Below are 60,948 nucleotides of genomic sequence, written 5' to 3'. Positions count from 1 at the left end.
TAGGTGGTGAGAAGTGATTCCAGGTGGTGAGAAGTGATTCCAGGTTGTGAGAGATGCGTCTAGGTGGTGAGAGATGAGTCTAGGTGGTGGGAGATGAGTCTAGGTGGTGAGAGATGAGTCTAGGTGGTGAGAAGTGATTCCAGGTGGTGAGAAGTTATTCCAGGTTGTGAGAGATGCATCCGAATGGTGAGAGGTGAATCTAGGCGGTGAGAGATGAGTCTAGGTGTTGAGAGGTTAGTCCAGGTGAAAGGTGAGTCCAGATGGTGAGATATGAGTCCAGGGTGTGAGAGGTGAGTCTAAGGGGTGAGAGGTGAATCCAAGTGGTGGGAGGTAAGTCCAGGTGAGAGGTGAGTCCAGGTGTTAAGAGGTGACTCCAGGTGAGAGATGAGTCCAGAGGGTGAGAGGTGAGGTGAGTCCAGGTGGGCTAGTCTAGGTGTTGAGAAGTGAGTACAGCTGGTGAGAGATGAGTTCAGTTGAGATGTGAGTCCAGGTGGTGAGAGATGAGTCCAGTGAGAGGTGAGTCCAGTTGGTGAGAGGTGAGTCCAGGTGGGTGAGTCCAGGTGGTGAGATATGAGTCCAGGTGGGTGAGTCCAGCTGGTGAGAGATGAGTACAGGTAATAAGGGATGAGTCTAGTTGGTGAGGGGTGAGTCCAGGGGGTGAGAGATAAGTCTAGGTGGTGAGAGGTGAGTCCAGATGGGTGAATCCAGGAGATGACAGTGAGTCTAGTTGGTGAGAGGTGAGTCCAGATGGATGAATCCAGGAGATGACAGTGAGTCCAGGTGGTGAGATGTGAGTTCTGGTGGTGAGAGGGGAGCCCAGCTGATGAGAAGTGAGTCCAGGTAGGTGGGTCCAGGCAGTGAGACTTGAGTTCTGGTGGTGAGAGGTGAGCCCGGTGATGAGAGGAGAGTCCCTTTGTTGAGAGATGAGTCCTGGTGATGGGAAGTGAGTCCAAATGGTGAGAGGTGATTCCAGGAAAGGGTGAGATCATGAAGGGGCTTGAAGTCACTCTAAGGGAGTCTGAATTTGGTTGGGTTGTAGGGTGACCAACTGTCCTGGTTTGCCCAGATCTGCAGAGTTTTCTGGCATGTGGGGATTTCACTGCTAAGAAGCCAGGGAAGTCCTAGGCAAAGTGAATAAGGTGTTCCCTGATCCAAATAGGCAATGGGGAGCCATTGAGGAATTCAGAGCTGGAGAATGACACAAGGACTCTTGGTTGTTAAAAGACTCATAGGTGGGAATTGAACAATGAGAACACATGGACACAGGAAGGGGAACATCACACACTGGGGCCAGTTGTGGGGTGGGGGGAGGGGGGAGGGAGGGGGGAGCGATAGCATTAGGAGATATACCTAATGTTAAATGACGAGTTAATGGGTGCAGCACACCAACGTGGCACATGTATAGATATGTAACAAACCTGCACGTTGTGCACATGTACCCTAAAACTTAAAGTATAATTAAAAAAACAAAAACAAAAGATTAATCAGATCTCAAGTAAAACGAAGCTTCTGCTGAAAGCTTCATGGACCAGGTGGTTCCAAATTACTGTGGCTGCCTGCACTTCTCCTGGGAAGTCATTTTGCTCTTTCTTATAAAGCTCCTTTGATATCTTCTTTCTCCCAAAGCCAGTGAGAGTGTGAGCCATGCATATTGTGTTTACGCAGCACCCAGCATGACACATGACAAATGTTCAATGTGCACTGGGAGCAAAGGCCTGAAGTTGTCAGAATGGGTGCTTCTGCTCCTTCGCTCTACAGATGCTCTACAGATATAAACTGGAAATAATACCAGGTCCTTCCTTAAGAATACAGTATCAGCCAGGAGTGGTGTAGTCCCAGCTACTTGGGAGGCTGAGGTGGGAGGATTGCTTGAGCCCAGGAGTTTGAGGCTGCAACGAGCTATGATTGCACCACTGACACACTCCAGCCTGGGCAACAGAACAAGACCCTGTCTCTCAAAAAAAAAAAAAAAAAAAAAAAAAAGAGCATAATATGAAATTTTGTATGCTTTGATCAATATCTCCCTATTACCTGCCCCAGCCCCTGGCAACCACCGTTCTACCTCTCGACTTTCATGAGTCGGACTTTTTTAGATCTCATGTATAACTGAGATCATGCAGTATTTGTTTTTCTGTGTCTGGATTATTTCACTTACCATAATGTTCTCTCTAAGTTCATCCATGTGGCAAATGACAGAATTTCCTCCTTTTAAAGGCTGAATAGTATTTGACCTGTAATCCCAGCTACTCCAGCCTGGGCGACAGGCTGGATTTTTTTGTGTGTGTTTTTGTATTTTTAGTAGAGATGGGGTTATTTTTGAGGCTAATTTTTGTATTTTTAATAGAGATGGGGTTTCACCATGTTTGCCAGGCTGGTCATGAACTCCTGACCTCAGGCGATCTGCCCGCCTCAGCTTTAGTTTTTAATTTTTTACTAGAAGCAGGGGTCTTTCTATGTTGTTATTATTTTTAAATGACACATAATAATTGTATATATTTATGGAGTACAGCGATATTTTGATGCATATAAACAATGTACAATGATCAAGTCAGGGTGATTAGAGTATCCATCATCTCAAACATATATAATTTCTTTGTGTTGAGAACATTCAACATCTTCTCCTTTAGCCATTTGAAAATAGACAATAAATTGTTATTAACTATGGTCACCCCACAGTGCTTTAGAGCACTAGAACTTATATGTTTTTGAGATCTAAGATTTGTACAGCGTGGTGACTATAGTTAATAATATTGTACATTTCAAAATTGCTGAAAGAGTAAATTTTCTTTTTTCTTTTTCTTTGAGATGGAGTTTTGCTCTTGTCACCCCAGCTGGAGTGCAATGGCACAATCTTGGCTCACTGCAACCTCCGTCTCCTGGGTTCAAGTGATTCTCCTGCTTCAGCCTCCCAAGTAGCTGGGATTATAGGTGCCCGCCACCATGCCCGGCTATATTTTTCAATTTTTAAACATTAAACTTTTTTTGATGATATCTAGACTTCAAAAAAGAGTAGATTTTAAATATTCTTATTAGAGAAAAAAAGCAGGAGAGATGATACGTTTACTAGCTTGATTTATTCATTCCACAATATAGACATATGTGAAAAAACCACATTGTACCTCATAAATATATACAATTATTATTTGTCAATTAAAAATGAAGTAAAATACTATTATTCATTAAAATAAAAATACTATTACTCATTTAAAAAAGCAGCGATGGGCCGGGTGCAATGGCTCACGCCTGTAATCCCAGCACTTTGAGAGGCTGAGGCGGATGCATCACAAGGTCAGGAGTTTGAAAGCAGCCTGGCCAATATGGTGAAACCACATCTCTACTAAAAATACAAAAATTACCCAGGCGTGGTGGCACATGCCTGTAGTCCCAGCTACTCGGGAGGCTGAGGCAGAAGAATCCCTTGAACCTGGGAGGTGGAGGTTGTAGTGAGCCGGGGTTGTGCCATTGTACTTCAGCCTGGGCTACAGAACGAGACTCTGTCTCAAAAAAAACCAAAAAACAAAACAAAACAAAAACAAAAAAGACAAAACCAAAACACAAAACCAGCAATGGCATCTTAGGCCTGAAAGTCAGTGTGGGTGAGGGCTCCCTGTCTCCAAGCAGCCCAAATCTCTTGGGTTGTTTTGCAGAAGAGCAAGTGCATATGTTTCACTGAACATGCTCATGCTTCCTGAGCATGATTTTCTGAGAGTTCACAGTCTTGGTGGATATCTTCTGCCTTCACACACCGTCAGAGAATGGCCATGTATCTAAATTGTTCATGCTTGCCCCCCGGGGAAATCCATGAATTCACCTTCGTAGCCACAGCTGTTTCTTTGCCTGGAGTCCATATTTGCATCTATGTCACCAGCCTATGCTTCTCTCTGAATCTCAGGTCCTGACCTCTGGGGCCCCCTTTACTTTTGTTGGGAGTTACAGAAGTGAGAGCTCATCACAGTGATGAAAGGAGGTGGTGTTGCTCAAAGATCTTTGGCAACTTTTCATCATTCTGGGCTTCCTTGGGGGGTAAACAATCCATGGGCCAGCGACAAGATGAGGCATCATCTTGTCAGGCAGGATTTTGTTCTCCACAATCTGGGAAGACATCCAAGCACCCCAGGTGTTCCTTCCCGTCCTGAAAGTATGAAAGTTTTGCAAGCCATTGAGCTTGCAATGCAATGGGGAGCCCAGCTGTGCAGCTGTAATTTCTCAAGCAATCCACAAGATAATTCTTTATTTTTTTTTTACTTCATCTCATTTTTTATGTTCCTTCTGGGTGTCTGTTGCCATGTGCATACACAATTAAAAAATTCAAATACGTTTAGTAGTAGCAGTCATACCAGCAGTAGTAGTTGTTGTTGTAGTGGGATGAAAATCTTGATTGCATTTGCAACTATTCTTGCAACTCAGCTCTGTGAAGAAGGGGGGTTGATTTATCATCAAGGCAAGGAATGCATATCACACATGTCACTTTTCAAAACAAAATTTATATAAAGTATACACGGAAGCTGTCAATCAATACAGAATACCTATATTTCAGGTGCGATAGGTATTCTTTTACTGACCTTCACTTACCTGAGTCACAGGATTGAGAGATGCTCTTCATTCACTTAGAGCATTTTTTTTTTCTTTTTCATAGATAAGGGGTCTTGCTGTGTTGCCCAGGCTGCTCTTGAACTCCTCCTGGGCTCAAGCGATCCTCCCACCTCGGCTTCTCAAAGAGAGCTGGGATTACAAGAGTGAGGACTTAGAGCATTTTAAGCATAGAAATGCTAATCCCGACAACAGCTGTGTAACTGCGTGGAGAAAACTGAGGTTTAAGAACAGTTAAATAACTTGGCCTCCCAAGTGTTGCAGCTGGGCTCTGAGAGCAGCTTTCTGGAACTCTCGAGTCTCCTTATTTCCCTTCCTTTATGTCCCAAGGATGAGATCCATGAAAAAGAAATGAAGGAAATGTTTGGCTACTCCCTAGGTCCATCCTGAGAAGCTCACATGAGTTTGGCAGAATGAATGAGTTAGTCAAAGCTGCTCTGGGGGGACTGAAGCAGGTTTGGTAACAAAGGCAGTTCTCCCTCTCTCACCTTAACATGCAAGGCTGCACATCTGCATTCTCTGATGTGGTGCATCTTTTGACCATTTATACATTGCTTCCATCCCTACCAAGTTGCTATAGATATGTGTGTGTGTGTGCACGTGCGTGTGTGTGGTGTGAGGGGTGCAGATGGGAGAGACGCAAATTCAAGTGAGGAATTTTCATTCTGTAGCAAACAGATAATTGAATGGAAGGAACAACAGCACGACGGTAAAAATGTATCCTTTGAAATCAGACTTTCTGGGTTGGATTCCTGACCCTAGTGACTCGAATTGTGAATTATGTAACCTTTTGGTGGCTGAGTTTCCTTATCTGTAAAGAAGCGATAGTAATACCCACGTTACTGGAGTGTGGTGAGGGGTTAATGTATCTAAAACACTTGGAAGAGTCTCTGTCATCTAGGAAGCATTCTATTTTACTCCCTAAATACTTCTTGACTTCATCCTTTTCTCTCCAACATCCCTTCTTGTGCCCTAGTTGAGATGTCCAATATCTGTGACCTGGGGAGCAGATGTAGACTCCTAATAAATCCCTACTAGCTGGTTGTGTGACCTGGAAAGGCCCACGCCACACCCCAGGACAACTGCCTCTTTAGTGTCCACAAGGAGGTTGTCTCTGTTCAGCCGGCTGGTGTTTTGGAAGCTGCGTGGTGTGTGCGTTGCAGGTCTTTTTCATGATGGAGGTGGAGGAAAGGAGGTGGCCATAAACCGATACTATCCATGAGCTGGGCCAAGTCTTCAGGGAGGACCTGGTTCACACCACCGTGGGATGAGATGACCTAATAGCAATTAATGATGCCTGTAATCATTGAGGTGTTAATGAGGCAGGAGATGAAGATAGAGGAATAATTGTTGTGTATTAGTACCACGAAAAAGCAGAAATGGCAATGGTGGTTACTCTTGCAATGAGCAGTCACAGACGTTTCTGTGTTCAAGAAAGGGGTGAGGAAAGAGATAGGAAAGAACGAGTGAGAGAATCCCAGAAAGTATGTGAAAGGGTGCTTGGGTAGAAAATGATAGCTGGAAGAGAGGTTTCAGCAGAATCGCCTGCGCCAGGCCCTTTCTCCACAGAACGATGACATGAAAGTCCACTGTTGTCAACAATGTGTCAACTGATGGGGCATTGTGAATCTAAGGGAATCTATTGATGAGATGTAGAGGCCTTCTAGAACCTGAAAGGCCAGAAGTGGAAAATGTCTATGTGAAATCAGATCCCCCAAAGACTGACCTCGAGAAGGTCTCCTCCTCTCCTTCCCTCCCTCTCTCCCTCCCTCTCCACCTCCCTCCCTCCCTCCCTCCCTTTTTTCTTCCTTTTTTCCTTCTCTCTTCCTTTCTCCTCTTCTTTCCTTCCTTCATTCTCTCCCTCCCTTTCTCCTTTCTTCCTTTTTTCCTTCTTCCCTCTTTCTTCCTTCCTTCCCTCCTTCCCTCCTTCTTCCTCTCCTTTCCTTCCCTGCCTCCTTCATTTCTTCTTTCCTTCCTTCTCTCCTCTCTTTCCCTCCATCCTTCCCTCCCTCCCTCCTTCCTTGCTTTCTTTCTTCCCTCCTCTCTTCCTCTCTTCCTTTTCTTTTCCCTCGTTTTCCCTCCTTTCCTCCTTCCTTTCTTTCTTCCTTCCTTCTCTCCTCCTCCTTTTCCTTCCTTCCTTCCTTCCCTCCCTCCTTCTCCTCCCTTCCTCCTTCCTCTTTTTTTCTTCCTTCTCTCTCTCCCTTTCTTCCCTCCTTCCTGCTAACATCTATTGTCTTCCTACTATGCCCCAGGCGTGGCAGATATAGTGGAAAAAATGCCGTCATGGACCTTCAGTTTGCTGGGGGGAGACAATCATTAGCAAAACAGTCACATGAATGAATATGTATTTGGAAGCTGAGATAAGCACACAGAAGGAGAGAAGCCGGTTCTTTGAGAACATAAAGGGACCTGTCACGGCTCCACTACTAAGACTTCCCTGAGGAGGAGACATGCTTGAGTGAGAATTTTCTGGGCAAAGGTGTGGGACCAAGGAGGAGTGAGAAAGGGTGGCCCAGGTATAGAACAAACATGAACAAAATCCCTATAGCTGGAGAGGAGGCCAATGGGAAGGGTGATGGGGGAATGGCCACCCAAATTTTTTTTTTTCTCTCGCTCTGTTGCCCAGGCTGGAGTGCAGTGGTGCAATCTTGGCTCACTGCAACTTCTGCCTCCTGGGTTTAAGCGATTCTCGTGCCTCAGCCTCCCTAGTAGCTGGGATTACAGGTGTCCGCCATGACTCCGGGCTAATTTTTTTTTTTTGTATTTTTGGTAGAGACAGAGTTTTGCCATGTTGGCCAGGCTGGTTTCGAGCTCCTGGCCTCAAGTGATCCATCCACCTTGGTCTCCCAAAGTGCTGGGAGATTACAGGTATGAGCCACCAAGCCCAGGGGATGGCCCAAGATTTGAATGGAGAAAGAGAGGCAGGAGCCAGCCCTGCAGGCTTCTGTCCTCAAGCAAGTCTTTTCTCCAAACAGTATGGAATGAACTTCTCCACATTGGCCTCCAATCACTACAGGTGGTAGTGTCAGAACCGAGGGAGGTAAGTACATCCAAGACTGCTCAAATCAGACCCAGAGAAGACTTTCCTCAATTTATAAGGCTTTGATTAGGTCAGGCACTTTGCAAATGCCCCAGAGTGGGGAAACCTCTTTAAGAATCTGTGGATAAAGGCTGGGTACCCAGGATTGCTGTCTGACAGTACAAGAGTCCTTGAGTCTTCCAGTGTACTGATGCATTGCAGAATTTTTCATCAATGAGAATGAGATTTCTGTTGGAAGAATGTGACTTTCCAGCAAGGAGGATGTACAGAAAAAGAGGGGTCCCAAGTGAAATAAATATGAAGGAAAAAGGCATCCAGATGACATTCAAAGAGGAATCTGATTTGCAACATTGAGCCTCTAGCCACTTCTCCAGCCTCATCCACCACCATCTTAAAAATATCTTCAACTTCCCAAACACATCACATGCTTTCCCGCCTGCCCCAGGACCATTGCACAGGCTGTTATGCTTTCCTGACTCTTCCCCACTCTCTCTTTTTTACCTGACTGATGTCCATTCATACTTCAGATGTCAGCTTTAATGTCAGCTTTCTTAGGGACGTCCCTGACCTGCTTTCACTTCCACTGGGTAAGATCTCCTTCATTTTATGCAGCAGTCACACCTGGTCCTCCTTCTTTTGATCCTTTTTTTTTTTTTTTGAGATGGAGTCTTGGTCCTTCACCCAGGCTGGAGTGCAGTGGCGCCATCTGGGCTCACTGCAACCTCTGCCTCCTGAGTTCAAGTGATTTTCCTACTTCTGCCTACTGAGTAGCTGGGACTACAGGCATACAGGCATGCACCACCATGCCTGGCTAATTTTTGTAATTTTAGTAGAGACAGGGTGTCACCATTTTGGCCAGGCTGGTCTTGAACTACTGACCTCGTTATTCACCCACCTCAGCCTCCCAAAGTGCTGGGATTACAGGCATGAGCCACTGTGCCTGGCCCTCCTTTGATCCTTTTAATGACTCAGGTCAATATTTGTCCTCTCTGTTGATGGAGGACTCACTCGCTGTCTGCTAGGCGCTATAGTGAGCACTTTAAGGAACATTATCTCATTTAATTCTCACAGCCCTGCAAGATAAGAATCTTTATTATAACAAATATATATGGGGGAAACTGAGGCACAGAGAGTTTAAATAGTTTGGCCAAGGTCTCTCAATTAATAATCACCCGCATCACAATTTGAACCAATAGCTGACTCCAGAATCCACATTCTCTAATACTTCCTGCAGCACAGAGGGAGGAGATGTGAGGCTGGACAAGTATGCAGGGGCTTTTCAGAGCAAGATGGCTCTGCTCTTCCTAGCCCCCTCTGGCACTCAGAACTTACCCTGTAAAACAAGGATCATTGGCCGGGCACGGTGGCTCACGCCTGTAATCCGAGCACTTTGGGAGGTCGAGGCAGGCAGATCACGAGGTCAGGAGTTCAAGACCAGCCTGACCAACATGGTGAAACCCTGTCTCTACCAAAAATACAAAAATTAGCTGGATGTGGTGGCGCACGCCTCTAGTCCCAGCTACTCAGGAGACTGAGGCAGGAGAATCGCTTGAACCTGGGAGGCAGAGGTTGCAGTGAGCCGAGATCGTGCCACTGCACTCCAGCCTGGCGACAGAGCAAGACTGCATCTCAAACAAACAAACAACAGGGATCATTAAACCCCCTTTTGGGTCTTACCAAACAGAGATACAATGCTTTGCAGGGACATATGGTTAGGTCAGTAGGTGACTCCAGTGATGAACTGGGGAAGGTGGGAGGAGAGAGCTGCTTAGTGGTCCATGGTTATGCCTCTGGAGGTGGAGAGGCAAAGGGGACCCTGGACTTCTACTAACACAATGTGGGAACTGAAAGAAATAATCCACCCCCTCCCGACCCCATATATTACTTATAAGTTTGGAAGTCTTATAGAATATAAATAACTGGGCCAGGTGCAGTGGCTCACGCCTGTAATCCCAGCACTTTGGGAGGCCAAGGCGGGTGGATCACGTGGGGTCAGGAGTTTGAGACCAGCCTGGCCAATATGGCGAAACCCCATCTCTACTAAAACTACAAAAAATAGCTGGGTGTGGTGGCGGGCACCTGTAATCCTAGCTATTTGGGAGGCTGAGGCAGGAGAATCGCTTGAACTTGGGAGGCAGAGGTTGCATGAGCTGAAATCGTGCCACTGCACACCAGCCTGGGTGACGGAGTGAGACTCTGTCTGAAAAAATATATATGTACGCATATATATATATATATACACACACACACACATATATGTGGCTGACTTAAGAAATAGAATTATATTTTTTTCTTTCATGCAGAAATACAGATAGATAGCTCAGAGCTGGAATGGAGGCTCAGTAATCACCAGGGAGCCAAACTTTTTCTATTTTGTTGCTCTGCTTCCCTGAACATGCATCTTTACCATGTGACCCAAAGTGGATGCTTTAGCTCCTATCATCACATCCTATGTTCCAGTTGGGAAGAAAAAGGAAAGGGGAAGGGGAAAGAAGCATGCTCCTTTCCCTTAAAGGAATTGCTGGAATATTTCACATATCCCTTCTACTCTCATTTAGTTGGCCAGAATATAGTTCCATAACCACAACAGGTCTCAATGGATTCTCCACGCCCTCTCAGCCTATCCTTAGCCAAGATATGCCTCCTCAAGGATCTAGCAGTGTCCTGCTTCCTTCATGTCAAAGCCACAAGCCTCATGGTTTGCTTTCTCAGTCTACAGCTCTAGAGGATGAATGGAGTTGTGAAGAGAGCACTGAGAATGGAGTCGGGGACCTCAATTTTAGCCCTGAGCTGCTACAAACTCAGTGAAAGACCTACATGAAATTGCTTCTCCTTTCTGGGTTCCAGCAGCTTCATTTGTAAAATGAGGTTATTGGACCCTTTCCCATTTCTAGGTTCTAGGAAGTGCGTCACCATCCTCTGCAGAATTCCATGAACTAAATACTTTGTTGGGACTGAAAGACTTGTCCCTACTTCATTCATGGTCAACCTGATCCGTAGATCACTCAACTCTTCATTCCATCTTTCAAGCATTTCCTCAAGTCTGCAGCCTCAAGTATTCTTTGTTGATGGATGAAGAGTGTCACGAAAACCTCAAGTTTCCCCCAAATCCATACTGCATCTAGTGGCAGAGTTATATAAATATGAGTTTGGCATATGGCCACCAAGCTAAAGATTATGTCTCCCAGGCTCCTTTGCAACTAGAGGTAGCCATGTGACTAAGTACTGGACAATAGGAAGTGAACAGAATTTGTGTGTACAGCTTCCAGGTCATGCCCTTAAAGGGGAGGAACATGTCTTTTCCTTCTTCCTTCCTCCTTCCTTCTCCCTGCTGACCACAGGCATGAGGAGGGATGCTGGGACAGTTATTTTGGAATACAATGTGGAAGCTATAGCAAATTAATCATCTTACCTGCCACCGTGTAAGATCTCCCTCCCATGACACATGGGAAGTGTGGGAGCTACAAAGCAAGATGAGATTTGGGTGGGGACACAGCCAAACCATATCACAACACATTTGGACTTGATGGAGAGAGCTGCTTATTCCCCCAGATATCCTAGAGTTTTAGGTGGAAGAAATATTTGGTGATGAGACCTTGGAGTGTCCCTATAGATGGGAAGAAGAATGCACTGAAATAATGAATCCCAATATGCTGCTGTCTCTACTTCCAGGCTTTGTTCAAGAGTTTTTGACTTTGAAGATGATTCTGAGTTATCTTAGTTTGGTGTGGGGTTTCTCAACCATGTTACAATGGATATTTTCAACTGAGGACTTCTTTGTCATGGCAGGAAGCTGCCCTATCCACTGTGGGATATTTTGGAGGATCCCTGGCCTCTACCCAATAGATGCCAGCAAGATACTCCATCCCCAGTTGTGACAACCAAAAATGTCTCCAGACATTGCCAAATGTCCCCAAAAGTAGTGGGAGAATCGCCTGGTCAAGAAACACTATTTTAGGCCGGTACCTGTAATCCCAGCACCTTGGGAGGCCAAGGCAGGAGAATCACTTGAGGTCAGGAGTTCGAGACCACCCTGGTCAACATGGTGAAACCCTGTCTCTACTAAAAATATAAAAATTAGCTGGGCATGGTGGCGCATGCCTGTAATCCCAGCTACTCAGGAGGCTGAGGCAGGAGAATCGCTTGAACCTGGGAGGCGGAGGTTGCAGTGAACTGAGATCACACCACTGCACCCCAGCTTGGGTGACAGAGCGAGACTCTGTCTCAAAAAAACAAAACAAAACAAAACAAAAAACCCACTGTTTTAGTCCTGTGTGAGGCTCCCTGAAAAATTATAGCCCGTGCTTGATTGCTTCTTGGCCAGGGAACTCACTACTTTGCAAAGCATGGCCTCCATGGTTAGAAGCAGTAAGGTCTTTCTTAGAGTGAAATAAGGAGTGACTGGTGATGGGCACAGGGTCTCCTTTTTGGGGGGATGTAAATACCTTGGAACTAGATAGAGGCGTTGGTTGCACAACAATTGTAAATTCACCAAATGCCACTAACTTTAAGATGACTCATTTTATGTGAATGTCATTTTGATAAACAAAAAGATCATAAACCATGTGTGGAGACCTCCCCCCATGCCAGGCCCTGAACTAAATGAAAAACCCCATTGTCTTTTTTTTTATTATTATACTTGAAGTTTTAGGGTACATGTGCACAACATGCAGGTTAGTTACATATGTGTACATGTGCCATGTTGGTGTGCTGCACCCAGTAACTTGCCATTTAACATTAGGTATATCTCCAAATGCTATCCCTCCCCGCTCCCCCAACCCCACAACAGGCCCCGGTGTGTGATGTTCTTCCTGTGTCCATGTGTTCTCATTGTTCAATTCCCACCTATGAGTGAGAACATGCAGTGTTTGGTTCTTTGTCCTTGCGATAGTTTGCTGAGAATAATAGTTTCCAGCTTTATCCATGTAAAGGATTATAAATCATGCTGCTGTAAAGACACATGAACACGTATGCTTACTGTGGCACTATTCACAATAGCAAAGACTTGGAACCAACCCAAATGTCCAACAATGATAGACTGGATTAAGAAAATGTGGCACATATACACCATGGAATACTATGCAAAACCCCATTGTCTTAATGGATCCTCCCAGCAACTTGATGAGAGAGGTACTTTTACCATCCAGTTTTATTTATTTATTTATTTATTTTATCTTACTTATTTATTTTTTTTGAGACAGAGTCTCGCTCTGTCGCCCAGGCTCGAGTGCAGTGGTGCAATCTCCACTCACTGTAACCTCCACCTCCCAGGTTCAAACGATCCTCCTGCCTCAGCCTCCTGAGTAGCTGAGATTACAGGTGCCCGCCACCACACCTGGCTACTTTTGTATTTTTAGTGGAGATGGGGTTTCACCATGTTGGCCAGGCTGGTCTCAAACTCCTGACCTCAGGTGATCCACCTGCCTTGGCCTCCCAAAGTGCTGGGATTACAGGCTCACTGAGCCACCGTGCCCCGCCCATCCACAGTTTTATAGGCCACGAAAACAGAGGGTCAGAGAGGTTGAGCAAGTTGCCCAAGGTAACACAGCTCTAAAGGGTCAAGCCCAGGTCTGCATCTCTCCCACAGCGGATGCTGTGCTGCTTGCTTCCCATGTCAGTTTCTCACTTTCCAGGAAAATTGGAAAGAGAATAAAGAAGACAGCAAAGCATGGTGAACTGGATGATTACGAAGGGAACATTCCGGGTCTAAAGTGGAAAATTAAATAAGGCAATGCACACAGTAACACTCTGCAAACTTTATCTGTTTATTTGTTCATGTATTCACTTAAACATTTACCCAGTGTCGGCCGGGAACGGTGGCTCACACCTGTAATTCCAGCATTTTGGGAGGCTTAGGAGGGCGGATCACCTGATATCAGGAGTTCGAGACCAGCCTGACTAACACGGCGAAACCCTGTCTCTAACAAAAACACAAAAATTAGCTGGGTGTGGTGGTGCGTACCTGTAATCCCGGCTATTCTGGAGGCTGAGGCAGGAGAATCGCTTGAACCCAGGAGGCAGAGGTTGCAGTGAGCGGAGATTGTGCCATTGCACTCCAGCCTGGGCAACAAGAGTGAATAATCTGTCTCAAAGAATAAAAAATAAATAAATTAAATAAGTAAAATAAACACATGAATGAGAGGAATGTGCCCAATATTTTAAGGGGAAGTTGTAGGGCCACGTTTTGGGTTTTATGGGCCTGAGGCACATTTACCTTTGTGAGTTCCTTCTTCCATCAAATAAATAAATAAATAAAACTTTATTGATGTAGCTTATATGAGGTACCTAGAATAGTCAAAGTCATATACAGAAAGTGGTATCTGTGGTATCAGTGGTTGCCAGGGGTTGGGAGATGAGGAGGAGGAAAGGAGTGTTTATTGTTTAAAGGGTATAGACTTTCTGTTTTGCAAGATTTAAAGAGTTCTGGAGATGGGTGGTGGTGAAGGTTGCACAGTACTGTGAATGTACTTAATGCTGCTGAACTGAACATTTAAAAATGGTTAAGAGGGTAAATTTTGTTATGTGTAGTTTACCACAATGCAAAAAAAATTGAAAAGGCAGGGTGCAGTGGCTCACACTTCTAATCTCAGCACTCTGGGAGGCCAAGGTGGGAGGATCACTTGAAGCCAGGAGTTCGAGACCAGCCTAGGCAACAGAGAAAGACCCCATCTCTACAAAAAAATACAAAAATTAGCCAGATGTGGGGGCATGCACCTGTAGTCCCAGCTACTCAGGAGGCCGAGACAGGAGGCTCACTTGAGCTCAGGAGTTTGAAGCTGCAGTGAGCTATGGTTATGCCACTGCACTCCAGGCTGGGTGTCAGAGTGAGATCCTGTCTGAAAAAACCCCCAAAACCCCCCAAAAGGGGGAAACACCCCAATATTGGTATAGAGATGAATATAAATTGTGTATCACATAAATAACATACAATGCAATATGTCATATATTTATTATTATATTCGTATTTTTCTTCTGATTTAAAAAGAAAGTACAGGTCGGCCACAGTGGCTCACGCCTGTAATCCCAGCACTTTGAGAGGCTGAGGTGGGCAGATCACTTGAAGTCAGGAGTTTGAAACCAGCCTGATCAACATGGTGAAACCCCGTCTCTACTTAAAATACAAAAAATTAGCTGGACATGGTGGTGGGCGCCTGTAATCCCAGTTACTCGGGAGGCTGAGGCAGGAGAATCACTTGAACCTGGGAGGTGGAGGTTGCAATGAGCTGAGATTGCACCGCTGCACTCCAGCCTGGGCGACAGAGCGAGACTCTGTCTCAAAAAAGAAAAAAAAAGAAGAAAGAAATTACAATAAAAATATTTTTATGGGCTCTCTCATTAGTGTTTACTATGCCCAATGCAGAAGTCAGCCCTGGGAAACCGGCAACAGCAGGCAATGCATTTCAAGCATTGGTGTGCACTGGAACCTCCTAGAAAGCTCGTGAGCAATGCGGATTTTTGTGCTTTGCCTTCTGAGATTCTGATTCCGTAGGTCTGGAGTGTGACCCCGGAACCTGGTGCACGTAGGTGTTCTCATGCAGGTGATACCTGATCATTGTTTGAGGGGCATGGGAGGACTTTTTTTTTTTTGTAGATAGGATCTTGCTCTGTCACCCAGGCTGGAGTGCAGTGGTGTGATCACAGCTCACTGCAGCCTCAGACTCCTGGGCTCAAGCAATCTTCTTGCCTCAGCCTCCCAAGTAGCTGGGACTACAGGCATGGGCCACCATGCCCAGCTAATTTTGTAAACATTTTTTGTAGAGATGAAGGTCTCACTGTGTTTCCCAGGCTTGTCTGAACCTTTTGGGCTCAAGCAATCCTTCCACCTCAGCCTCCCAAAGTGCTGAGATTACAGGTGTGAGCCACTGTGTCCAGCCGAGGACTTTTCGGGGGTAAGGGGACTCCCTACAGTTTTTTTTTTTTTTTTTTTTTGAGACAGAATCTTGCTCTGTTGGCCATGCTGGAGTGCAGTGGTGTGATCTCGGCTCACTGCAACCTCTGCCTCCTGGGTTCAAGCCCGCCTCAGCCTGCTGAGTAGTTGGGATTACAGGCGTGTGCCAGCATATGCAGCTAATTTTTGCATTTTTTAAAGTAAAGACAGGGTTTCACCGTGCTGGCCAGGCTGGTCTTGAACTCCTGACCTCAAATGATCCGCCTGCCTCAGCCTCCCAAAGTGCTGGGATTACAGGCATGAGCCACCACGCCTGCCCTGCCTACAGTTTTTACAGCCCACACTTAGCCCCTTACTTGCTGGGTGGTGGCATCTATACATTCTGTACTGCTTTGAGCCTATTTCTTCATCTCTAAGGTTGGGATGATGACACCTACCTCATGATGTCATGGAGAAGCTTGCTGGGTGCACAGGACTCACATCTGGGGCAGCAGCTGAAATCTCAGCTCTGAGGCAATGGGGGGAATTGTGCAAATGCTGTTTGGGGACATTGTGTGAGCTGAGATCACAAACTGGGGCGGTGACAGCAAGGTGAGGGTGGCAGGCTGCAAACCCCAGGGCAAGACATTGCTTGCAAGGGGAGCATTTGCCTCCTATGCAAGATTTCTGGGCATCAGGATGGGCAAAGGTGAGGGTAAAGGGATAATTCCCAGCTCCGGGAAGGACCTGCATGAAGGTCAAAAGTCAGCAGGGTGGTTCGGCCCATAGGGGACACTGGGCAATGGACAGAGAGGAGGGTAGGGGCATTTCCCAGCATCTACACTGCAGCATCACAGAGTTCCATGCTCCCATCTGCTAACAGCCCTTTCCCTTCAGACCCACAGGTGGAAAAGGCTCCCCACAATCACTGGCATGTGGATATTATGCTAGCTATCCTTTGAGGTTTCCCTACTAGCTGCCCACACCTTTGCAAACACAGTTAATTTCCGTTATTTACGGTAATGGTCCATAAAGCCACCACGCACGCCGAATCAGTGAACGCTGAATCATGGCTCATGGGGAAATACAGGATTAGGTTTCTGTGAGCCTGTGGTCACAGCCCTTTTGTCAATGAATCAAGACATAACCTTGTTTTAGGTGTTTCTATTTAAAGAGACCTTATTTGGCCGGGGGCGGTGGCTCATGCCTGTAATCCCAGCACTTTGGGAGGCCAAGGAGGGTGGTCAGAAGTTCACTTGAGGTTGGAAGTTCGAGAGCAGCCTGGCCAACATAGTGAAACCCTGTCTCTACTAAAAATACAAAAATTAGCTGGGTGTGGTGGTGTGTGTCTGTAATTCCAGCTACTCGGGAAGCGGAGGCAGGAGAACCGTTTGAACACAGGAGGCGGAGGTTGCAATGAGCCAAAATTGCACCACTGTACTCCAGCCTGGGCAAAAAGAGTGAGACTCTGTCTCAAAAAAAAAAAAAAAAAAAAAAAAAAGACACCTTATTTAATATATGTGATGAATTCATGCTCATGGAGGTCACGACCACAGCACTATAATGCATGCCTGAATGAAGCTTATCTAACACATGTATTTTTCCCCTAAGACACATTTCAGCCTTCCTGTGCTCAGGGACAGCAGACAGCACTTCAGCACTAACCCCTGGAAGTCATTTTAAACAGCAAAAACCACCAACAAAATGCACAAAAATGAACCAAAAAAAAAAAAAAAAAAAGAGAAAGAGAGAGAGAGATGCTAAATAGGCTGCAACAAGGACACTTGTTTACGGTAAGAGAGCTGGTGCAAAAAGGCAGCATCACCTTGTTTGACCGCAGAGGGGCAGTGTGCACATCAGGTGGCTAAAAATGTTTTCAAGGCTCTGTGCATGCCTGTAGATAAATGATCGTGAAAGCACTACAAGTACTGATTTTGAAGTGACAAATAAATTTCGGTAAGTGAATTAGCAAGTAAATTTGGGGATAATGAGGATCAACTGTGGTCTCTTTCTTAAACTTCTTTCTCTCTCCCTCTCTTTTTTTTTTTTTTTGAGACAGAGTCTCACTCTGTCACCCAGGCTGGAGTGCAGTGGGGCGATCTCAGCTCACTACAACCTCTACCTCTGGGATTCAAGCGATTCTCCTGCCTCAGCCTTCCTGAGTAGCTGGGACTACAGGCTTCCGCTACCATGCCTGGCTAATTTTTGTATTTTTAGTAGAGGCAGAGTTTCACCATGTTGGCCAGACTGGTCTTGAACTTCTGACCTCAAATGATCTACCCGCCTCAGCCTCCCTAAGCACTGGGATTACAGGTGTGAGCCACTGCACCCGGCCCTTAAACTTCTTTCAAATAGAGTGTGCTGTTTCTTGTTGATGTCCTGATTGGTACTGGGAAGAAGTACTTGAAGAAGAACAGTTTATGTGGGAGTCTGAGCCACAGGGAGACTGGGGGCCTGTAACCCCCAAGCTGTAGAGTCCGTCTTGACATAAGGGAGCTGGCTGTGACACACAGTGCTTCTGAGTCGGACCAATGGAGCCGAGCCCCAGCTGAACTCCTACCCAGCTCTGTCATCCTGGGCAGATGGCTCTCTTTTTTGCCCATGCATTTTTCTGTCCAATGGCCATAATTGACCCAATCTCCATTCTCTTGTTTTGGGGACTCATTCGGATCCTGGTCCCTGCTTGAGATGTGGAGGATGACAGGTTCAAATCTTGCTTTACCCATCTCTGGCTGTGTAACCCTGGGAAAATGAGAAGAAAAATGAGCTTCATTTTCTTCTCTGCCGAATGTTGGTGCTTAGGTCCGAAAGGATACCAACATTTGTGAGGGCCATTCTCAGCATATACACTGTGAGCTCCACGACGGAGGGACACATCCTTGCTGTATCCCTGGCACCTCACACAGCCTCTGACACAGAGCAGTTGCTTAGGAGATACCTGTGGCTGTAATGCACATTCCTTCTGTATGTGTGCAACACCCTGGATCTTCCTGGGAAGAGCAGGTAAGAATCACAGCTCAGTGTGAGGGGTCCTGCGATGGCGGAGTGTCCACGAGGCTACTGGAAAACCAGAAGGACCTGAACCAGAGCCACACCCAGATGGATGACGTTAGCTGCACCGGATCAACCTGTGACCTCCCTGAGGGTGGGGACCACATCAGCCCTGCTCACTGCTTTATTCTCAGTGCTGGGCTGAGGACCAGACACCACATGGGGTAGGACAGAGCAGAGCTCCTAGAAGTTCCACTTAGAGTGCAGGCTCTTGAGTCTGGAATGAAAATTCCAGCTTTGCTACTTCCTGTGTGACCCTGGGCAAGCTGCACAGCCTGTCTGTGCCTGTTTCCTCAACTGTAAAATGGAGATGCCAATAATAACAGCTCAGGTGCCTTGAGGATATACTATGCAGCCACCATACTATAGGGCTTTCATGCATGAACTCATCTGTCCTCACAGCCACCATTTTTTTTTTTTTGAGGCGGAGTCTCGCTCTTGTCACCCAGGCTGGAGTGCAGTGGCTTGATCTCAGCTCACTGCAACCTCCGCCTCCTGGGTTCAAGCGATTCTCCTGTCTCAGCTTCCCTAGTAGCTGGGATTACAGGTGCGCACCACAAGGCCCAGCTAATTTTTGTATTTTTAGTAGAGACGGGGTTTCACCATGTTGGCCAGGCTGGTCTCGAACTCCTGACCTCGGGTGATCCACCTGCTTCAGCCTCCCAAAGTGCTGGGATTACAGGTGTGAGCCACCGCGCCCCGCCTACAACCACCATTTGAAGTGGATGCTGTCATGCTCCTCATTTTACAGGTTGGAGAGACCAAGGCCAGAGAGCGACAGTGACTTGTCCAACGATACACAGCTTGAAACTGGGAAGCTGGAATTTAAATCCCAGCCATCTGGCACCCAAATCCATCCTATTAACTACCAGGATATGCTGCTTATAACGTGTCCTAGGGTAAGTGGTTGACATACAGTAGGTGCCTAATACATGATAATTATTGTTATTTTTAATTATAATTCTCCTAGAGGGTGCTTGGAGGGAGGGTGCGTCAGGGGAGGGGGAGGGCCATGGGGCTGTGTCTGTTCTCCGAGGTCCCAGCCAGCATCCAACCAGCCGGCTGGGGCGGGGGACGCTGGGGTCACTAGGGTTCCGCGCTGCTCTTGCGGCGCGGCGGCGGCGTGGGCGGGTCCCAGTCCTTAACCAGGCGCTGCGCCTGCTCGTAGCACACGTGCGGTTGCCGCTGGCGCAGGCGCAGGCGCACCACGTTGTTGTCCACCTCATGCCCGATGTTCTTGCAGTTGAGGCCCCAGGTGAGGTTGTTGTGCGTGGCGAGCAGCTCGTCCAGGTTCTTTTCCAGGTACGTAATGTGGCGCTGCAGCTTGTCGGTGCCCTGGAGAGGGAGCAGAGCAGACCCGTGAGCCAGAGCAGATGGCAGGGAGCTACCCGGGGTGGGCAGGCACACCTGCGCCAGGTGTGTGTGTAAGGAACACAGCTGAGGAGGGGAACACATCTGAGTGGGCCAGGTGTGCCTGGAAAAAAAAAAAAAAAAAAAAAAAAACCGCGACAGGGCAGGCTGAGGGAGGGGAATGCATCTAGTCAAGATGTGTAGGAAGGATCCTCCTTAGGAAGGGTGCTTAATAATAACAGCTCAGGGCCGGACGCGGTGGCTCACACCTGTAATCCCAGCACTTTGGGAGGCCGAGGCGGGCGGATCACTTGAGGTCAGGAGTTCAAGACCAGCCTGGCCAACATAGCAGAACTCTGTCTCTACTAAAAATACAAAAAGTAGCCGGGTGTGGTGGCACGCACCTGTAATCCCAGCTACTCAGGAGGCCGAGGCAGGAGAATCGCTTGAACCCGGGAGGCGAAGGTTGCAGTGAGCCAAGATTGCACCACTGCACTCCAGCCTGGGTGACAGAGCGAGACTCTGTCTCAAATAATAATAATAATAGTTAATAATAACAGCTCGGCTGCTTTAAGGGTATTCTATGCAGGTGCCATGCTACACACCTTTCATGCATGAACTCATCTGTCCTCACCACCACCATTTGAAGTGGGTGCTGACGTGCTCCTCATTTTACAGGTTAGAGAGACTAAGGCCAGAGCTGGACAGGGAGGGTGTGTGTGAGGGGGGAGGACAGGGGTTGAGGGGACTTATTTGAGCCAGGTGTGGGTACTGAAGCCCCCGCCTCCCCACTTCGTGGCAGGAGTTGAAGGACAGGCCGACTTGGGTGAGCGGGGGATCATACCTGGTCCAGATGTGCTTGAGGAAGGAGCCTTACCATTGGCGGGGCTGCGCCTAGAGGGGTATGGGGGAGGGGGTTTACCTGTGCGAGGCGCGCAGCCTCTGGGAGTTGGGTGCCCACGTGTCTCTGGTACATGCGAACCAGGGGTCTGTCCAGCTTTTCTGCGGTCTCTAGGTGAACTTTCGACAGAGGACCCTGGTGGGGTGCGGTGTGCAAGCGCATTGAAACCCAGCCTCCACCCACCGGCACCCCTGCCTCTACCCCCGAAGGCTCTCACCCCGAACCGTACCTTAATGAGACCGTGGGTGGTGTAGAACTCTTGGTTATATTTCGTACACCGGAGGATAGTTCCCCTCATCAGTCCTAACGTCATATTTAATCTTTCCTGGGGCAGGGAAGCGCAGGGGGATCACGCTGGCTCCCAGTCCCAGTCTCCTCCCCTGTCCCACCCTGGCCCGCAGCAGCAGGTAATGCGCTCACCTTCAGCTCCAAGGTCTCGCTCGCCTTCTGCGCCAGCGAGGCACACACGCGGTCGCTTATCTGCAGCTGTTGCTCCCGGACGTCCACCTCGTTCTTTGCCATTTCCACCAAGGTGTTCTTGGACTCGACCAACAACCGCTTGGCTTCGTTTAGCGCCAAGGCGCACGCTGCAAATGCCCAGGATGCGCGTGGGGGTGCCAAGTCCTCCGTTCCCAGAGCCCCTGTCCCTCTCTCTATTCTCAGGTGGTGGTGGGCCCTGGGCGAGGGGGTTTTATTGAGGGACTGGGTGAAAGTCCAGGGGGCGCGGGGGTAGTGTAAGCAGCGTCTTGGGTTGGTTTCCTTAGAAGCAGAGCCTGTAACCTGTAATCCCAGCACTTTGGGAGGCTGAGGCAGGTGGATCACCTGAGGTCAGGAGTTCGAGACCAGCCTGGCCAACATGGTGAAACCTCCACCTCTACTAAAAATACAAAAATTAGCCGGGCGTGGTGGCAGGCGCCTGTAATCCCAGCTGCTCAGGAGGCCGAGGCAGGAGAATCGCTTGAACCTGGGAGGCGGAGGTTGCAGTGAGCTGAGACCAGGCCATTGCACTCCAGCCTGGGTGACAGAGCGACTCCATCTCAAAGAAGAAAAAAAAAAGAAAAAAAAAAAAAGCAGAGCCTGTGAAGGACTGAGTCCTCGGCGAGTGCGGGCAGGAGAGCGCAGGGGGAAAAGCCAAGTGACAATGTGTGCTCAGCAAGATAGGCTTTCAGTCCTCCCATTGACTCTAGGGCTATTTCCCAGGAAAGGGACAGCTAAGTGGGCAAGGGGCTGCACTGACAGTCAAGGGGATCTGGGTGGGCACCAATACGACCCAGTACAGTGGACTCCTACCTGGGGTATAGGTGCCCACAGGGTCTGGAGGAGGCGTTTTCTGACCTTGTGTGCGTGGGGTGGGGGCCCGGGAGAGGTTCACCCATGAGTGGCGTCCGGCCTGCTCCAGAACCTTGTCCAGAGGCTGGTTCATGAGGTCCACGGCTTGGAGCCGCTCCTTGAAGCAGAAGTTCAGGGTGTCTCGGCAGGAGGCCAGGGTCTGGGTGGGGAGGGGAGGAGGAGAAGGCAGAGTGAGAACTGGGAGGTTGACAGAAGTGGATGAAAGTGATTTCTCTGCTGCAGGCTTGAGCCTTATAGGCTGTAAAGCATTTCTACCTCTAAACGGAAACTGACCCTCTCATTTTTTTTTTTTTTTTTTTTTTTTGAGACAAAATCTTGCTCTGTCATCCAGGCTGGAATGCAGTGGTGCCACCACAGCTCACGAGAGCCTCAACATCCTGGGCTCAAGTAATCCTTCTGCCTAAGCCTCCTGAGTAGATGGGACTACAGGAGTAAAGCACCATGCCCTGCTATTTTTAAAACTTTTTGTAGAGAAGGGGCCTGACTATGTTGTCTAGGCTGGTCTTGAACTCCTGGCTTCAAGCTATCCTCCTGCTTTGACCTTCCAAAATGTTGGAATTACAGGCGTGAGGCAGTGTGCCTAATTTTTTTTTTGATACTGGTAAAGGTTTTTACTTATGGATATATATACATACATATATATATATATATTTTTTTTTCTTTTGAGACACAGTCTCACTCTGTTGCACAGGTTGTAGTGCAGTGGTGCAATCATAACTCACTGCAGCCTCAACCTCCTGGGCTCAAGTGATCCTCTTGCTTCAGCCTCCTGAGACAGTTAATTTGTATTATTTATTTTTTTTTTTGTAAAGACAGGGTCTCACTATGTTGCCTAGGCTGGTCTCAAACTCCTAGGCTCAAGCAGTCTTCCTGCTTCAGCCTCCCAAAGTTTTAGGATTGCAGGCATGAGCCACTGTGCCTGGCCTGGAAATATTTTTTGATTTAACTTATTTCCCCAATGTTCCAGATAAATATTTTCTTTCATGAAATCTTTTTTAGGAGAGACATGTCTACGTCTTATGAAAAAATGATTTTTTTTCCTCCTTTGACTCACATCACACCACCCCTCAAGGTTTACTTTATTATTTTACTTAAGTTTTTGTTTTTAATTGAAAAATAATAATTGTATATGTTTATGGCATGCAATGTGATGCTTTGATTTGTGTATGCAATGTGGAAGGATGTTATCAAGCTAATTAACATATCTATTTTCTCACATACTTATCATTTTTTTTGTAGTAAGTTCATTTAAAACATATTCTTTTTCACTTAATTTTCCCAGCTTTATTGAAGTATAATTGACAAATAAAAACTGTATTTATTTAAGGTGTACAACTTGATGTTTTGACCTATGAACACACTGTGAAAAAGTCACTGCATTCAGGCTGGGTGCGGTGGTTCATGCCTGTAATTCCAGCACTTTGGGAGGCCAAGGTGGGAGGACCGCTTGAGCCTAGGAGTTCAAGACCAGCATGGGCCACATGGTGAAACTCCATCTCTACAAAAAAGCAAAAAATTAGCAAGGCATGGTGATTCACGTCTGTAATCCCAGCTACTCAGGAGGCTGAGGTGAGAGGGTCACCTAAGCCTGGGAGGTTGAGGCTGCAGTGAGCCGTGATTGCACCACTGCACTCTAGCCTGGGCAAGAGTGAGACCCTGTCTCAAAACAAAAACAAAAACAACCATGAACAGTACAGTTTCCTCAATAGCCATTACAGATAAACACATGGATGAGTTGGTGGTGCTGAATAGATATTCCCTCAAACGTGGCTTTTAGAGAAGGGGAGGTGTGTTAAGGTATGGGAACGTGGAAATAAGAGTCAAAGGTCAGGCAATTCTGCTTACATTTTTCCCAGGTGATGGGTGTTCACTTGGATGTCAGGTAATCCAGGGAAGTAATATATGTATATATATTGAGATAGGGCCTCACTCAGTCTCCCAGGCTGGAGTGCAGTGGCATGATCACAGCTCACAGCAGCCTGGACATCCTGTGCTCAAGCGATCCTCCCACCTCAGCCTCCCAAGTAGCTGGGACACAGACACATGCCACCACACTGGCTAATTTTTTTTTCTTCTAATTTTTGTAGGGACGAGGTCTTACTATGTTGTCCAGGCTGGTCTCAAACTCCTGGGCTCAAGCGATCCACCCACCTTGGGCTCTCAAAGTGCTGGAATTACAGGTGTGAGCTGCTGTGCCCAGCTAGAGAAATGTCTTAAAATCACTTTTTTATTCACAAAGTTGTTTTCTGTTTATGGCACTGTGCATAATAATCAGGTAAAAGTGAGTCTGCTCATTTCCAGACAGATCATGCAATGGTGCTATCTTGGCTCACTGAAACCTCCACCTCCCGGTTCAAAGGATTCTCCTGCTTTGGCCTCATGAGTAGCTAGGATTACAGTCATGTACCACCACACCCAGCTAATTTTTGTATTTTTTAGTAGAGACAGGGTTTTGCTATGTTGACCAGGCTGGTCTCAAATTTCTGACCTCAGGTGATCCACCCGCCTCAGCCTCCCAAAGTGCTGGGATATGGATTGGTTCTGAGAAATTGGTTTCCTTCCTCACTTCATTCTTGACCCTTTCCTGTTCTTTTATTTTGAGACAGGGTCTTGCTATGTTGCTCAGGCTCGTCTTGAACGCCTGGGCTCAAGTGATCCTCCTGCCTCAGTCTCCCAAAGTATTGGAATTACAGGTGTGAGCCACCACACCTGGCCCCTTTCCAGCTCTTGTTGGTGTTCTTGGGAAGAAGCAATTTCCAAGTTGAAGCTCAGACATCTCCTACCTCCTTACCCAGGTCAGAAGCCTTCAGTGACTCTTTGGGGGTGGGGTGAGGGGAGCAGTAAGAGACAGCAACAGCTTCCCTGTGCTGGGTGTCCATTGCTTGGTTTCTGTGCCTGGCTCTGTTCTGGCACCCTGAGAAAGCAGCCTGTCTCATGCATTTCCCCACTGTAACATGGAGAGCTGGCACTCACTATACCCACATCTTGATCTTCCTGTGTCACCCCCTTGATTCTCAACTGGCACTCATCCCATCCCCACCTCTAGCCTTGAAGTCTCCCTTCCTCTGCTCTGATCCATATTAAGAGACTGCTATTCTCTGTGTTCCCCCCTCCCCCCAGGCTGTATCTCATCTGGACAGCATCCCACCATCGAAATCTTACTTCCTCCACAATAAAATGAAGCATATCATATTCCTTTGATATTTGCAATTATTTGAGAGTTATATCAAAACAAGTCATTTGCACATATACACCCTTATAAACACTCTCCATCAAGATATAAAATATTTCCATCATGCCATACATTTCTCTGGCTCCCCTTTCCTCTCTCCCTCCCTGACCCCCTCTAGTAAGCTAACTTGGAGATTAGTTTTACCTGTTTTAGTCCTTCCTTCCTTCATTCATTTACAGAATATTGCTCTGTCTCCAAGGCTGGATTGCAGTGGCATGATCCTGGCTCACTGTGGCCTCAAACTCCTGGGCTCAAGAGATCCTCTCAGCTCAGCCTCCTAAATAGCTAGGACTACAGGTGCATGCTAACCATGCCCAGTTATTTTTTAAACATTTTTGTAGAGATGATATCTTGCTATGTTGTGCAAGCTGGCCTCAAATTCCTGGCCTCAGACTCCTGGCCTCAAGCGACTCTCCTGCTTGGGCCTCCCAAAGTGCTGGGATAACAGAGGTGAGCCACTGCACCCAGCCGGGTCTTGCCTGTTCTTAAGGAGTTGATAAATTTCCATCCTATGGATGGCAGACCTGTTTTTGTAAGTAAAATTTTATTGAAACACAGTCATGCCCATTCATATGCATATCATTTCTGGTTGTTTCCATGGCACACTGGCCAAGTTGAGTAGTTGTGACAGAAACTGCACAGCACACAAGGCTGAAAGCATTTACTAACTGTCCCTTGAAGAAAACCCTTGCTGAATCTAAAACTTCATATAAATGGAATCCTACAGAGTGTACACTTTATGTCCAGCTTCTTTCTCTGAATATGATATCTTTGGGATTTATTCATTTGGTTAAAAAGTAGACTTAAAAAGTCTTTTGTTCATGAATTCAAATATTAATTATACCCCTACTGATGCCAGGCGATGTGCCAGGTGGTGGGGATGCAGTGACCAGCAAGACAGCTGTCCAGGCTGGGCACAGTGGCTCATGCCTGTAATCCTAGCACTTTGGGAGGCCAAGGCAGGTGGATCACGAGGTCAGGAGTTTGAGACCAGCCTGGCCCACATGGTGAAACCACGTCTCTACTAAAAATACAAAAATTAGCCGGGTGTGATTACAGGCAGGCACCTGTAATCCCAGCTGCTCGGGAGGCTGAGGTCGGAGAATTGCTTGAACTCGGGAGGCAGAGGTTGCAGTGAGCTGAGATCACGCCACGCCACTGCACTCCAGCCTGGGAAATAGAGCCGATTCAAAAAAAAAAAAAAAAAAAAAAAAAAAAAAAGGACAGCTGTCCAGTTCAGCACCACGGACAGCGTTCCACCGGCCCTGGAGTCTCCTACCTCGTCCACACCCTCGACCCTCAGCCTGTCCCTTCTTCTGCTCTCCTCCCCACCCCCCAGTCAACACATCCTTACTGAGCTTTGCTACGTGAAATCTAATTTAGTACTGTATCTGCCTTCAAGGTCCAATGCTTGTTCAAATGCAGTTTACCTGAGGAGCCTACCTGGAGTCAACATGAGCAAGTTGACATATGTAGATAAGATGCAGTGGACTAGAGAAATGGGTATCTAGAGGGGCATGGAGATCAAGAGAGGTGGGCTTTTTATTGTAGTAAAATAGATATAACATAACACGTTGCTATTTTAACCTTGTTAAGTGTACAGTTTAGTGGTATTAAGTGTATTCGTACAACCATCACCTCCAGTAAGCTGACTTGGAGATTAATTTTACCTGTTCTGTTCCTTCCCTCCTTCCTTCATTCATTTATATAGAATCTTGCTCTGTCTTCCAGGCTGGATTGCAATCCACCTCCAGAACTTTTCATCATCCTAACACATCTGTACCCATGAAAGAATAACTCTCCCTTTGTTCACTGGTGACAATGAGCCAAGACAGAAGGAAATGTTGATGATGCAGGAGAAGGGTGGAAGGGTGGAATTATAGGATTGACAGAGGAAAAATGAGAGAGGTTCCCTTTGGTGGTTTTCATTGAAATCCCTGTAGAGCAAGGAAGGAACAGGGAGCTGGAGAGGACTAAAGGAAGAGAAGTTATGAAATCACTTGCCCAGCAGGTCAGCAAGTCTTCTAGAGACTTAAGGCGAGGTATCTGGGAAAGGTTTGTGTGCCAATTTGAGGTTTGACTTCATGATTTTAAGTTGAAACAAATCTGATTGGTGGTAAGTATTTTTCTCCAGCGATATTCAGACTAGGTCCTGCCAAGCAGCCTGTCTCTGTTTCTATCTATATCTGTCCTTTCCCACCTCTCTCTCTCACTCTTGCAGAGACAGGGTCTTCCTCTATTACCCAGACTGGAGTGCAGAGGTATGATCATGGCTCACTGCAGCCTTGAACTCCTGGATTCAAGCAATCCTCCTCCATCAGCCTCCTGAATAGGGACTGCAGGTACGTGCAACTGTGCCTGGCTAGTTTTATTTTATTTTAAAATAGAGATGAGGCCTTGCTATGTTGCTCAGACTGGTCTTGAACTTCTGGCCTCAAGAAGCAATCCTCCAGCCTTGGCCTCCCAAAGTACTGGGATTATGGGCATGATCCATTTCCCTCTTTATTGCCCTTTGCTCCCACGTCCATCCTCAGGGGCTTCTCCCTTCTCTGCCTCTGACTTCCTGGAAGGATATTTCAGGAATCATCAGATTTAAAGGAATATGACAGTGGCCAGAAGAGATGCCATATTCCAGTTCAGCACCACGGACAGCGTTTCAGCAGCCCCCTGAGTCTCCTGCCTCGTCCACACCCTCGTCCCCCAGCCTGTCCCTTCTTCTCCCCTCCTCCCCACTCCCCAGTCAACACAACCTTACTGAGCTTTGCTACGTGAAATACAATTTAGTACTATATCTGCCTTCAAGGTCCAATGCTTTTTTAAATGTAGTCTAGCTGAGGAGATCTCTATATAAAAGCAAGGAAAGTTCAACAACAATAAGACTTGACAGTTCAATCTCACAATAGGAAATAAAACAAGTCCCCAGCCTGTATTTTCTTTGAATGCCTTTAGAATGTTTACTCTTCAAGGACAAGGCTAGTTCTTTCTCAGTCACCACTTTACCTATGATGCCAAGCCTGGTGCCTGGGAAGCAGGTACCAGATTAGTATTTATCAAAGGGATGAGTCGAAAGCACACAAGTTGCCTGTGAACCCTAACAGGTTCCAAAGGCCCCCTTAAGTCTGGCTGCTCTTCCCCCTTCATTTGTGCCCTCATGAAGAAGTTCTCATTGCAAGTGTGAAGGATGCAGCGAGAGATCAAGTCTGGCTGAAGCTGGAGCACGTGTTAGAGTGCAAAGAGCTACACTCTAGTCACCTGGGCTGAAACCACAGCGCTTTCACTGATGGCTTTGCTTATTAGGTGAGGTCATCTCTCTCTGGGTCTCAATTTCCTCATCTCTATTGAGGAAATCATAGTTTCTGCCTCACAGGACAGCCTTAAGGAGTGGAATCAATGACTGCGCAGGGTTTGGTACAGAGTGGGTGTTCATTGTTATTCTGAGACCCAACTTCATCTCCTATGGCCTCACTTTTTCCATTTCACAAAGTGAAATGCAATGGATATCTGGTCAGTGTGGCTTGAAGGAATTACTATTGTGGTTTGTCCATTAGGCAGCCAGGGATCCCCCTCCAGCCCCTGTAACTTGTCCACAGGCACCCCTAACCTTGAGTAGGACCTCTGATTTTTCCATATCTCTCTCCATCTTCCTCTTCATGCTTTTCAGCTCCTCTTTCTCCCATGTAAGCATACTGTCAGCTTTGTCCCGGACCTAGAAAACAAGGAGAGAATCTCTCATATCACTGGGAAAGGGCTGGGAAGAGATTCCTATTTCCGGGGTGGTAGAGGGTTTGCCAGCCTCATAAACTCTGAGTTTGAAGGATGAAGTTGGGGGTACTCTCATCCTTTGGGTGGGGTGTCTCACTCTTTGAGAAAGTTTGAACTTTTCAGTGGGCTCTCTCACCTGGGGGGTCTTGCTCTCTGGAGCTTGAGGTTGGGGGCATCTCTCTTTTACAGATAGGAGTCCAGGGGGCTGAGATGAAGGTGTCTCAACTTGGGGGAGGGTTGTTCTCAACCCCTGAGGCTGGGAGCTGGGCACCCCTTCCTCAGTGATGGTCTTATCTCCTCTCCCTGGCTACAGGTGGAGGGATCATATCATAGGGATGATGAGGGTTTACCTTTTTGGAGTCTTAATATTTGGATCTGGGGGCTGAGGGTAGGAATCCCATTCTGTGGGTGGGGTCTCATCTCTCCCCTGGGAGGCAGGAATTTTTGTACCTTTTGGGGTGGGGATTTGAGGTTTCACTTTAAGGGGAAGATTTCACCAGGACTGGTACTAGAAGTCTCACTCTTTCTCCCCGGATGGGGGCTTAACCTTTGGGTGTGAGGGTTGGGAGTCTGAAGTCTCTCTCTGTAGGGCGGACTTATTCCTTTCACCACAGATGAGGCCTGGGGGTGGGGATTTTCACTTCCTGAAGCCAGGGGAGTTGGGTTTTATTTAACATTCTGGGGGGAGTTTCACCTGGGTTGGGACCAGGGTATCAGCTGCTCTCCTCAGCTGGGAGTTGGGAGTGTGTTTTCACTAGGACTGGGGCACTGAGGGTCTGACACCTATGGAAGGGTCTTACCCTCTGGGCCTGGGATCTAGGTGGATGATTTTATGCCTGGGCTGAGGGCTGTGGGTTTTACTTTTTGGGGAGATTTTCATGGAGTCTGAATCAGGGGCTGCACCCTCTCTCCCTGGCTGGGAGATTTGGATAATTTTCTCCTCTGGGACAGGGAAGCTGAGGATCTCATCTCCTTGGGCAGGGCTCACTCTTTGGGTCTTGGGGGCTTAGGCATCTCTTCCTGGGCCTGTCTCCATCATTTTTTGTTTGTTTGTTTGTTTTTGAGTCTCACTATCTCCCAGGCTGAAGTGTAGTGGCCCTATCATATTTCACTACAGCCTTGAACTCCTGAGCTCAAACAATTCTCCTGCCTCAGCCTCCCAAGTAGCTGGGACTAGAGGCATGCACCACCATGCCAGGCTATTTTTTTTAAACTTTGGTGCAGACAGGGTCTTGCTGTGTTGTCCAGGTTGGCCTTAAACTCCTGGCCTTAAGCAATCCTCCTGCCTTGGCCTCCTGAAGTGCTGGGATTACAAGCACAACCTACCAAACTTGGCTAATTTACCTCCAATTTTTGGAGAGATGGGATCTCACTGTGTTGCCCAGGCTGGTTTGCAGTTGGCCTGATTATAGCTTACTGCAGCCTCAAACTCTTGGGCTTAAGCAATCCTCCTGCCTCAGCCTCCAAGTAGCTGGGACCATAACTGCAGGCCACCATGCTGGGCCATTAAAATTTTTTTTTTTTTTTTTTTTGTAGAGACAGGGTCTCACTATGTTGCTCAGGCTGGTCTCCAACTCCTGGCCTCAAGTGATCCTCCTGCATCGGCATCCCAAAATGCTGGGATTACAGGTGTGCACCAACACACCCAGCTAACTTTTTAAAATTTTTGGTAGAGACAGGTTCTCACCTGTCACCCAGGCTGGAGCATAGTGGTGCCATCATAGTTCACTGCAACCTGGAAGGCCTGGCCTCAAGCAGTCCTCCCACCTAGGCCTCCCAGAGTGCTGGGATTACAGGCGTGAGCTACTGCACCCGGACCTCATCTTCTTGTGCCCTTATTCACCGGAGTTCGGTGTTCTCTCTATGGAAGATTTTTTTTTTTTTTTTTTTGAGATGGAGTTTTGCTTTTGTTGCCCAGGCTGGAGTGCAATGGCACGATCTTGGCTCACTGCAACCTCTGCCTCCCGGGTTCAAGTGATTCTCCTGCCTCAGCCTCCCAAGTAGCTGAGATTACAGGCATGCACCACCAGGCCCAGCTAATTTTGTATTTTTAGTAGAGACGGGGGTTTCACCATGTTGGTCAGGCTGGTCTCGAACTCCTGACCTCAGGTGATCAACCAGCCTCGGCCTCCCAAAGTATGGAAAGGGTTTCTCCGGGGCTGAACACCGCATAGCGGCGGCCTCAGTCTTTGCAATTAGGCTGGGGTTGGGGGAGGGGGGAGGGTCCCACCTTCTCAGACTTGGGCCTGTAGCCCCGCAGCTTGACGCTCTGCTGGTTAATAAGCAGACCCTTGCGCACTTCGCTGAGCCTGTGGTCGGTGACCTCGCGCTGGCGCAGCAGCTGTCGCACCCGCCCGTTAATCTGGTGCTGTGCGCGGCCGAGGCGGGCGGCGGTGAGGCGCGCTCCACGCGCGTGCGCGTGCACCACCTCGGTGGTCTGCAGGGCGCGCGCTTTGCGGTGCAAGGGTAGCGGCAGGCGGGCGTACCAGGCGGGCGGCTTCATCTTGCCCTTCCACAGCGTGACGCCCTCGCCTGGCGGCGGCTTCTCCAAGGTGCCACCGCCTTTGATCATCTCCACGTGGAAGCGCCAGGGCTGGATGTAGGCGGCGCGGCCGAGGTGGTGGGCCAGGTTCGGGTCCAGCACGCTGTCCTTGGGCTGCCACATGGTCACCGCCTCCTGCCCGCAGCGATCGGTCAGAATGTGCGCGGTCCTTGCCATGGCCTGAGCTGCCTCGCGCCATGCTGGGGCCCCAATGCGTGTGTCCTGGCTGCGCTCAGCCGGGGGTGCCAACACGCGCATGGTCCCTGCTTGGTCTCTCGGCCTGGCCGGGGACCCCTAGGCGGAGCGGAGGGGACCCCAAAGACACACAACTCTTTCCTGGCCTGTAGAGAGAGTGTACTGAGAGCGCCCGTCACCATAGCGATGGGCGCAACAAGGAAGGTGGAATTCCAGAGGTGGGGGGAGGAGTAGGACGGACTCTTTGCTTTGGAACTTGGACTAAGGGCGTTGGCATCCGGACTCCTTGAGAAAGAGCCCATGTAGCATCCCTCTCGCCGTTGCTTCCAGCAACATGGCCATTCTTCCACCTTTAGGATGTCCTAAGAGCTTCCAGCTGTCCAGGTCACACTCTGTGGCATGTCGGTAAGCATGGAAGAAGGGCCATGCTTCTCACCTGGCATTCCTATCGCCGTTACCTTCCAGCACATGACCCTTCTTTCAGCTTCAGGATGTCCTAAGCGCTTTCCCGCTTGGAAGCTTGGGACTTGCTGTCCCCACTGGTAGAATACTCCGCTGGCCACTTTGCAGTTTTCAGGTTTTTGCTGGCTGGGTTCTTGGTGTTCTTGACTACCCAAAAGTAGCTCTTTCAGTCTTACGTTTTCTTTTCTTTTCTTTTCTCTCTCTCTCTTTCTTTCTTTCTTTTTTTTTTTTTTTTTTTGACAGAGTCTTGCACTGTCGCCTGGGCTGGAGTGCAGTGGTGCAATCTGGGCTCACTGCAATCTTCACCTCTTGGGTTCAAGAGATTCTCCTGCCTCAGTCTCCTGAGTAGCTGGGCTTACAGGCGCCCACCACCATGCCCAGCTAATTTTTTGTATTTTTTTTTTTAGTAGAGATGGGGTTTCGCCATGTTGGCCAGGCTGGTCTCGAACTCCTGACCTCGTGATTCTCCTGCCTCAGCCTCCCAAAATGCTGGCGTTACAGGCGTGAGCCACCACGCCTGGCCTAGTCTTACATTTTCTTTCGTGTCTTCATGGAACTCACCGCTATCTGAAATTATCTTATTCATTTATTGGTTTACTTTTTAACTTTTGGGCATCTCTCACTTGCCCTAGAAGAATTAAGAGCCTTTAAAAACATTTTATCTTTATGGATTTGCGGTACAAGTGCAGTTTTGCTACATGGATATATTTCGTAGTGGTGAAGACTAGGCTTTGAGTGCAACCATCACCCAAATATTTTACATTGTAGCCAATAGGTAGTACTGTATCCCTCACCCACTTCTCACCCTCCTACCTACGGGAGCCTCCAATGTCTGTTTTCCACTCTGTTTGTCCATGTGTACCCATGGTTTAGCTTCCACTTAGAAGTGAGAACATGAGTTTTTTTGACTTTCTATTTCTCAGTCATTTCACTTAGGATAATGGCCTCTAGTTCCCTCCATGTTGCTGCAGAAGACACGATTTCACTGTTTTTTATGGCTGAGTAAGTATTCCACGGCATATATATGTGATATATATCTGCTATATATATAGGCTATGTAGATAGGATATCTATGTGATATATATGTTATCTAGATAGCATATATATGATATTTATAGATATATAGATATCTATGTGATATATGCTATTTAGATAGCATATCTATGTGATAGATATGCTATATATAGGGCATATGTATTTGGTATAGATATGCTATATATATGCTGTCTAGATAGCATATCTATGTGATATATATGCTATCTAGATATGTGATAGATATGCTATTTTTAGGGCATTTGTATCTGATATATATATGCTATCTAGATAGCATATCTATGTGATCTCTCTAGATAGCATATATGTATATTTTATATATATATGTTTATATATTTGAGACAAGGTCTCACTCCAATTTCCCAGGCTGAAGTGCAGTGGCATGATCTCGGCCCACTGCAACCTCTGCCTCCCAGGCTCAGCTGATTCCATCACCTTGGCCTCCTGAATAGCTGAAATTACAGGTGCCTGCCACCACGCTAATTATTTTTGTTTTTTTTAGTAGAGATGGGGTTTTTGCCATGTTACCCAGGTTGGTTTCAAACTCCTGGACTCAAGCAATTCGACTCCCTCGACCTCCCAAAATGCTGAGATTACAGGGGTGAATCACTGCACCCAGCGTGTATACCATATTTTAACATCCAATCATCTGCTAATGGGCACATAAGTTGATTCCATAACTTTGCTACAGTGAATAGTGCTGCCATAAACATGTAAGTGTGGATGTCTTTTTAATATAATGATTTCTTTTCCTTTAGGTATGTACCCAGCAGTGGGATTGCTGGATCAAAGGGCAGTTCTATTTTTAGTTCTTTGAGAAATTGCCATCTGTTTCCCTAGAGGTTGTACTAATTTGCATCCCCACCAACAGTGTATAAGCTTTCCCTTTTCTCTGCATCCTTGCCAACCTCTTTTTTTTTTTTTTACTTTTAAAATAATAGATATTCTGTATATATATATATATATATATATATATATATATATTTTTTTTTTTTTTCTAAAGAGACTGAGCCCCACTTTGTGGCCCAGGCTGGAGTGCAGTGGGGGGATCATGGTTCACTGCAGCCTCCAACTCCTGATATCAAGCCATCCTTCTGCCTCAGTCTCCCAAGAAGCGGGGACTATAGGTGCACGCCACCACACTTGGCTAATTTTTAAATTTTTTGTAGAGACAGAGTCTTGCTAACGTTGCCCAGGCTGGTCTCAAACTCCTGGGCTCAAGCAATCCTTCCACCTCAGCCTCCCAAAATGGTGAGATTATAAGCCTGAGCCACTGCACCCAGACTCATTGTGTGTGTGTGGTTTGTTTGTTTGTTTTTTTTTTTGGGGGGCAGACTTTTGATCTTGTTGCCCAAGCTGGAGTGCAGTGGCGTGAACTCGACTCACTGCAGCCTCTGCTTCCTGGGTTCAAGCGATTCTTCTGCCTCAGCCTCCCGAGTAGCTGGGATTACAGGTGCGCATCACCACACCCGGCTAATTTTTGTATTTTTAGTAGAAATGGGGTTTCACCATGTTAGCCAGGCTGGTCTCACACTCCTGACCTCAGGTGATCCACCCATCTTGGCCCCCCAAAGTTCTGGAACTACAGGTGTGAGCCACCATGCCCGGCCTCTCATTGTGATTTTAATTGGCATTTCTCTGATGATTGACTCTAAGAGCCTCTAGAGCAGGAAGCATGCTAGTCTTGTATCCTCAGTGTCTGTATAGTTCATGGCACATAGTGGGTCCTTAATACACATAGGATAAAGAAACGGATGGAATCAATCGCATGCTATGATCATTTTACTTGTTTTTTTTGTGAGATGAAATTTTCATAAATACAATGAATGATTTTAAGGTGCACAATTCAGAGGCATTTAACACCTTCACAATGTGGTGCGACCACCACTTGTATCGAATTCTAAAATACTTCACCAATCCCCAAATAAAACCTCATCCCCAAGAGCACTCACTCTCATTCCCCTGTCCCCTCAGCTCCTGGTAACCACTCATCTGCTCCCTGTCTCTGTAGATTTGCCTGTTCTGGACATTTCATGTCAATGGAATCTCACACTATGTGGCCTTTTGTATCTGGCTTCTCTCACTCAGCATCATGTTTTCCAGATTTGTCCATGTTGTAGCACGGATCAGTGCTTCCGTCCTTTTCATGGCTGAATCATATTCCATTGCATTTATATACCATAACTTTGTTTATCCATCTGACCAATGATGGACATTTGTTTTTCACTTGTGAGCTTCATGAGGGCATTGATCTCGCCTCTCCTATTTACCACTGTATTCCACCACCAAGCACCCAGCACAGATAGTGGCTCATGGCAAGCACTCAATACGTATTTATTAGAGGAATACATAAGTGGAAGAATCAATATATATTTTATTTTTATTTTATTTTATTTTTTCAGACAGGATCACACTCTGTCACCCAGGCTGGAGTGCAGTAGCATGATCATGGCTCACTGCAGCCTCAACTTCCTGGACTCAAGGGATCCTCTCATTCTCAGCCTCCCAAGTATCTAGGACTACGGGCATGTGCCACCATGCATGGCTAATTTTTTAATTTTCTTTTCTTTTCTTTCTTTCTTTTTTTTTTTTTTTTTTGTAGAGACAGGGTCTTGCTATGTTTCTCTGGCTGGTCTTGGACTCCTGGCCTTAAGCTATTCTCCTGCCTCAGCCTCCCAAGTATCTAGGACTACGGGCATGTGCCACCATGCATGGCTTATTTTTTAATTTTCTTTTCTTTCTTTCTTTTTTTTTTTTTTTTTTTTTTTTTTTTGTAGAGACAGGGTCTTGCTATGTTTCTCTGGCTGGTCTTGGACTCCTGGCCTTAAGCTATTCTCCTGCCTCAGCCTACCAAGGTGCTGGGATTACAGACATGAGCCACCGTGCCTGTCCAAATATTTTCGTACTGAGTGAATGAGAGGTGCGACAGTCAAGAAAGAATGAATGACCCTGGGTTTGTAACCAAGGGATCATTCAGTAATGGGGGGTGGGGGGAATAAGATGGGCAACCAGTGACTCCCACGCCAGCCATCCTGGAGACCCGCCATTATGTTCTTTAGGGCCACTAGCAAGACATGGGGCCAGATAACCTTTGGCGATGGAGGCTTGGGAATATGGGGTTAGCACAGTCATTTGCTGCTAGGACCAGTGGTATCTGGTTCAACAAATTTTCATGAGCATCAGGAGAATATTATGGTCTGTATTCTGGATCCAGGTGAACTAGGATTCAAATTATGATTCTGCCACTTGCTGTCTACGTGATCTGGAGCAATTCACTTAACATCTCTGTGCCTGCGTTGCCCCATCTGTCAACTCAGATAATAGGATTGTGGCATGGAGACAATGAGTTAATATGAATGAAGTGCTTAGCACCGTGGCTGACACCTAGTAAGCATTATGTAAGTGTTTACTTTTGACTTTTATTAATGGAATGAACCCATGAATGAGCTATTTCAAAACCAGAAGAGGTCCAGAGAGGGTTTCACAAAGAACCTGGGAGACACCTCATGTGAGATGACCTTCTGCACACAGCCATCTACCTTTGCTTTGTTCATGAAGTACGTCCTCCTTCCCAACCAGGGGATCTCATTTGGGTAGGCTTGCTGCCTAGTGTATGAAGCACCTCTGTTGGGCAGAACTTGTACCAAGCTACCTGAGAGACGCTTAGGAAGCTTCCTCATGCCAGATCTACATGTGAGGATTTTGGCTTCCACATGGCTCTCTGGTGATATGCATTAGGGCTATGCAGGCTGTTACATTCTGGCTTTTTATTAGTTTAACACGCTGACACCAACACGCTGCTAGTATATGATACTATTATCTAAGCATTGAAATTGGTGCAGACCATTGCTTAATCGGACCAACTTCTCATTTCCATCTCCCAACCCGTTTCCATTCTCTATATCAACTTCCAGAAACTCACTGCTAGCTCCTGGCTTTGATGACCCATTTTGGACACTTCTCTAGCCTGATATGTATTTGAAGAACAGGTGAGTTATCTGCCTTTTTTTTTTTTTTTGAGAAGGAGTTTCGCTCTTGTTGCCCAGGCTGGAGTGCAGTGGCGCGATCTCGGTTCACTGCAACTTCTGCCTCCCGGGTTCAAGTGATTCTCCTGCCTCAGCCTTCTGAGTAGCTGGGATTACAGATGCCCACCACCACACCCAGCTAATTTTTTGTATTTTTAGTAGAGATGGGGTTTCACTATTGTTGGCCAGGCTATTCACGAACTCCTGACTGCCACCGTGCCCTGCTTTTTTTTTTTTTTTTTTTTGAGACATGGTCTTGCTTTGTCACCCAGGGTAGAGTACAGTGGCACCATCATGGCTCACTGCAACCTTGAACTCCTGGGCTTAAACAATCCTCCTGCCTCAGCCTCCTGGGTAGCTGGCCCTACAGGCATGTGCTACAATGCCTGGCTAATTTAAAAATGTTTTTGTAGAGACATGATCTTGCTATGTTGCCCAGGCTAGTCTCAAACTCCTGGGCTCAAACAATCCTCCCGCCTTGACCTCCCAAAGCTCCGGGGTTTCAGATGTGAGCAACTGTGCCTGGCCTGTCTAGAAGGAACCATTCATTGACAGGCTGGGATTAGCTCTCAGTTTCCAAGTGATTCACCTACATGGGTCTGAACAGAAACGATGATGTTCAAAAAATCCTACAGAAACATTATGTACATAATAAGCCCGAGGACTGGGAAAATTTTTCACTACTCTCCAAGCCGAAATACCTCTCTTAAACTAACAAATAAGCTATGAAAGCAAGGTATGCACCTTGTATAAAATGTATAAAATATGGGAAAACATAATGAAATGAATAAGAATCTTTTTTTTTTTTTTCTGGAGACAGTCTCACTCTGTCACCTAGGCTGAAATGAAGTGGCACAATCTCGGCTCACTAAAGCCTCCAACTCCTGGTCTCAAGAGACCTTTTGCCTCAGCCTCCTGAGTAGCTGGAACTACAGGTGCATGCCATCACATCTGACTTTTTTTTTTTTTTTTTGTAGAGGTGAGGTCTTGCTATGTTGCCCAGGCTGGGTCTTGAACTCCTGGCTTCAAGCCATCCTCCTACCTCACCCTCTCAAAGTGCTGGGATTATGGCCACAAGCCACCATGGCCAGCCTCATTTTTTATTTTACTATCCAGAGATACTTATTCTGAACTTGCTCTTGATTTCACTCTAACCATTTCCACATTCATTCCCCCACCATGCCTCTGTGTGTGTGTGTGTGTGTGTGTGTGTGTGTGTATGTGTGCATACATGTACACAATTATACATATTTCCCTCCTCCCAATATACTGAAGCCCAAATACTTCTAACTCAGGCCAATAGGGAGTTATATTTCTTTGTGAAATTAGCTCTCTGATTTTTATTTATTTTATTTATGCATTATTATTAATTTTTTTAGAGACAGAGTCTTGCTCTGTTGCTCAGGCTGGAGTGCAGTGGTGTGATCTTGGCTCACTGCAACCTCCTCCTCCTAGGTTCAAGCAATTCTCCTGCCTCAGCCTCCTGAGTAGCTGGGACTACAGGGGCCCACGACCACGCCCAGCTAATTTTTTGTATTTTAGTAGAGACGGGGTTTCTCCATGTTGCCCAGGTTGGTCTCGAGCTCCTGAGCTCAGGCAGTCCACCCGGCTTGGCCTCCCAAAGTGCTAGGATTACAGGCATGAACCACCACACCTGGCAGCTCTCTTGATTTTTGTAATAAAGAACACTTTATAGAAATTCCTTTTTGCAACCATCCTTGCTGGGACCACCTGTTCTATATACTGATCATGCAATGTAGGGAGCAGAATTCTGCTTTTGGGCGAAATCCAGTGAAATTGCAGAATGGATGAAGAAGGAGCACCTTCTAAAACTTCTAGCCTTTTTTCTTTTCTTTTTTTTTTTGGCATTACATGGAGATGCCCTTCGCTGTGAAATCTTGGCAGGTAATTATCAGAGACCCCTTTTTAGGTTCCCCGATGTCTTCCCTTCTGGGACACCAGGTTCTACTTTTAGTAGGTGCCCCTCTTTCTCTTGGAGATAATCACATCAATTGGTCTCTCATTCCAGGGGGATATGACCTAGAATCTGTTTTGTCTTTGAGAAATGAGGTCGCTTTTCTGGTGGAGGTGTCAGGAGATGGTGGGAAGCCCCAGGCTGGGAGAGGAGGTGCTTCCTGGTTCTTCCCTGTCATCTCCTGCAAAGGCAGTGACCTTGCTGGTCAGTGAGTGACAAGGACCTGTGTCTATGGCTGTACCCCCGGTCAGTCCCTCAAAATGACTCAGGCAGGCCAGGCACGGTGGCTTATGTCTGTAATCCCAGCACTTTGGGAGGCCGAGGTAGGCAGATCAGTTGAGGCCAGGAGTTCGAGACCAGCCTGGCCAACATGGTGAAACCCCGTCTCTACAAAAATGCAAAAATTAGCTGGGCGTGGTGGCACATGCCTGTAATCCCAGCTACTCAAGAGGCTGAGTCATGAGAATCGCTTGAACCCGGGGGGCGGAGGTTGCAGTGAGCTGAGATTGTGCCACTGCGCTCTAGCCTGGGTGAGACAGAGACTCTATTACACAAAACAAAATAACAACAACAACAACAACAAAACCCCACAAAAACCAAAAAGACAAAAACAAAAAACACAAACCGAAAACAAACAAACAAACAAAAATAATGGCTCAGGCATCCATCATCAATGTCTTCCTGCAATGGACAAATTCCAGTTTCTTTTCCATCCTCCTCAACTTGACCTCCTGGTAGCTTTGAAATTGTCAGCCCTCTGTGACTTGAATCCCCTCTCCTGTGCTCTTTCACATGTTTTCTTTTTCACCTCTACTCTGTGTTCTTTACTAGTTGGTTGTCCGCCATCCACCCCTCAAATATGGTGGGTTTCTTTTTCAGCTGGGTTAGGCATCTTCAGATGGCCCTGAGTGGTCCTCACCTCCTGATCCTCATGCCCTGTGTAATCCCTTGAGTGTGGGCTGGACCTGATGACTCACTTGTAACCAAAAGGCTATGGCAAACACGATAGATGCTGCTTCTGAGATTAGGTTACAAAGCGATCATGGCTTCTGTTCTGCTCTCTCTTGCTTACTCTTTCACTTGCTCACTCGAAAGAAATCCAAGCCAGGCATGGTGGCTCATGCCTATAATTCCAGCACTTTGGGAGGCTGAGGTAGGAGGATTGCTTGAAGCCAGGAGTTTGAGGCTAGCCTGGGCAACATAGCAAGACCCTGTTTCTTAAAAACAAAACAAAACAAAACAAAACAAAAAACCCAAACCAAACCAAACCAAACCAAACAAAAAACAGCTGGATGTGGTGGTGCATATCTGGAATCTGAGCTACTCAAGAGGCTGGGGTGGGAGGATCGCTTGAGCCCCGGAGATGGAGGCTGCAGTGAGCTATGATCGCACCACTGCACTCTAGCCTGGGTAACACAGCAAGATCCTGTCTCAAAACAAAATAAAACAATAATAAAATAAAAGAAGAGAAATAGCATGTGCATCAGGTTTTCATTCTCCATTCACTTCTCATTCCTCACTTTTTCCTTGGAAAATCTTTTTCACATTAGTGAATTTGGGTATTAATAGTTAGGTTAGGGCCAGGTGTGGTGGCTCACAACTGTAATCCCAGCACTTTGGGAGACTGAGGCAGGTGAATTGCTTAAGCCCAGGGGTTTGAGACCAATCTGGGCAACATGGTAAACCCTGGCTCTACAAAAAATGGAAAAATTAGCAGGGCGTTATGGTGTGTGCCTGTGGTTCCAGCTACTCTGGAGGCTGAAGAAGGAGAATCACCTGAGCCAAGGGAGGTCGAGGCTGCAATGAGCCCTGATTGTGCCACTGCACTCTAGCCTGAGTGACAGAGTGAGACCCTGTCTCAAGAAAATAAAAAGGTTAGGAAGACTGTGGCTTTACAACCAATAGGTAGGTTCAATGAAGTGAACCTCAAGTTTAGAATAGCATCCAAGTTCCTTACCAGAATCTACAGAATCCCAATTTCTTACCATCTGGCCCCATCCCACCTTTCCTTCCATCTCCCACCTCTCTGTCCAAAGATCATAAAGGATCAGTCATGATGTGCTCACCATCCGTGTTTATTCTCATAGTCTTTGCATTTGTTTTTCCCCTCTCTGAAATGTTCTTTCTCCTCTGAAATGTTCTTATTCTGCATTTTTATATGGCTTTCTCCCTTTCTTGCTTGGGGTCTCTGCTCAAATATTATCTCTTAAAGAACTCTTCTCTGACCACTCGGTTTGAGATCTCACACCACCGGGCTATACCCCATCCCTCCTCCCCTCGTAGCTCTTGTCAGATTGTGATTCTTTTCCTTCCATCTCTAGAATGTCAGCTCCTTGGTGGACATCTCATTTGTCTTAGTTATTACTGAATCTACAGTTCCAAGCCCAGATCCTGGAACAAAGTAGACCCTTAATATTTGTTCGTTGAATGACATAATGATGGCTGCTCTGTCATGCTAAAACATACTCCATGTGTGTGGACCAACCAAGGACTTTCTTCTGCTTCTGCTATGAACATTCTTGTTCTAGCTGTTCAGCCTTCAAACATCTTTTCTGTTTGTGGGATAACCCAAATTAGGTGGGAAGAAGAACTGTTGAAAGGCCTTATCTACTGTTATGGGTTGAATTGTGCCTCTCAGAAAAAGATATGTTTGAGTCCTCTCCCGTGGTACATGTGAATGTGATGTTATTTGGAATTAGGGTCATTGCAGATGTAATTAAGGTAAGGTGGTACTGGAGTAGGGTGGATCCTACTGCTGTCCTTATGACAAGTTGGCCATGTGTATAAGAGAACAGAGATGCATGGGGAGAATGCCGTGTGAAAACATGATGATCAACAAAGGAAATGGCATCAATATGTCAAGGAGATATCTGCATTCCTCATGTTTATTGCAGCACTGTTCACAGTAGCCAAGATATGGAATGAACCTGAGTCCATCAGGTTGGATAAAGAAAATGTGGCACATATACACAACAGAATACTATTTAGCCATTAGAAAGAAGGAAATCCTGTCATTTGCAACAACCTGGATGAAGCTGGAGGACATTAGGCTAAATGAAATAACCCAGGCACAAAGACAAATACTGCATCTTCTCACTTATATGTGGAAGGTAAAAAAGACAAACTCATAGAAACAGAATAAAATGGTGGTTGCCAGAGGCTAGGATTGGGGGCAACTGGGGAGATGTTGGTCAGAAGACACAAAATTTTAGTTAGAAGGAAAGAATAAGTTCAACAGATCTATTATACATCGTGGCAACTATAGTTAATAACAGTATATTGCATAGAGATTTTCTTCAACTTATGATAAGGTTACATCCTGATAAGCCCATCATAAGTTGAAAATATCATAAGTCAAAATGCATTTAATACATATAACCTACTGAACACCATAGCTTAGCCTCATCTACCTTAAACATGCGCAGAACACTTACATTAGCCTAGAGTTGGGCAAAATCATCTAACACAAAGCCTATTTTTCATTGTTCAATTCCCACATGGACACAGGAAGGGGAGCATCACACGCCAGGGCCTGTTGTGGGGTGGGGGGAGGGGGGAGGGATAGCATTAGGAGATATGCTTAATGTTAAATGACGAGTTAATGGATGCAGCACACCAACATGGCACATGTATATATATGTAACAAACCTGCACGTTGTGCACATGTACCCTGAAACAAAGTATAATAATAAAAAACAAAAAAAACCCTATTTTATAATAAAATGTTGACTGTCTCATGTAATTTATTGACTATTGTATTGAAGGTGAAAACAAGAATGATTGTGTGGCTACTCAAAGGATGGTTTCTACTTTGCACCACTGTAGAGTCGAAAAATCACAAGTTGACCCATTGTAAGTTGGAGACTGTCTGTACTTGAAAATTGCTGAAAGAGATTTGCAGTGTTCTCACCACAAAAAAAAAGATAAGTGTGTGAGATAATGCATGTAAACCAAGAAGTACCTCAGATGAGTCTCAATCAGTCTAGAAGTTTATTTTGCCAAGGTTATTGACATTCCTGTGACAAAGGAGAGGTCCTGATGACATGTGCCCAAGGTCTTTAGGCTACAGCTTGGTTTTATTCATTTTAGGCAGACAAGAGACATCAATCAATACATGTTAAGTGTACATTGGTTCGACTCAGAAAGATGGGACAACTTGAGGTGGGTAGGAGTTGGGGGGGCTTCCAGGTCATAGGTGGATTCAAAGATTTTCCAATTGGCAATTGGTTGAAAGAGTTTATATAAAGACCTGGAATCCGTAGAAGAGAGTATCTGGGTTAAAATAAGGGGTTGTGGAAACCAAGGTTCTTATTTTGCAGATGAAGCCACCAGGTAGCAGGCTTCAGAGAGAGTAGATTATAAATGTTTCTTATCAGACTTAAAAAGGTTCCAGACCCAGTTAATTCTCTCTTGGATGAGGGAGAAGACCTGGAAAGGAGAAGGGATGCTCTAGAGAGTGTAGATTTTCCCCACAAGAGACAGCTTTGCAGGGCCATTTCAAAATATGTCAAAGAAATATATTTTAGAGTAAAATACCTCAATTTCTTTCAGGACCTGCTATCTGTCATGTGATGCTATACTAAAGTAATTTGGAATTTGGTGTCTTATTTGCTACAAAAAGTCTTAAGATCTCTGGTTTTTTTTGTTGTTTATTTTTTTGTTTTGTTTGTTTTTTGAGACAGAGTCTCACTCTGTTGCCCAGGCTGGAGTACAGTGGCACGATCTTGGCTCACTGCAATCTCTGCCTGCTGGGTTCAAGTGATTCTCCTGCCTCAGCCACCTGAATAGCTGGGATTACAGGCATGTGCTACAATGACTGGCTAATTTTTGTATTTTTAGTAGAGACAGGGTTTCACCATGTTGGCCAGGCTGGTCTTGAACTCCTGACCTCAAGTGATCTGCCCACCTTGGCCTCCCAAAGTGCTGGGATTACAGGTGTGAGCCACCACACCTGGCTAAGATCTCTGTTTTAATGTTAATGCTGGCCAGCTATATCTGAATTCCAAAGGGAGGAGAGCATAATGAGGCATGTCTGATTCCGTCTTCCCATCATGGCCTGAACTAGTTTTTCAGGTTAACTTTGGAATGCCCTTGGCCAAGAGGGGTCCATTCAGATGGTTGGTAGGGCATAGAATTTTATTTTTAGTTTACATGCATATGTTAATAGCTTGATTTACTCACTCCATAATGCATACACATACACACAAACACACACACACACACACACATCATATTTTACATCATAAATACATGCAATTTTTACTTGTCAATTAAAAAAAAAGACATGAAGATTGGAGTAGAGGATATACAAGCCAAGAAATGCCCAGGATTCTTGGCAATGATGAGAAACTAGAATGAGGCAAGGAAAGATTCTCCTCCAGAGCTTTGGAAGGAGCACAGCCCTACCAGCACCTTGATTTCAGACTTCTGCCTTCCAAGACTGTGTGAGAATAAATTCCTGCGGCTTTCAACCAGACAATTTACTGTGATTTGTTATGGCAGCCCTAGAAAACTAATATAATGGCTTCTGCTCCTTTAGCTGAGGGTCCCCTGCCTATTCCTGGCCTGTCTCTATGTGGCATTGCCTATCACAGGTAGGTGCACCGGGGAAGCATCTCAAATAGCAGAGCAAGAGAGAAGCAGCCACTTGCTCTCTTGGCTGTCTGAAGCTCATCTTCTAATATCCTGGTTTCCCACCTTAATCTGCCCCAATGCTGCCATTTTCTGGGGATTCTTTTAAGCTATGAACCCCAAATATCTGAGACAAGTCTCAGTCAATTTAGGAAGTTTATTTTGCCAAAGTTAAAAATGAGTGCCTGTGACGCATCCTCAGGAGGTCTTGATGACATGCGCTCAAGGTGGTCTGGGCACAGCTTGGTTTTATACATTTTAGAGAGACATGAGACATCAGTAAATATATGTAAGAAGTACATTGGTTCCATCCAGAAAGGTGGAACAACTCAAAGCAGGGAGGAGGCTTCCAGGTCATAGGTAGGTAAGAGACAAATGGTTGCATTCTTTTGAGTTTCTGATTCGCCTTTCCAAAGAAGGCAAGCATGTACGCATTTATCTCAGTGAGCAGAGGGATGACTGAGTTCTGTCTGTCCTTTGCCTGCAAGGAAATTCCTTGTGAGGGAGATATGTAGCTCTTTTATCTTAGCAGCTATCTTTTTAAGGAATAGAATCGGAGGCATGTTTGCCCTAAGTAGTTCCCAGCTTGACTTTTCCCTTTGGCTTAGTGATTTCTGGGTCCCAAGATTTATTTTCCTTTCACACCCCACCAGATTCTCTGAGGTAGGGAGCCTATTGATATCCACAAAAATCCACCTCCTGGGGTGCAGAGCAAGTTGGAGGGGTGCATCCTCTCTACCTCCTGGAGAAGGATGGAGAGTAGACTTGAGAGCCCACTAGAAAATCTTTCTTTTCTAATGGCTTGATTGATTGATTGATCAAGTGACTTGACAAATATTTATTGAGCATCTACTCTGTGTCAGGAACCAGGCTAAGAGCCAGGAGAGGGGAGCAGTAAGATGAAGTTTCTCTTCTCTCCTGGAGCTTGTCATTCAGTGGGAAGAATGAAAACTAAAATAAACCATCAAGATCATGTCAGATATAAGTAACGGCTTAAGGTACAATGAGAGGAAGAAGAAGAAGAACAGGAAGAAGAAAAAGAAGAAGATGAAGAAGAAGAGGAAGAAGAAGAAGAAGAAGGAGGAGGAGGAGGAGGACGAGGAGGAGGAGGAGGACGAGGAGGACGAGGAGGACGAGGAGGAGGAGGAGGAGGAAAGAAAGAAAGAAGGGGAAGGAGAAGGAGGAGAAGGAGGAGGAGGAGAACAAACTGACCAATTGGCAGGATTCTAATACATCTATTTCTAAGTGTACAGTTTGGTGGCATTAAGTACGATCACATTGTTGTGCAACCATCACCTTCATCCGTCTTCCCCAGCTGAAACTCAGTACCCATCAAACAATAACTCCCCACTCTCCTTGCAACTCTGCAGTCCCTGGTAACCAATTTTCTACTTTTTGTCTTTGCTTTGGCTATTCTATGTATCTCATATAAGTTGAATCGTACAATGCTTGTCCTTTTGCATTTAGCTTCTTTCACTTAGCCCACTGTCCTCAAGGTTTATTCATGTAGCAGGTAGGCATGATTCTAATTTTGAACTAAGACAAATATGTCCACCTGGAAAGCAGTTCACCAACAATTTAGTGTTGATTATAAATAGGATTTAGGTTGAATTTTTTTCTGCCATGTTTCCTTCTATTCTTTCTGCATTTTTCAGATTTTCTGCAATGAACATGAATTACCTTGATAGTAAAAAAAAAAATCTTTAAGATCTTTAAAATGGACACCCCCTTTTCCTTCTCTCTCTTCTTCATCAATGATATAGCTGTCTAATGTTCCTTTCTGGGGTACCCTAGCTCCTGGATCTACCACTGATCTACCATCTCTCTTCTTCTGTGAGGTCAACTGAGGATGCTTCTACTACTATACTTTACTTTTTTAATGTCAAATTGTATTTTTGTTCACACTTAAGCAACTATTGATGCCAACATTGGGGATCTGGACTTTTAATATATGTTTTAATTACAAATTTAAAAATTGACAGAAATTGTATTTGTGTATCATGTATAGCATAGTGTTTTATAGTATGTATATATTGTGGAATGACTTAATCTAGTGAATTAACATATGCATTCCCTCATATAGTTATCGTTTTTGTGGTGAAGCATTTGCATCTGCTCGCTTAGCATTTTTCGAGAATAAGGTAACCATGCTGTATAATAGGTCTCTTGAACTTTTTTCTCCTATCTAACTGAAACTTGGCATCCTTTGACCAACATCTCCCCAACCACCTGAGCCTATGGTAACCACTGTTCTACTTTCTTTTCTTTTCTTTTCCTTTCCTTTCTTTTTTTAATTTTTATTTATTTTATTTCATTTTATTTTATTTATTTATTTTTTTGAGATGGAGTTTCATTCTTATTGCCCAGGCTGGGGTGCAGTGGTGTGATCTTGGCTCACTGCAACCTCCACCTCTAGGGTTCAAGCAATTCTCCTGCCTCAGCCTCCCAAGTAGCTGGAATTACAGGCATGCACCACCATGCCTGGCTAATTTTTGTATTATTAGTAGAGACGGGGTTTCACCATGTTGGCCAGGCTGGTCTCGAACTCCTGACTTCAGGTGATTCACCCGCCTTGACCTCCCAAAGTGCTGGGATTACAGGTGTGAGCCACCACACTCGGCCACTTTACTCTCTTTTTCTATGAGTTCAACATTTTAGGATTCCACATATGAGTGAGATCATGCAGTGTTTGTCTTTCTGTATCTGGCTTATTTCCTATAATATCATGTTCTCCGAGTTCATCCATGTGGTTGCAAATGGCAGGATTTCCTTATTTGTTTTATGGCTGAATACTATCCCATTGTGATTATACTCTACTACCTGCCTGCTTATTTTTCTTCTTCCTCTTCTAAATACCTATCAGAGGGAAGTTGGAACAGAAAGAAACTCAGGATGGCGCACTCAAACTTTTTAAGCAATAGAATGGCAGGGGGGTTTGCCCTAAGCAGCTCCCAGCTTGACTTTTCCCTTTGGCTTAGTGATTTTGGGGTCCCCAAATTTATTTTCCTTTCTTTATTATTATTATTATTATTATTATTATTATACTTTAGGTTTTATGGTACATGTGCACAATGTGCAGGTAAGTTACATATGTATACATGTGCCATGCTGGTGTGCTGCACCCACTAACTCGTCATCTAGCATTAGGTATATCTCCCAATGCTATCCATTCCCCCTCCCCCCACCCCACAACAGTCCCCGAAGTGTGATGTTCCCCTTCCTGTGTCCATGTGTTCTCATTGTTCAATTCCCACCTATGAGTGAGAATATGCGGTGTTTGGTTTTTTGTTCTTGCGATAGTTTACTGAGAATGATGATTTCCAATTTCATCCATGTCCCTACAAAGGACATGAACTCATCATTTTTTATGGCTGCATAGTATTCCATGGTGTATATGTGCCACCATCACTGGCCATCAGAGAAATGCAAATCAAAACCACAATGAGATACCATCTCACACCAGTTAGAATGGCAATCATTAAAAAGTCAGGAAACAACAGGTGCTGGAGAGGATGTGGAGAAATAGGAACACTTTTACACTGTTGGTGGGACTGTAAACTAGTTCAACCCTTGTGGAAGTCAGTGTGGCGATTCCTCAGGGATCTAGAATTTATTTTCCTTTCACAAAGCCAACCCCACCAGATTCTCCAAGGCAGGCAGCCCATTGATAGCCACAAAAATCCACCTTCTGGGGCACAGAGCACGTCGGAGTGTTGCATTCTCTCTAATCCCTGGAGAAAGATGGAGGGTAGACTGGGCAGTTTGAGGGGAGTTGGGTCAAGGTGTGGTAGGGGTAAAGAAACCACACAGGATTGCAGAATCCATGCAGTTACCTGGAGCAGTCAGCATCTGGGAGTTATTACCACTCCTGGGCAGATGCAGAGAGGGGAGGGAGCTGTTACTACTGGAACCTAGAGAGGGCTGCCAGCCAGGACCTTGTGCTCTGCAGTCTAGGGCCAATCTGCAGGGGGATGCTGCGAGGCACCCCAGGAAATAAATACTCTGGCCTCACCCTCTTTCATCCCTCTTGCCTCCTGTAAGGGCTTCCCGTTGCTTGAAGCCAACCAGAAGACAGAGGACAAGGCTTCTTGTTGGTTTGGTCCATGAACCTGGACACAGAACAAGGGGAGGACAGATGGAGAACATCCCTGGAGGCCATCTTGAAGGTCTCCAGCATCATTTCGTGTGGCGCCCTAAGGAGTTAAAAGAAAAATTAAAGAATGGGCTTATCTGGGGTTGAGAGAAGCAAATGTTCTGAGAAATGGGGTCAACTGCAAAAGGCCCGCTAGCACCTAGTGCTCAGCTCACAGCCTACCTGCACCCAAGCATTCTGTTACAAGTGCTCAGCTCACAGCCCACCTGCACCCAAGCATCCTGTCTGCGAGCACTCAGCTCACAGCCCATCTGCACACAAGCATCTTGTTTGCAAGCATTCAGCTCACTGCCCACCTGCACCCAGCCATCCTGTCTGCAAGCTCAAGCAGCACCACCTTATAAAACTTTCCCTCCAGCCCCTGCCTCTTTGCAGACAGGAGACAACCTTCCTTCTGCTGTCTTACCCATTGCATCCTTGCAATGCATGTCCCCCTTTCTTTAATAAATCTGCCTTTTAAAACTCACTCTTGTCTTGGTAAATTCCTTTACCTCTTGCATGCAGGCCTCAAACAGTTGTTGACCATGACATCTCTCACTAAGACAGAGTTGCCAGGGTGGCACCAGGCCTCCCCTCCCAGTACAATGCCGGGCAGAAAGCACATGTTAATAAATGTTGATGAAATAGCCAGGAATGAGAAGGAGATTGATTTTTTAAAATTATAAAATACACATAACATAAAATTGACCATTGGAAAGTTGATGGTTCAGTGACTTTAGTACATTTGCAGTGTTGTGCTACCATCAGCATTATCAAGTTTGACTACAGTTTTCACCCCCCGCAGAAGGAAACCCTCCACCCATCAGCAGTCACTCACCATTGCCCCCCGACTCCAGCCCTGGGCAACCACTAATTGGATGTCTATCTTTATGGATTTACCTGTGCTGGGTATTTTATATAAATATAAGTGCAGACTGAATTTGGGAGGGGGTATCCTGAATCCCTCAGTTCTGACTTTCCCCTTTTTACCTCCCCTGAAATTCTACTTTTAGACAATTTGCTTGCATATCAGGCCAGTCTGGTAATGAAAGACAGGCGATCAGGACGGGGAGACCTGGTCCTCCTCCCACCTCCTCTGCTCCCTCTGGGGCCCTGGGAACAGTGGGGAAGCTGTTAGCTGATAATGAGACCCCCTCTCCCTTAATGACTCTGGGGGCTGCGGGGATGCCTCAGGCTAGCTCTGCCCTAATTAATTAATAGGGAGTGTTTCCCACAGAGGAATTAGCCTCAATTCCTCAGTCTCAGACTCTTCTTGGCTCAGCTCGTGTTCAAGCTGCACCTTGCAGCTGGGGCAGTCGTCTGGGGCAGCCTGGGGTGCTCCGTCTGCACTGCCCTGCCCTCCTAATGCTAGGGCCAGAGTTGGAGCCTCTGGTCAGAGTGGACCTGGGGTGGCTGGAGGTTTGAGTCAGACAGATGAGGGCTCCAATCTAACCCCGCTCATTTTTTTTTTTTTTTTTTTTTTTGAGACAGAGTCTTGCTCTGTAGCCCAAGATGGAGTGCAGTGGCACGATCTTGGCTCACTGCAAACTCCACCTCCTGAGTTCAAGTGATTCTCCTGCCTCAGCCTCCTGAGTAGCTGGGATTACAGGTGCGCACCAACTGTCTGCCCGCCTCGGCCTCCCAAAGTGCGGGGATTACAGGCATGAGCCACTACACCCGGCCCTGACCCCGCTCTTTATTAATTCTGAGGCCACCCAGAATTAATAAAGCTTCCCCACCGTTCCCAGGGCCCCAGAGGGAGCAGAGGAGGTGGGAGGAGGACCAGGTCTCCCCGTCCTGATCCCCTGTCTTTCATTACCAGACTGGCCTGATATGCTTAACCTCTTTGAGACCCTTCTTATCTGTAAAAGGGAGCTGGCAGCCTTTACTGTTGAGAGAGCAAGAGACCCACAAGGCCACAGTGAGGTTGAGATACCAGTCCCACATACAAAATATAAGGTAGCACCAAAAAACTCGGTGACTAAGCTAAATAATATTCCAATGTCAATAACTAAAAAAAAAAAAAACAACTCATGAAATTAATGCAAACAATCTATGGTTAAATCAAATAGCAGAATGTTCAAGATAGAATCAGTAAGAGTGTTGAACTGAGCCACACAGGAGCCTGAAAAGCAGAAGGCACTGGGCTTGGTGGCTCACGCCTGTAATCCCAGCACTTTGGGAGGCTGAGGCAGGTGGATCACCTGAGGTCAGGAGTTCGAGACCAGCCTGGCCAACATGGTGAAACCCCGTCTCTACTAAAAATACAAAAATTAGCTGGACGTGGTGGAAGGCACCTGTAATCCCAGCTACTCAGGAGGCTGAGGCAGGAGTATCGCTAGAACCCGGGAGGCGGAGGTTGCAGTGAGCCAAGATCACGCCACTGCGCGACAGAGCAAGACTCCCTCTAGAAAAAAAAAAAAAAGAAAAAAGCAGAAGGAAAAGTAGGAACTTTGGTCCTGTCTTTATTTAACATGTTGATCTATTTGTTCATTGTGGATTTTTTTGCATTCATTTTGTTTTCTAAAAAGATTTCATTGAAATATTGTTTCTCTTTAATACTGAGGTTTTTTTGGTACTCCTTTACTTTTGTTTTATTGAAGTGAAATTTGTGTAATGTAAAATTAAGTGGTTTTTTTTTTTTTTTTTTTTTTTTTGACACAGTCTCCCTCTGTCACCCAGGCTGGAGTGCAGTGGCGATATCTCGGCTCACTGCAACAACCTCCTCCCGGGTTCAAGCAATTCTCTTCCTCAGCCTCCTGAGTAGCTGGGATTACAGGTGCGCATCACCACACCCAGCTAATTTTTGTATTTTTGGTAGAGATGGGGTTTCAGCATGCTGGCCAGGCTGGTCTCGAACTCCTGACCTCTAGTGATCCATCCACCTCGGCCTCCCAAAGTGCTGGGATTACAGGTGTGAGGCACTGCACCTAGTCAAATTAACTCTTTTAAAGAGTACAATTCCCAGTGTCCTGTAACCATCACCTCTATCTAGGTCCAGAACATTTCAATCGCCCCAAAAGGAAATCTATACCCTTTAGCAGTCACTCATCATTTCTCCCACCTGCAGCCTCTGGCAACCATGAATCTGCTTTCTAAATCTAGGATAGGATTTGCCTATTCTGGACATTTCATATAAATAGAATTATATACACTTATGTGGCCTTTTGTATCCAGCTTCTCTCACTCAGCATTATGTTTTTTAAGGTGTGTTTTAAAAATATTTTTATTTTAAAATTTTATTTGACAGATAAAATTGTGTGTATTTATTGTGTACAGCATGATGTTTTGAAATATACACACACACATTGTGGAATGGCTAAATCTAGCTCATCAATATGTGCATTGCCTTCCAAAGTTCATTTTTATGGTAAGAACATTTACAATCTACTCTCTTAGCATTTGTCTAGAATACAATGTATTGTTATTAACTAGAGTCACCATGTTGTACAACAGATCTCTTGAAATTATTCGTGTTTTTGTTTGTTTGTTTGTTTGTTTGTTTTGAGACAGAGTCTCACTCTTGTTGCCCAGGCTGGAGTGCAGTGGCACGATCTTGGCTCACTGCAACCTCCGCCTCCCAAGTTCAAGAGATTCTCCTGCCTCAGCTTCCTAAGTAGCTGGGATTATAGGTGTGCGCCACCACTCCTGGCTAATTTTGTATTTTTACTAGAGACAGGGTTTCACCATATTGGTCAGGCTGGTCTCGAACTCCTGACCTCAGGTGATCTGCCTGCCTCGGCTTCCCAAAGTGCTGGGATTACAGGCGTGAGCCACTGCACCTGGCCAAAATTATTCCTCTTTACCAACTGAAATTCAGTATCCTTTGACCAACATCTCCCTAATCCCCCCACTTGAGTCTCTGGTAATCATCACTGTATTCTCTGCTGTTATGAGTTCAATTGTTTTTAGATTCGACATGTAAGTGAGATTATGGTATTTGTCTTTCAGTGCCTGGCTTATTTCACCCAACTTAATGTTCTCCAGGTTCATCAAAAGGAAATCCTGTCATTTGTTCATGTTGTCATAAATGACAGGATTTTCTTTTCTTACAACTGCATGGCATAGTACATTTAAAAATCCATTTCTTGGTGGACACTTAGATTGCTTCCATATCTGACTATTGTGAATACATTGCGATGAGCATGGGGGTGCAGATATCTCTTTGAGATACTGATACATATCCAGTAGTGGGACTGCAGGATCATATGGTAATTCTATTTTAACTTTTTGAGAAACCTCCACACTGTTCTTCTATTTTTTCGAGACAGAGTCTTGCTCTGTTGCCCAGGCTGCAGTGCAATGGCATGAACTTGGCTCACTGCAACCTCCACCTCCTGGGTTCAAGTGAATCTCCTGCCTCAGCCTCCCCAGTAGCTGGGATTACAGGTGCGCACCACCACGCCTGGCTGATTTTTGTATGTTTAGTACAGATGGGTTTTCATCATGTTGGCCAGGCTGGTCTCGGACTCCTAACCTCAGGTGATCCACCCCCACTCAGCCTCCCAAAGTTTTGAAATTACAGGCATGAGCCACCGTGCCCGGCCTCCATACTGTTTTTGTTTTGTTTTGTTTTGTTTTGTTTTTTATAATGGCTGTACTAATTTACATTCCCACCAACAGAGCACATGGACTGTCTTTTCTCCGAATTCCCCTGACCACTTATCTTTTATCTTTAAAAAAAATTTTTGGCCGGGCACGGTGTCTCATGCCTGTAATTCCACACTTTGGGAGGCCGAGGTGGGTGGATCACCTGAGGTCGGGAGTTCAAGACCAGCCTGACCAACATGGAGAAACCCTGTCTCTACTAAAAATACAAAATTAGCCAGGCGTGGTGGTGCATGCCTGTAATTCCAGCTACTCAGAAGGCTGAGGCGGGAGAATTGCTTCAACCCAGGAGGTGGAGGTTGCAGTGAGCCGAGATCACGCCATTGCACTCTAGCCTGGGAACAAGAGTGAAATTCCTTCTTAAAAAAATTTTTTTAAAAATAGATTTTGGGGATTCAGTGCAGTTTTGATACGTGGATATATTGAATACTCGTAAAGCCTAGGCTTTTAGTGTAGCCATCACCCAAATAATGTGTATGGTACCTAACAGGTAGTGTCTCATCCCTCAGCCCCCGACTCTCCCACCTTTTGGAGTTGCCAGTGTCTGTATAACCATGGGTACCCATCATTTAGCTCCCATTTGTGAGAACATTCGGTATTTGACTTTCTTCCTTCTTTTTTTAAAGACAGGATCTTGCTCTGTTGCTCAGGCTGGAGTGCAGTGGCACGATCATGGCTCACTGCAGCCTTGAGCTCCTCAGTTCAAGTGATCCTCCCACCTCTGCCTCCTGAGTAGCTGGGACTACAGGTGTGCACCACCACACCCAGGTAATTATTATTATTATTTTTTGTAGAGACGGGAGCTTGCTATGCTGCCCAGGCTGGTCATCTCCTACTCCTGAGCTCAAGGGATCCTCCCTCCTCAGCCTCCCAAAACGTTGGGATTACAGGCGTGAGCCACCACACCAGCTAGTATTTGACTTTCTGTTTCTGAGTTGTTTCGCTTAAGATAATGGCCTCCAGCTCCATCCAAGTTGTTGCAAAAGACATGATTTCATTCTTTTTTTAATGGCTGAGTAGTATTCTATGGTGTATATTCTGACAGGTATTAGGTGATATCTCATTGTGGTTTTAATTTGCATTTCCCTGATGATTAATTATATTTGGCATTTTTTCTTTCATGAACCTGTTGGCCATTTTGTACGTCTTCTTTTAAGGAATATCTATTCAAGTCCTTTGCTCATTTTCTAATTGGGTTATTTGTTTTCTGAACATAAGGTTTCACAGAGCAGGAGCACCATCATCTTGGACAAACACAGCCACTTTAAGTTCTAGCTCCTTTTCTAGCCTCATGCATTTCAGGGAGATCACTTCTCTTCTAACTACAAGAAGACAGAAAGAGCAGACCATAAAACACAAATAAGACAGCTGGGGCACAGAGGGAGGTGGGGAGAAAGTCTCTTGGGTAACTGCCAAACTTCACCCTCATGCAATGGGCCCCAGTAAAACAGTGGGCCTTAATAAACACATTCCTTTCCCTTCAGGTGCACTGAGATAGGGAAGCTAAAAGCAGACTTGGGGAATATGCCAGGAGGCTCTCCCCATCCTGGGTTCAAGAAATTCTCCTGCCTCAGCCTTCTGAGTAGCTGGGATTACGGGTGTGCACCACCACGCCCGGCTGATTTTTGTATTGTTAGTACACATCTGTGGTCTCAGCTACTTGGGAGGCTGAGGCAGTAGGATTGCTCGAGCCCAGGAATTCAAAGCTGCAGTAAACTATGATTGCCCTACTGCACTTCAGCCTGGGCAACAGAGTCAGATCCTGTCTCAAAAAAACCAAACCAAAACAAACAAAAAAACCAAAACCGAAAAGGCAGGCTCTGCTGGACTAGGCTCCCTGAGTTGCTTTGCAAATGCTTTCTAGTTGGGCATGGTTTGAGTCTGAGCTGCTGTGGAACATACTGGGGGAGACTCATGATGTCCTTGCTGGGCTTCAAACAGCACGGGCATATTCTGCTCAGAGTCTCTGCATTTGCTGTTCCCGCTACCTGGATTGCTCTTCCTCTAGTCATCCTCCCTGCTCACTTCCTTATCTGCTTTGTGTCTTTGCTCAAATATCACCTTCACACTCGGACATTCACTAACTGCTTAATGAAGACTGTGACTCTCTCCTCACCCTCCATATGTTCTTTTCCTGATTATCATTATTATTTTTAATTTAAAAAATATTTTTTTTTCGAGACAGAGTCTTGCTCTGTCGCTCAGGCTGGAGTGCAGTGGTGCGATCTCAGCTCACTGCAACCTCTGCCTCCTGGGGTTCAAGCAATTCTTCTGCCTCAGCCTCCTGAGTAGCTGGGATTACAGGTGTGCACCACCATGCCTGGCTAATTTTTGTATTTTCAGGAGAGACGGTATTTCGCCATGTTGGTCAGGCTAGTCTCGAACTCCTGACCTCGTGATCCGCTCACCTCAGCTTCCCAAAGTGCTGGAATTACAGGCGTGAGCCACCACATCCAGCCCTGATTATTGTTTTTTCCCCATAGGACTTATCACCATCTGACAATGGTTTGCAAAGTGTACCCTGCAAATCCCCAGGTGTGGCAGCCTTGAGACCATTCAGGGGGTCTGCAAGGTCAAAATGATTTTAATAATCATTCTAAGATATTATTTGCCTTTTTTCACTGTGTTAGTCTATGCACTCATGAAGCAAAAGTAAGGGCGAGTAACATCTAAGCATGAATCAACGCAGCAGCACCAAACTGTACTAGGGGTCATTATATTCTTCATTGCCACACACTCATGGTTTTAACAAAAGCCAGTTTCAGGCCAGGTACAGTGACTCATGCCTGTAATTCCAGCACCTTGGGAGGCCGAGGCAGGAGGATCACTTGAGTCCAGGAGTTTGAGACCCAGTCTCTACAAAAAAGTAAAGGAAAAATTAGCCAGACCTGGTGGCGCACACCTATAGTCCCAGCTACTCAGGAGGCCGAGGTGGAAGCATCACTTGAGCCCAGGATGTCAAGGCTACAGTGAGCTATGATCGCACCACTGCACTCCAGCCTGGGTGACAGAGGGAGACCCTGTCTGAAAAAAAAAAAAAACAAAAAAAAAACCAAAAAACCAGTTTCATTTAGGCTTGTACTTGATAAAGCAATACAATTATTCATTTTATTAAATCCTTTTTTTTTTTGAGATGGAGTTCACTCTTGCCGCCCAGGCTGGAGTGCAATGGTGCAATCTCGGCTCACTGCAAACCTCTACCTCCTGGGTTCAAGCAATTCTCCTCCCTCAGCCTCTGTAGTAGCTGAGATTACAGGCACCTACCACCATGCTGGGCTAATTTTTTTTGTATTTTTAGTAGAGACGGGGTTTCACCATGTTGGCCAGGCTGGTCTTGAACTTCTGACCTCAGGTGATCCACTCAGCTCGGCCTCCCAAAGTGCTGGGATTACAGGCATGAGCCACTGCGCCTGGCCCATTTTATTAAATCTTGACTCTTGAGTATATGTCTTTTTAATATTCTGTGTGATACAACGGGAAGTATGGATAAAAAATTTTTCTACACACAGAGGTACCATGGTAGCTGTCTCCAAGACAAAAAAAAAAAAAAAAAAATTACCGCTTGTGTGAGTGTTTGAATTGCAAGCTGAACCAGCTACTTTTTTTCATGGAATTCCATTTTTAGACAGACAAACCTCAGCTATTCTGACGTGGTGTATCAGTCTGTGTGTGTGTCTGTTTTTTTTTTTTTTCTTTTTTTGAGACAGAGTGTCGCTCTGCTGCCCAGGATGGAGTGCAGTGGTGTGAACTCGGCTCACTGCAACCTCCACCTCCTGGGTTCAAACAATTCTCCTACCTCAGCCTCCTGAGTAGCTGAGTGGTGTGCACCACCATGCCCAGCTAATTTTTGTATTGTTAGTACAGATGGATTTTTGCCATATTGGACAGGCTGGCCTCAAACTCTTGGCCTCAAATGATCCTCCCTCCTTGGCCTCCCAAAGGCTGGGATTATAGGCGTGAGCCACAGTGCCCGGCCAGACTGTTTGCATTGCTATAAAGGAATACCTGAGACTGGGTAATTTATAAAGAAAAGTGCTTTATTTTGCCTCACAGTTCTGCAGGCTCTACAGGAAGCATGGCACTGGCATCTGTTTCTGGTGAGGGCCTCAGGCAGCTTCCAGTCATGATGGAAGGTGAAGGGGAGCAGAAATGTCAAATGGTGACAGAGAGCAAGAAAGAGAGAGGGAGGAGGTGTCAGGCTCTTTTAAACAGCTAGTTTTCCCATGAACTCATAGAGCGAGAACTCACTCATTACCAGGAGAATGGCAGCAAGCCATTCATAAAAAATCCACCCCAGTGACCCAAACACCTCCCGCTAGGCCTGCCTCCAACGCTGGAGGTCACATTTCAACATGAGATTTGGAGGGGACAGAACACTCAAACCATATCAAAGGAGGTTTGACAAACATTTTTGCAAAAATGAAAGAAATATATCTGTCACTTCAAGGAAAATGATTCACAGTCATTATTGTCAATGATAAAATTTGCACTTTTTGGACAGGTATGGTGGCTCACACCTGTAATCTCAGCACTTTGGGAGGCCGATGTGGGCCGATCACCTAAGGTCAGGAGTTCAAGACCAGCCTGGCTAACATGGTGAAACCCCGTCTCTACTAAAAATACAAAAATTAGCCAGGCATGGTGGTACACGCCTGTAATCCCAGCTACTCAGGAGGCTGAGGCAGGAGAATCACTTGAACAAGGGAATCAGAGGTTGCAGTGAGCCCAGATTGCGCCATTGCACTCCAGCCTGGTGACAGAGCGAGACTCTATCTTAAAAAAAAAAAAAAAAAATTGCACTTTTGAATGAAAATTATAATTTTTAAAAATTTGTATTCACAACTGTGACAGCTTCCCAACACTTTAAAACTTTCCATGAGATCAGTGATGATATTAACAAACAGGACTTTTTGCTACTGCATAATGAAATGTGTTAATATTTAGAAGATCTGTAACTAGTGAGCTAACATTTTTCAAATGACCAATGTATGAGGTTTCAAAATCATGCATGGTTAAAAGACGATCTTAATGGATTTTAATATTAATAGAACGCAAGAATTCACGGACAGGGTTTCCAATTCCACATTGCAATTGTTCTTGAAGAAACTAAAATATGTAGCATTTTGGTGTCGTCTCAAAGAATAGACACAGTTACCTGAAAAGCTGATTAAAATAATCTTCCCTTTTCAACTGCCTGTCTGTGTAAGGCTGAATTTTTTCTGTATTTCAACCAAAACAATATACCATTACAGATTCAATGCAGAAGCAGATACAGTTGATTTGCATTATTCATGGTAGTTATATTCTATGAAGTTGCTTTTTTTTTTTTAAATTTTTTTTTTAGTTTAGAGATGGAGCTTTGTTCTTGTTGCCCAGGCTGGAGGGCAATGGCCCGATCTTGGCTCACCACAATGGTGCGATCTCGGCTCACTGCAACCTCCGCCTCCTGGGTTCAAGCGATTCTCCTGCCTCAGCCTCCCAAGTAGCTGTGACTACAGGCAAGCGCCACCATACCTGGCTAATTTTGTATTTTTAGTAGAGGCGGGGTTTCTCCATGTTGGTCAGGCTGGTCTTGAACTCCCGACCTCAGGTGATCCGCCCGCCTCAGCCTCCCAAAGTGCTGAGATTACAGGCATGAGCCACCGCACCCAGCCCTATAAAGTTGCTTTGAACACTGAAGTAGCAAATACTAAATCACTGCTTCCAGGGGGAAGTACAAGATTTAGTTTCTGTAAGCACCTGGTCACAACATTTTTGTCAACTGATATATACTTTGTTTTATTTGTGTTTTTGTTTAAAGACACCATATTTAATATATGTTGCTGATTCATTAACATTGAGCTCATGGCCAACAGTACTAAAAGTTATGTCTGAGCATACCTAACATACATATTGTCTCCGTAAGGCACGTCACAGCCTTACAGCCTTACAGCATTTTTTTTTTTTTTTTTTTGGTGGTGGTGTTCTTGTTGTTGTTGTTGTTGTAGAGATAGTCTTGCTCTGTCGCCCAGACAGAGTGCAGTGGTACGATCATAGCTCACTGCAGCATCAAACTTCCAGGCTCAAGTGATCCTCCCACCTCAGCCTCCTGACTAGCTGGGACCACAGGCACGCCCCCCATACCTGGCTCATTTTAAAATTTTTTGTAGAGATGGGGGAGTCTCGATATGTTGCTCAGACTGGTCTCAAACTCCTGGGCTCAAGTAATCCTCCTGTCTTGGCTTCCCAAAGTGCGGCTGGGATTACAAGTGTGAACCACCACACCCAGCTACCCCGCAGCCTTCTAGAGCTTAGAAACACACTAAGCACTTCAGCTTAGAAACGCTAGACAGCACTTCAGCAAAGTGCCCGGGACCATTTTAAACAGCGGAATCAACAAAAAACATGAAAATTAGAAAAGTATGGCAGTAAATAGGCCACAAATAGGATGCTTGTTCACTGTATGAGCTGAAACAAGATAATAGAACATGGTTTTATTGCACCTCAGCTACAAATGTTCATGCCGTGCAGCTCGAAATGTTAATCTCTCTGCAAATGACCCAGAATAACTTCAGAATCTCTGCAAGTATTAATTTTGGGGTCACAAATACCTGTTAGTGAGTGAGTGACTTTGCAAATACAGAATCCATGAATAATGAAAATCAACTGTATAAAAGTTCCGTTTCCTTTTTATTAAGGTAGCCATTAAAACAATTTGAAAAAGTGTAAAACAATGTCACTCTTCTCTTTTTTTGTTCTTGTTTTGGAAAATACAGTTATTTTTCATAAAAATATGCTATTTTATGTTAACATGTGTAGGTTTATTTTTGTTATGTTAAAATGAATAAATGTTGAAACACTTTTTCAGTTTTAATTTCTGATACTGTAAAGATCAATAGCTATAACCTATATAAACAAAAGCTCTTTGGGATCTCCCAGGATCTTTTTAAATTAAGACACAGTTTCTGAGAACAGTTTTAGATTTACATAAAAAGTGAAAAGATAGTACAGACAGCTCCCATATACTCCCTTGACTTAGTTTCACTTGTTATTAATATCTTTCATTAGTATGGCACATTTGTATAATTACCATATTGTAATATTGATATATTATTATATTGATACATTATTAACAAAATGTTATTGTTACAGATAACTTTTTTTTGAAACAGAATCTTACCCTGTTGCCCAGGCTGGAGTGCA

At 45.7% G+C, this 60,948-nt stretch overlaps 1 protein-coding gene and 2 long non-coding RNA genes across 3 annotated transcripts; 2 read left to right on the top strand and 1 right to left on the bottom strand.

Annotated features, from left to right (window-relative positions):
- The first annotated feature begins 19,299 nt into the window (after positions 1 to 19,299).
- LOC134760627 (uncharacterized) lies at positions 19,300 to 25,338 on the top strand. Its single transcript, XR_010138426.1, has 3 exons — positions 19,300 to 19,447; positions 24,756 to 24,944; positions 25,270 to 25,338. It is a non-coding gene; the product is annotated as an uncharacterized LOC134760627 (long non-coding RNA).
- On the bottom strand, positions 19,472 to 32,072 carry TEKTL1 (tektin like 1). The gene is made up of 7 exons (XM_009252902.4): positions 31,374 to 32,072; positions 28,983 to 29,087; positions 22,090 to 22,288; positions 21,220 to 21,386; positions 21,029 to 21,124; positions 20,821 to 20,934; positions 19,472 to 19,883 (listed from the first exon to the last, which is right to left on the bottom strand). Exons 1-7 carry the CDS (start codon positions 31,941 to 31,943, stop codon positions 19,635 to 19,637), a joined length of 1,500 nt encoding a protein of 499 aa, XP_009251177.4. The 5' UTR covers positions 31,944 to 32,072; the 3' UTR covers positions 19,472 to 19,634.
- Positions 32,073 to 32,117: 45 nt separating this feature from the next.
- Positions 32,118 to 49,645, top strand: LOC129051740 (uncharacterized). Its single transcript, XR_008516181.2, has 3 exons — positions 32,118 to 32,285; positions 33,266 to 33,344; positions 49,068 to 49,645. It is a non-coding gene; the product is annotated as an uncharacterized LOC129051740 (long non-coding RNA).
- Positions 49,646 to 60,948: the final 11,303 nt, after the last annotated feature.

Source organism: Pongo abelii, chromosome 20 (genome assembly GCF_028885655.2).
Source record: "Pongo abelii isolate AG06213 chromosome 20, NHGRI_mPonAbe1-v2.0_pri, whole genome shotgun sequence".
Taxonomy (NCBI): Eukaryota; Metazoa; Chordata; class Mammalia; order Primates; family Hominidae; genus Pongo; species Pongo abelii.
The sequence above is the reverse complement of the archived record's forward strand: the minus strand, read 5'-3'. Positions and strand labels throughout refer to the sequence as shown.

What these genes read in the sequence shown, in the direction of transcription:
- TEKTL1 (XM_009252902.4), bottom strand. Translation starts at nt 31,943, where the DNA reads ATGCGCGTGTTGGCACCCCCGGCTGAGCGCAGCCAGGACACACGCATT. An exon ending in ACAGGCCCAAGTCTGAGAAG is followed by an intron (nt 29,088 to 31,373) that starts GTGGGACCCTCC and finishes CTTGTTTTCTAG; the next exon opens with GTCCGGGACAAAGCTGACAG. An exon ending in TGTGGGCACCTATACCCCAG is followed by an intron (nt 21,387 to 22,089) that starts GTAGGAGTCCAC and finishes GGGCATTTGCAG; the next exon opens with CGTGCGCCTTGGCGCTAAAC.